Here is a 72,089-nt window from a genome sequence, read left to right on the forward strand (position 1 = left end):
CAGACACGGGAGATTTCAGTTGTTGTGAAGGCATGTCCGTGGGCACCACTGACACCCCCATTCCATGCAGAGGCATGGTGGCTCTCCAGAGCTCGGTCTCCCCAGAGGTAAACCCAGCAGCCTGGGATACGATGGAGGCCGGGGGCTCCAGGAGAGCATCAGTTCCCTGTACCCCATTTCTCATGTGTCCCTGGTCATAGGAGGCCCTCCACCTGCCCTCCAGGTCCTCTCAGCCTCTTAGGAGGGACATGGCCTCTCCTGATCCACTAGGACATGAAGCGTGGTTCAGACATCTTAGCAGAATGCGAAGAGGACCTCCCAGGGCAAGCCTGGTGGGTGAGGTTGTGTTGCCTCCCAGCAGCCCCATGGGAGTCCTGGGGACTCTGCAGTCAGACTGGGGAGCAGAGGGGAGCCATCGTGTGCTTAACACGCTGGCATTAATCACAGCATTTATTCCTATAATTATTCATTTATTTAGCCTGTGTGATTGAGAGTGACTCCACTTTGGCAGGGTCTATCCTGTTCATGGGTGGTGATTAATATTAAGGGGTTGGATGATTAAAGCTCATTTTCTCCCTAGGATTTCTCAGAAGGACAGCACATCATCTGGGGTCTTGACAGGTGGTTCCCAGAGGCGCAGGCTGGGGACTCCCCGGGGCTCCCTTCTCTAATTGCTTTCCAGAGTGGTTTTGCTTTAATTGGCTGCTGCCAGTGGTCCTAGGGACCAGAGGCTGCATCATTTCAGGAACTGAGGATCTCCGTCTCCACTGTCGAGGCTCTCTTCTTCCAGCCAAACAGCCAGCAATTGCAGCCGAGCCCTCCTGTCGAGCCTCTCCGTTCCTGATGCCCTGGGTGTTTGTTTATCAGCTGTGTTTAGCCAGCAGCCCTTCTGGGCAGATGCTTGGGTTGGGATGGGTGTCAGGGTCTGCCTATAAGTCAGGGTTCTAGCATGTCTCCAGAAACTTAACCTGTGAACCAGAGTTTTCCTGGGAAGATGGATGGGTGGATGGACTAGCAGCTGTCAAAGTGGACACTCTTATGCACCTGCACCAGGCTTGCTTCTGCTTCAACGGCATCCAGGTGTCAACTGAGGGAAAAAAGTACACAACCTGAAAGTTGAGAATTACGTTTTATTTGGTTGATTTTCTGAGGGTGTAAGCCCAGGAGGCAGCCTCTCAAAAACAGCTCTGAGGAACTGCTCCGGAGAGGTAAGGGAGGAGCCAGGATACACAGGACTTTTTGCAGCAAAGTCCAGCTAGTCAGAACATCAAAAGGTTACTGCTAGCTAAAGAACACTAGACATCTCAGATTAATGAGTTTAGTGTTTTCTTTTTAAAATAGTTTTTTGTTTTGTTTTGTTTTTAGTTTCTGCTCTTGTTTTTAAGAGAGAGAACAGTTATATTTTTAGAAGGTAAACTATGCTAGCCACTTGATTGACGGGATATATCACTTGTTGTTGCTGGTTTTGTTCAGTTGTTGCTGGTTTTGTCCGTTGTGTCTGACTCTTTGCAACCTATGGGCTGTAGCCCCTACCAGGCTCCCTGGTCTGTGGGGTTTCCCAGGCAGCAATACTGAAGTGGGTTGCCATTTCATACTCCAGAGGATCTTCACAACCCAGGGATCGAACCTGTGTCTCCTGCGTTGCAGGCGGATTCTTTAACACTGAATCACCTGGGAAGCCCCAGTGCTTTTCTATGTTTGGGAAGTTGCAAGAGTCTGGGCTCACTGGACTCACTCCTTTGATATGCATCTTAGGTCTCCAGGGCCAGTGTCTTGTTCTTTCTCCATCCTGAGTCCCCACAGGGTACACTGTTAGTGGTGGTTGCAGCGGCTGAGGGCTTGGCAGCTGATAGCTTCTTTGTCTCCATTCTGAGTCCCCTCAGGGCTCATCATGGTAGCGGGGAGGGAGATGGGGGGGGTTGGGGGGGGTGGGGCACAGGTGGGGGGTGGTGGCAGTGGCTTGATGGCTGCAGCACCTTTGTCTGCTGGTACTGCAGCACCATTTTTTATTCACACAGGTATATCTTACTGGATTCCTGGAAGCAGCGACACCTACAAAGCATCTGTTGGGCATCGGGAAGCTCGAGTTTTCTTCTCCCTTGAGTCAGAGACATGATAGAAGGCCCGCACCTAAAATAATTCCAAAGAACTTTGAAAATGATTGCTCCTAGAGTTATCCACAGCCTCTGGAGGAGTTAAACTAAACATCTCCAGGACTCCATCCTGGTTCTAACCACAGGACAGGACGGGTTTCATCTTCAAGGACCACAGGGACCCAGAACACCATTGCACTCCAGTCAGTTGTCCAGGTTCCTGCCCTCTGTCCTGGCTCCCTGGGTTTTGTTGCAATACTTCTTGGTGAAAATGTCTTGCTTTTGGAAGAGCTTAGTCTTGCTTGAAAGCTCAAAGCATTCCAGTAACCAAGGTCCCTGAGCAGGCACCCTTCCCCATTCCATGTGCGAGAAGCAACAACATTGGGGAAATGCCCAGAACGGTGCCCAGAACATGAGAGAGACCCATGCATTTCTGTCCCCTCTACTGTCACTGTGGGGTGCAAGTGGCCATGTGCCCCTGTAACCATGGAGACACATATTACAGCACATACGGCCATGAACTTGACCTTGGCTGCCTGCAGAGGAGGCTTAGATATGGATGCGTTTTTAGCCAGTGGACATCAGCACAGCATCAAACAGCATTAAAATAGAACACTGAGCTGAGAGAGAAAATAAGAGGCCACTTCCTGTGGCTGCAGAAGGCAGGTGAGGCCTGGAAGGCCGCCAAGGAGGCAGATAGTTGACAGGACCCTCAGAAGGACAGGATGCGGGTGGGTCTCCAAGGAAGAAAGTTATGACAAACTTAGACAGCCTATTAACAAGCAAAGACATCACTTAGCCAACAAAGGTCCATCTAGTCAAACCTATGATTTTTCCAGTAGTCATGTATGGATGTAAGAGTTGGACCATAAAGAAGGCTGAGCACCAAAGAACTGATGCTTTTGAACTGTGGTGCTGGAAAAGACTCTTGAGAGCCCATTGGACTGCAAGGAGATGAAACTAGTCAATCCTAAAGGAAATCTACCCTGAATATTCATTGGAAAGACTAATACTGAAGCTGAAGCTCCAATACTTTGGCCACCTGATGCAAAGACACTACTCATGGGGAAAGACCCTGATACTGGAAAAGACTGAGGGCTTGAGGAGAAGGGGGCAACAGGGGATGAGATGATTGGATGGCATCATCGGCTCAATGGACATGACTTTGAGTAAACTCCAAGAGTTAGTGAAGGATAGGGAAGCCTGGCGTGCTGCAGTCCATGGGGTCACAAAGAACTGGACACAGCCGAGAGACTGAACAACAAAAACTCCCGGGCAGGAAGAGGACACCTGGGAGGAAAGGGTGTTTGCTGAGGGCAGAAGTAAGGGCAGGGATAAGCAGGAGCCCACCTGGACCGAGGGGCGGGTGGGCCAGGGAGAGCTCAGGGGAGGCAGCCAGGGAGACTAGTCAGATCATTTCAGCGAGAAGCCCCTAAGTTTCTGGTTTCTGGGGTCAGCAGTGTGGTGGAAACAGTTTTGGGAAAATGCTGATGATGCAGGGCAGGAGGTGGGGGAGGCTTCTCAGAGTCCACTGCAGGACAAGGAGCCAGGCTGGCTCTAGTCACCCTGCACCTTCTCCCTGGCATTTTCCCATGGAAACTCCTGTGGACTCAGGTTGGAGATGAAGCTACCCAGCCAAAGCCATCAAGGCACTGGTTTGGGGTGGAGGGGGCAGTCTCTCTCCCCCAGGGATCAGCTGGTAGGGGACACTCATTATTCCCCAGTGCCTCCCGGCCCCCCAGGCCTGAGCACCCACTCAGACAGAACCAGCTGAGTGATTAAGTGATGTGTCTTATGTGGTGGGTAAGAGGAAACACAGAGCAGGGGGAGAGAGTAGAGTGGTCTCCTTGCCAGGTCACAGGTGAAGCTTCCGCAAGGTAGCGTCTGAGCAGGTGGACAAAGTATCAGAGCTTCAGCTCCAGCATCAGTCCTTCCAATGTATATTCAGGGTTGATTTCCATTAGGATTGACTAGTTTGATGTCCTTGTAGTCCAAGGGACTCTCAAGAATCTAGCCCTAAATCTAATGGCAAGTGCCCTTATAAGAGATGCACAGAGTAGAAATACACAGAAAAAGGAGGCCATGTGGAGATGGAGGCAGAGGATGGAGGGATGCAGCTACAGGCCAAGTAACACCTGGGTCACCAGGAACCAGAAGTGAGGAATGGACTCTTTTTAGAGCCTCTGGAGGGAAGATGGCTGCCAGCACCTGGATTTAATATTTCTTCTCTCCAGAATTTTGACAGAACAAATTTGCATTTTTCAAAGTCCCCCTGGTTTGTGAGACATTGTCACAATGGCCCTAGGGCAAAAATACAGATATAGATGCGAACTGGTGGCATCAAGACTGCTGAGGCAGCTTAGGAATGCGTGTTCGTGCATCCCGCTGTTGAGTTAGCATTTAAGGGATCCCATCATTTTTAAAGGCTCCCAGATGATTCTTACACAGGATGTCCATGGACTTGAGCTTGAGAACCACTGTTCTTGTCCAGTCCTCTCATTAAGCAGTTGGAGGAAGAGAATCTCCTCCATGACCTGGAGCACACTGGGAGTACAGGGTCCTAGTCCCAGCAATATCACCAATTCCTTACTCACAACTCTTTGATGAATGACTGGCGGATGGGCCAACAGTGTGGGTGAGGGATTTCCCAGCCTTGTCTCTCCTGGCTCCTCTAGGAAACAGGCTCAAAGCTGGGCTCAGGGACCTTGGGGAGGGGGACCGGTGTCTTTACCTTCAAGAAAGATGACTGGTGCTGACATTCCCACATTTTTCTCTCCTTATCCAAGCCTCCTGCCATTTTGGAAAACCACAACTGGGTGCTGACTTCTCCCTTGTCTTTTCTGGCATTATTTCTTCTTAGATGAGATTCAGGCTAAATGTACTTCCAGGTAGACCTGGAGAGGAGAGCATCAGCTCCACTTTACTCATTAGAGTAAAAACATAATCGCATAAAGTCCTAAAGACAGCAAGGACAGCCTCATGCAACTCAAGTATCCATCTGTTGACCCTCCCTTCCCCTCAGGCAGAAGAAGGACCTCAGCCCACTAGATAGGGTCAACCTGGGAGCCTTAAGAAGCAGCACTGCTGTTAGAAGTATGATTACTATGTCAATATTACTACTACCATCTGGTTAAATTAAATCTACTCTTCAACTATTTTTGTAAGAAATCAATATATGGCACATGTATCTCTCTTTGTCCTGTCTATTCTTTTCTATTTGGGTACACTTTAATCATTCCATATAATTCAAAAAGGAAATCGAAAATGAAAGCTGCCAAGATTAATTTGTCACCAATCAATTTTCTCATATTTGGGACAATCACTAATGCATCGGAGCCCACCCTCTCTCACCCTCCCCACTTGTCATAATGGACTTTGGTCGATATGATATTTGATGGCAAAACTCACCCTCTGCGACCTTCTTGTGAGCCCTCCTGTCATCCTGTCTGTGGCAGAGACAGTAAATGGTTGTGATAAGCTATTTTATGTTGTGATGTGCATTCTTTAATCTGAAATATGTTTGCCCCCCCTGCAAATCCCACTGCAAAATGAAAGTCACTTTTCTTCATTGACTAACAAGAGCCTTTAATGACAGTCACTGTGCCAGGAGCAGGAGATATGGATATGAATGAGCCACAGTCCTATCTGTGGTCTTAGTGGGGGACAAGAGGAACCCTGAAATTCCCAGTGTAGAGAGGGCTGTGCTAGGGATACACAGCTGGGGCTTTGGGAGTGCAGAGGGGGAGCCCTGCCACTAAGGAAAGGATGGCTGAGGAAGTGTGTTATGGGGAACTCTAGGTTAACCCAGAAGGACCTTCACACCTGGCAGTGGAGGTTGGCCAGTGGGGAGGCTTCATAGCACAATAGGTCCTATGGCTCTGAAGACCTGAGTTCAAATCTTAGCCCCACAACTAAGCAGAATCCCATCCCTCACTCCAAGCACATTAGGAGTCCAGGGTCCTGGCAGAAGTTCTATTACTAATGTCTCACTTCGGGCTTTTTGCTGAATGGTTAGTGGATGGGCCTCGAGTGTGAGTGAGGGGTTTCACAGCCTTGCCTTCCCTGGTTCCTCTAGACAACAGGCTCAAAGCTGGGTCCAGGGACCTTGGGGATGGGGGACAAATGCTTTGCCTTCAAGGAGGAAGAAGACTGGTGCTGACATTCTCACAGTTTTCATTCTTTACCCAAGCCTCCCACCACTTTGGAAAACCCCAAATGGGTAGCCACTTATCCCTCGCTTTATCTTGCATGATTTCCTCCTTGGCTGGGATTCAGTCCAAATGATTTATGATGCATTGTACTTCCAGGTAGACCTGCGGAAGAGAGCATTAGCTACACTTTAATCATTAGAGTAGTGAAATGATCCCACAAAGTCCTAAGAACAGTGAGGAACAGCCTCATGAAACTCATATGTCCATCCCTTGGCCCTCTCCTCCCTTCAGGAAGAACTTTAGCGCCATGGATGGGGTCAGCCAGGGAGACCTAAGAAGCAGCATCGTTCTTAGTTATATGATTACTATATTCCTAAGCCTCAGCTTCCTCATGTGAAAATGGAAATGGTAATTGTACTCTCTTGGCAGAGTTGTGATGAGGTTTAAATGAGATAATCCATGCAAAGCTCAAAACCTAGTACACGTCTGGCAGACTCTCAGTGTGTCAACTGTCACTGCAGCATCACAGGCTTTGACTCCACCATCACAGGCTCTATCTCATCATCACTATGGTTTCCATTGTATGCAAACCGCCAGTCCCCCAAAACAACACGGCAACTTGAGAAATCTTGTACATAGCACCCAACCTGGCCCTGTGTCAGGTTAGGGAGATGGTTACCTGGCAGATGTGCCTTCTTCATCCAGTTGATAACACTTGCCTTTTAATGTACCATCAACAGAGAAAGGGCTACTGGGAGCTCCTCATTACAGGACTGATTTTGGTAAATGTTCTGTATGTGCTTGGGAAGAAAGCACCTGCTCTGATTGTTGGGTACACACTCCATGTACCACATTCATCAATGACATTATTTAATTTTTTCTTCCTTTAGAAATTTTGCCTGCTTTAGTCACAGTTTTGGTAAAGATCCAATAGGACTGTGGATTTATCTATCTCTCCCTATAATTCCATCAGCTATTGCCTTATATGGTTTGCAGCAATTTTATTAGGTGAATACAAAGTGGAATTGTTATGTCTTCCTGGGAAATTGACCAATATGTCATAATGTATTAACTCTATTTCTTTTAATGCCTTTTGGTATTATATGCTATTTTTTCCTGACATTAATATGTCTATCATACATTCTACTGGTTCTTAATTGCCTAGTCTAACTTTTTCCATCACTTTGTTTCTAAACATTTATCCTCATTTTTAAGGTGGGTTTCTTATAAGCATAAGTTTGAATGTCTTTTTAAAAATTGGATCTCACGATCTATGTCTTGCAAATTTAGTCCATTTACATTTATTGTAATTACAGATATATAGCATTCATTTCCGCAATTTTACTTCCTACAATTTGTGTACTTTTACTACATTTCTGTCCTTTCTTGCCTCTCCCTTTTTGAGTTTATTTTTTTCTAGCTGTGTGACTTTGGGCAAATCACTCAATCTCTCAGTGCCCTTATCTATAAAAGTACACGTGGTAATAGTGGCCCACATCAATGAGACATTTTAAGGATTCCATGAGTTCCTATATGAAAACTTTTAGAATAGCACCTAACATCATTAGCATAGTCTTTGTACTTTAGTTTCTTATTTCTCTCTTTCCTTTTTTTTTTTTTTAAGCTAAGAATTTATGTACCATTTCTACTCTTCCAGTAGTTTTCCTTGGAAATTCATCTTGAATACTTAATAAAACCTAAGGCAACATTACGACCCCCAAATAACCAAAGCAAGAGCCCGAAAGCCATGGTGCTTCTGACCTGGATATTTCTACTCAAAATTCTCATTAATTAGCAATATTATTTTATGCAAATACTTTTCCTATTAAAAATGATTGTGCACCAACTCTGTGCCAGACAGTGTTCTGGGCTCTGAGGGTATAGATAAGGCTCTTTGGATTTACCCATTTCATTCTTCGCCCCATCCCCTCTGGTGCTCACACCTTCTTTCTGGAATCATTTTTCTTCTCCTTACAATATAATTACTTCCCAAGGTTAAGAGGAAGGGTGGTAAATTCACTTTATTTTTATTTATCTAAAATATCTTTGGGCTTCCCTGGTGTCTCAGTGGTAAAGAAACCATCTGCCAATGCAAGAGACATCAGTTCAATCCTAGGTCAGGAACATTCCCAGGTCAGGAACAGTCCCTGGGGAAGGAAATGGCAACCCATTTCAGAATTCTTGCCTGAGAAATGCCATGGACAGAGGAACCTAGTGGACTGCAGTCCATGGGGTCCCAAAAGAGTCAGACATGACTTAGCGACTAAACAACAATGTATCTTTATTTTGTCTTTTGCTGAAATCATAGTTCTTGTCTAATGCTCAGTTTCTCTCAAGGGTTTGAAGGTTTGACTCCACTTTCTTCTAGTTTCCATTCTGCATTTTGAGATCTTTTCTGTCAAACAAATTTTCACCCCTTTACAGATTTTTTTTTCCCTTTGGGTATCTCTTTAAGTTTTACACCTTTCTGTTTGGTTATCTGCACTTTTACCACAAGGTGCCAAAGAGAGTGGATTTTTTTCCACTTATTCTTGGAAGGCAGTGTGCTTCTTACATCTGTGGATTCATATCTTCCAAAAATGCTGTAAAACCCTTGGCTATTGCATCTTAACATATTATCTCTGCTCATTTTGAGGTCTTTTCCTCTTCTGGAACTCCAGATAGATTTACGCTGAAATCTTCCACTAAATTGTCCATACCTTTTGATCTTCCGTGTTTCTCTTCTTTTTAATTCTCCATGCTGTATTATGGGTTGTTGCTTGAGGTCTATCTTCCTGTTCATTAATTCTTTCCTCAGTTGTGCCTAGTTTGCTTTTTAACATAGACACTAAATTTTTCATTTAAATAATTTTACCCTCAATTTCAAAAAAAGTTCTACCTGCTTTTTTGCTCAGTCTATCTGTTGCTGTTTCTTCATTTTGCAATTCTATTTTCATTTTTTATTTAAATGTTCCTCACACTATTATCTGGTATTCTTCTCATAATAATTTTAATACTTCAGTTCTTGGGAAAATAAATCTGGATGAATTGTTTCTGCAGATTTTCACTCTTGGTAGATTGTCCTGGTGATTGTCAATCATGAGCTCAAATCAGCGAACCTACCTGTAGGTACCTAAATGGAGAATATTTTCCTCAAAAGAGGATTTGTATTAGCTTCGGCCCTAAGTCTGTGGAAGCCATCACTCATGGATACTCTATCTTCCTTCCGCAACTCCAAGCTTTATGTGGAGTCTTGGAGTTAATTTTTGTCCTTGCTCTTGGCTTCCTGCAAGGAAGCTTTGCTACACACATGGTTCATAGCTCAGGGGTTTTGCTTTTCTAGCTCCCCCTTTTAAGTCCTCTTCAAGTTTTCCATGCAAACCCAGTGAGGCAATAAAAATTATGTTTTGTGCAAGAACCAATTGTTTTGTAGCAGAGAGGCTCCTGAGAGTATCTCTTCATTTCTCATTGTCATCATCCTTGACTGAACATTAAAGGGAAATGTAATTATGAGTGTGATGTCATTGACAAAAAACCAGTAATGTATCACATTTCAGATGATTCTAAATGAAGCTTTGGTCTGTTTCTCTCTGCTCACACTTTCTTATCACCCATTACACAAATTCATGGTTAAAATGTGATCCTACTAGGCTGTAGGATCCACTAAGAAGTAAAGTGTAGAAGGGGAGGACTTCTCCCGAGTTATTCACCAATGTCTCTTCATCATATACAGCAGTCTCTGGCTCATAGTAGAAGTTCATTAAATATTTGTTGCCTTCTGAATGGATATCAGGTTGACTTTCCAAGACTTCATCCAAATTAAGTAGAAAACTGAATTCTCATGGGCTATCTTCCCATGCCCACTGCCACACACACACACACACACACACAGAGAGACACAATGCTAGCATTTGGGAGAATCTGGGCATAATTTCAACACCTTTTTGACATTCTGCATGTCTTGTTATGTCTGTCTGTAGGCTGTGCACACCCACAGGAAAGGACCAGCATTCTACTACGAGATGTGACTATACCTAGGCCTGTCTCATTGGGAATGTCTTCCACAAAGTATTAAGTCAGCACTTGGTTTTCAAGTCCCATCTGGAGCAGAGGTTCAAAATCACCTGGAAGACTTGTTCAGACAGAAATTGCTGGCTCAGCTCTGAGAGTTGCTGATTCAATAAGTCCAGAGTGGGGCCCAAGAGCTCACAATTCCAGAAGCTTTTGTGCTGCCACTGGCCAGTGTCCACACATGGAGAACCACTAATCTAGGGTTTTCTCATGCAGCCATCCATCGGGCCATCTCATTCATTTGGAGGTGTCTCCAATTGGAGTCTTAGAAACCTGTGTAACTCCCAACAGGAAAAAAAAAATAAAAATCTTGTTCTTTTCTTTACTTTCTGTAATAGGGGCATATTTACTTTGTACTTTAAAAAAATCCAACTAAACACGTACTAAATACACACATATCCATAGCACCAGACCCTTCTGGATCATTCTAAAGTTCCCTCCATGGATGTGGGTTTACTGAAAATTAACTTTAAAACAAAGTGCCAAAGCAAGCACAGGAGAAGCAAATTTGATGGGTACAAATTGCAAGTTCTCATATGCAAATGCATAATAATCAGTTGGTTCAGCAGCACATCTTTTATCCCGTCCCTTCTGGAAGGCTGACACCTCCTGCCTTGTTTTGTTGAGAAGATTGATGGTCTAGGGTAGGGATACAGACAAAGCTCTCAGTGTTCTCTTTCATCCACTGCTCATCCCAGAGCACAACCACTGTAATAAATGCAGTGTAAAAGATGGGGTGTCAGCATAATTAGTTCTTCAGCAGAAAGATAGTTGGTGATTTATAGACAAGCGTCCATGCATCCCTTTGTTCTTAACCTAAAGTCAATAGCAAAATGAGAAAGTCCAATGGAGATTCATGGACAAACCAGTTTAGTTGTCTTATAGACAGAGTATCACATGTCAATATAATATTACTATCATCCAGAAAAAAAGAGGTATTATAAAAACCTTGCCTCATTTTTCTTTGATCATTTATTATATCTGGACCCTGACACATTAGCAACGCTGATCAGAAGTTGTGTCTCTCTTTTCTCACCAGGCCTCCCTTCCTTATTTTCCCGAATTGAAGACTCGCCTGTACAGAATGCTGCTCCCTGTTGGCACAGAGTGTGAAGGTGTTGCCCACACACTGGTTGGCTCCTAGGGGCCACAATCCACGATGCCTTCCATCCATGCCATGCTGCTGAGGGCTATGCTCTCCCCTCCCTCTGGCTGAGATGAAAAAGGCTTTAAAGTGAAGCAGCTCAAATCCAGGTTGAAGCCATGAAGGGGACTCTGAGCAGGTGAAGACGCTTTCTCCCTCTGCCTTTCCCTCTCCCAGCCCAAGGTCTCTTGCCACAGGCACACAGTCAGGGGTGTTTGGGGGCAGTCATTGCTGGGTCCAGAATTCCCATGCGTGCTGGTGCAATCAGGTAATAAGACCAAAAAAAAAAAAAAAGAAAGAAAAAACCAGCCAACCAAAATAAAACTTTTTATTCACTGGAAGGACTGGAGCTGAAACTCTTGTACTTTGGCCACCTGATACAAAGAGCCAACTCATCGGAAAAGATCCTGATGTTGGGGAAGCATGAAGGTGAAAGGAGAAGGGGGCAGCAGAGGGTGAGGTGGTTAGATAGCACCACTGACCCAGTGGACATTAATTTGAGCAAACTTTAGGAGATAGTGAAGGACAGGGAAACCTGGTGTGCTGCAGTCCATGGGGTCCCGAAGAGCCAGACACGACTTAGTGACTGAACAGCAATAACGTGAATGATAAGGCAGAAACTGGAGAATGTGGTTTAGGGTTACAGCCACAGGGGACGTCTTGATTCTCAGCCTCCAAGTGAAACTTACCTAGCCCTGGGTCATCACAGGCACCACTGTAAATGGAGCAAGATGAAGACAGAACTAAGCCATCTGAGCCACTTCCTTTTCCCAAACTCACCAGTGATTGTTGCCTAGAGGTCAGGGGAGGCCATGGGTGTTACTGTCCTTTCCCAGGGAAATGTGAAGCCAAGAGAAGAAGGTTCTGCTTCACCTACAACTTCTGATATGGACTCAAGATACTATAACAAGAGGGTCCGTCTTATGAGTGGTCATGGGGTCATGTGCTGAGAGGTAACTGCTGGCATCCAGCTAAATGCCCGGCAACTCACATTTGTAGAGACATCCATGGGGTGTCACCTCTTCTTCCAAGAGAGATGGGGCCGGGCAGAGCTGCTGCAGGCCGTTTCACAAAACGAGACACTGTCCTGCCTTTCTCTTGCATGGTAACAGTGTGGGTTGAGGTAGAGGTCTGGTGGAGGAGGGTCACGAAGACTTCCTCTGTTCCTAGTGCTGGGGACGCACCAGTCCTGCTGTGCAAACAGGAGCCTCTATCAGCAGAGAAGGGAACATTAGGCCCAGCCCTCCATCTGCACATTCCCCCTCGAGGCCCCTGCTGACACAAACTAGCATCAATGTCTCTCTCAGGGTCCCTGTCCTAACCCCCTTGGTCCTTTAGTCCAGCCCATTCACTTTCATCTCAAAGGAAGAAAAAGTCTTATTTGCCTTGACTGGTGTCCATTGAGCCTCTCATGTACCAGGTTAGTCTGTTTTTAGGGCCAGAAGAGAGACTCCCAGTGTTTTATGAAATGGAAATAGAATTTCCAAGAAAGAAACAGTGATGGGGAGGGGGAGCTGTGCAAAGGAGAAAGGAGGGGGTCCAAAGGAGGGTGTCCATCACCAGGCGAAGATCTAGAAAGCTGGGCGTCACAGCGCAAGCCTGGCTGAGACTGGCAGCTGCCTCCAAAGCAGGCCAGGAGGCCTTTCTCCTTCTAGAACTGTCATTCTCTGAGGTCATACACAGCCTCCAGCATCCTCTAGGCTCCCCTCTCTAAACCCATTCATAGGAGGGGAAGGTAGCCTTTCCAGGGGAAGCTTTGAGCATCTCTCTGGGATGTTTAGCAGCCAGGGTATAGGAGGGTGTGGAGTACAGTGACCAGGAGCACTCCAGAGGGTCCCTTCACTACTTTACAAGGAAAGGACTTTGATCTCCCAAGCCACGTTCATGTCCTAGGAACCCACACTTTGATAAAGAACGTGCACTTATTTAGTATTCATTTGGTTGCACCAGGCCTTAGTTGTGCCATTTTCATTCCAACACATGTATCTTTAGGAGTAGCATGTGGTATCCAGTTCCCTGACCAGGGATGGAAGCCAGGCCCCCTGCACTGGGGTCCTGGAGTCTTAGCCACTGGACCACCAAGGAAGTCCCTGATAAAGAAACTTTAGAATGATGGAAGAGGAAACACATTGAGAAAAAAATAAAAAGTCCTCCTGGTTTTCTAACACATCCCCAAATTCACACTTTTTTCTTACTTTATCTCTTCCTTATAGCCCTTGCTTTGTGGATGTCCCAATTCATCATTTTCATCCTATCCGTGATGTGGCACCTGGAGGAGGACACTCCTCAGACGCTCACAATTCAATGTTTGTGCAGATCACTGGATGGATTTATGTCTTTAATTAAGGCAGTCTTTTTGGGAAAGCACTGGTTAACCGCGGAGCAGATGTGGCATTGCCCATAGGAGAGGATGCTTTTCCGTTTAATTACAGCTACAAGGGCAGCAGCGAAGCAAGTATTTTCCGTGGATTCAGACAACTGCTGAGGCTGTAATTTAGGCATCCTGATTGTGCTGTTTGTCTCCCCACACTGTCCTTGGGCTTTTGCCTTGTGGTCAAATACACGTTTACAATCCAATTCAACCAGAGTGCATGCAAGAGAATTATAGGCATTTTTCTAAAATAAAAAACACATCTCCATATATAAGGACAATTGCATTCCTAGTAGCTCACATTATAGTAATAGTGGGAAATGGTTTCTATTATAAGTTTCTTTTTGATCGATATAACTCACTCTGAAATGTCTTTGGGGCCTAAATCATTTCCTGTTGGTCTTGGCCAGAAAACAAACTCTTCTTCTTTCCTTTTCAAAAGCTTTTAGAACTTAATCCACTTAGCCATCTTGGGAATGATAAAAAGGCAGGGGAGGAAAACAAACCACAACGGTCGTGATTCTGTTGACTCACAGCATCACTCAGGAGCGAGCCAAAACTATAGCTCCCAGTGGTGACTGTGGGGAGTGGATCCCGAAACACGGGAAAAAGCAAAAGTCCCATCTGAATAGAGAACCACAAAGCTTCTCTTGAGGACTTGAACATGCTATGACTTTGGGCCACAGTACATAATAAAATCCTGATCTTACCCTGGCTGGCCCCATGCACAGCGTTTGACCAAGTTAATTCCTTATTGAAATTAACACACCCTTCTTATCTCACCAGAGGGAAAACGCATACTTTCTCTCATCTTACACCAGAGTTAAAGACCCAGACGGGATAAAGGCATCCTTGGCTGGCCGTGTGGCTGACCTTCGTGTCTCTGCTTCAGTCAGTTGGCTGCATCTTCCCCTTGATTTCACATCACTCACTCCAATTAAATTTCACCAATATATTTGCACCTGCTTTTTAAAATGATTTTATTTATGTATTTATTTTTGGCTGCGTTTTCACCGCTGCATGGGCTGTTTTCTAGCTGCAGCGAGTGGGGGCTACCCTCTTGTTGTGGTGTTCAGGCTTCACGTTGTGGTGGCTTCTCTTGGGGCAGAGCATGGGCTCTAGGGCCCTTGGGCTTTAGTAGTTGCGGCACGTGGGCTCCGTAGTGAGGCTCCCGGGCTCTAGAGCACAGGCTCAGTAGTTGTGGCACATGGGTTTAGTTGTAGGACCCGCTTTTACAGGTAAGGAAGTGTCCTAGGAACAGACCAAGAACCTCTCGGGAGACTTGCTGTGTTTGATTTAGTCGCTAAGTCCTGTCCAACTCTTTGTGACCCTGTGGACCATAGCCCGCCAGGCTCCTCATCCTTGGGATTTCCCAGGCAAGCATACTGGAGTGGATGGCCATTTACTTCTCCCAGGGATCAAACCCATGTCTCCTGCATTGTAAGCAGATTCTCTATCGCTGCACCACCTGGGAAGCCCTGCTGGAAAACTGGAGTGTCTGTCCAAATCAACCTTGAGGGTACGTTCCCAAGATTTTTCCTGTTGACATTTAAGATGAAGGTCAAGTCTTGATTGCAATCTTTGTCACTAGCTGAATGGAAGACAGACCTAAGAGCCACCTGACCAATCGGGTGAGTCATGAACTCCACAATACCCTTCCTTGTTACAGAGTTAAAAGTTGCATCACACCCCACTCTCCTAATTGCAGATGAGATGTGGGAAATTGATGCTAGCTTACCAGCATCCTACCGTGAATTCCATTTTCATATGAAGAAGGGACAGACTCTGAAGTATGAAACCTACACAGTCTATGCACCATATTTAAGCTGATGTCACTGCAAATGTTCATCGCACGATCTGAGAAGTGAAATACATGTACATTGTTTTCCAGTCGCTAAGTCATGTCTGACTCTTTGTGACCCCTTGGACTGCAGCATGGCAGGCTTCCCTGTCCTTCACCATCTCCCGGAGTTTGCTCAAACTCATGTCCACTGAGTTGGTGATGCCATGCAACCATTTCACCCTCTGTGGCCCCCTTCTCCTCCTGCCCTCAGTCTTTGTGCACATACCCATAACAAGCACCTACAGCATTCAGGTGCCCATAGCTTGCACCTACAGCACGCACACACCCTCCCGAGGTGCTGGAGATACTCTCAGAATACTCTGACGTCTGAGTCCCTGCCTGCTCGCTCCCTCCCTGACCCACAACTTTTTCCTAGTGGTTCTTCCTTGTGCAAAATTAACTTGCACAAGACTATTTCCCATAGGTCTTGGGAAAGCTATTTGTCACAGACCTGTGCCTATGATGTCTAGGATGACCCTGCTAGCTTCATTACACATGAAAGATAAGCTTGGAGCTAGTTCCCAATGGAGCGTCTTGGCAGGTCCCCATGGGGATCAGTGATAACCATCTTCAGGTTGACACTCTATTTCTGTGGAACAAAGCAAGGAGACTTAGAATGTGTGAGCCTTAAACCTGACACTCCCTTGCCCCTGTTTGTCTCTGAGAAGCACCCGGTTCTTGTGGATGGGCTCGAGGGCTGGAACTGGAGACCTGAGTTCAGTGTTCATCCTTGGCCGAGTCTGGCTTCCTCAGCCATGAATCAGAACTGGACATTGCTAGCTTAGCCATGGGAGGGGCCAGGCAGGTGCTTTAATCTGAAATTGTGTCTCATGTATTCTATTCTTAAGCACTTCTTATAGTTCATAACTATCACTGTAATTGGTTCCTAGTGATCAATGTGAATGTTCTTAGGACCCAGGAAAGGGGGAGACACAGTGTCCTGAGCTTTATCTGATCCAACTGACTTTAAATGTTGGGAGGGATGGGACAGAATAGCAGAGTTGTTTGGTCAGTGTTTCTTTTTGTTGAAGTATCCTTATGCACTCTCTCAGGCTTCCCAGGTGGCTCAGTGATGAAGAATCTGCTTGCCAATGCTGGAGACCTGAGTTCGATCCCTGGGTCCAGAAGATCTTCTGGAGAATGAAATGGCAACCCACTCCAGTAATCTTGCCTGGAGAATCCCATAGACAGAGAAGCCTGGCGGGCTGCAGTCCATGGCATTAAAAAAAAGTCAGATATGACTTAGCCACTAAAAAACAACAATGCTCTCTCTCAGCTGAATGAGCCAACACACACAAGAACATAAAGGGTAGAAGATATTGGATTTGAGGCCAACTCAGCCTGTATTATTCCCAGGCCAGGAGTTTGTCCATTAGAGCCCACCTGTGAGCCAGCCTCTGAGGTTTTCACAATTTACCTCCCCTCCCAGGTCTGGGAGAGACCCTCCACCCTCCCTGTGCTGAGGTCCAGCTCTCCAGGAGAATTCTTAGAAGTTTCCATGTACTTGAAAGTTTCCTTGGGAAACACGTGTAAATCCATGTTCTGCAACTCTGGCCCATGAACACAGCAAAACACACTGGCAGTGCCTCATCGGGGGCTCAGGCAAATGCAAGAAGTCCACCCTTTTATGGGACGCACCTGTCAATTAAAGTCAATTTTCCCCACGGAAACTGACTGGCAAGTGAAAAAGTGAACCGCACACTAGAATTATTTTACCACAGCAATTGCTGTTTTGGCACCAGGTACAGAGAACCACAACTTGTAAACCCAGCCAAGCTCTGACCCACAGACACCACTTGGGTGCCAGCTGGCAGGCCCATGAAATGTCCTCCAAAGCCCTGATTAGTACAACTTTGACCAGCTCAGGATCTACTGATGCAAAGCATGGAAATGCTTATTCTCTGGGAATTAATAAATGAACACCTGATAACAACCAGGAGTAATTGCTATACCACCAAAATCTAATTTCTGTGAAAACACAGATTCCCCAAGCTGATGAAGTATGAGGAACACGGCAGGTCTGAGGTCCAGGTTAAGACTGTGCCCAGGACCCCGATGATGGTTGAACAGGAATAGTCCTCCATCCTCCTAAGACCATGCCCACCGCCATGATGATGGTTGAACAGGAATAGTCCTCCATCCTCCTAAGACCATGCCCACCGCCATGATGATGGTTGAACAGGAATAGTCCTCCATCCTCCTAAGACCATGCCCACCGCCATGATGCTGGTTGAACTGGAATCGCCCTGCATCCCTCTAAGACCATGCCCCCGGCCATGATGATGGTTGAACTGGAATAGTCCTGCACCCTTTAAGCCCTGGATTAAGAGTCCTGTTGATGAGGAACGCAGAAGATGGAAAGGAGGCATCCTGCTGGACTCCATGGCATCAGGAAACTTGTGCTCAGTGGTTAAACTAGAGCAAATTGTCTCTCTTGTCTCCAGCAGCAGAATTGCCTGGTTAGACTCCTGGGAACTCCCAAGCTGGGCCCAGAAACAAGAGTGATGTGAAGCTGCTGGCCACATTCGAGCCTGCTGTGCTGAAGAAGAGAGTCCACTCGAGTCCTGAGACCCCCCCCCCCATGATGGTTAATTCCAGGTGACAATTTGACTGGTCACTTTGCCCAACTTTCAGTCAACACTAATCTAGATGTCTTGATGAAGGTATTTTTAAAGTTATTAACACTTTAGTCAATAGCCTCTGAGTAGAACACATCTTGCATTTGTCTTGTGGCTCAGCTGGTAGAGAATCTACCTGGAATATGGGAGACCTGGGTTCAATTCCTGGGTTGGGAAGATCCTCTGGTGAAGGGAAAGGCTACCCACTCCAGCATTCTGGCCTGGAGAATTCCGTGGACTGTATAGTGTGTGGGTTTGCAAAGAGTCAGACACAGCTGAGTGACTTTAACTTTCAGAACACACATCCTTCATAGTGTGAGTGGGTGGGCCTAGTCCAATTTGTTGTAGGCTTTGGGAGAAAAATACTTGGGTTCCCCAAGGAAGGTGGCCTTTTAAAAACATTATTGAAGTATAGTTGATTTATATTTGATTTATAGTTGTGTCAATTTCTGCTGTACAACAAAGTGATTCAGTTATAGAATATAATACATATTCTTTTTTGTATTCTTTTCTATTAATGATTTATCACAAGATATTGAATATAGTCCTCTGTGCCATATAATAGGACCTCACTGTTTATCCATTCTATATAAACCAGTCTGCTAACCCCAAACTCCCACTTCATCCTTCCCACACCACTTTCTCCCTTGGTAACCACAAGTCTGTTATTTATGTCTGTGAGTCTGTTTCTGTTTCATAGATAAGTTTATTTGGGTCATATTTTAGCTTCCACATATAGTGGTATCATATGATATTTGTTGTTCTCTGACTTACTTCATTTAGTATCAGTTCAGTTCCATTGCTCAATCATGTACGACTCTTTGTGACCCCATGGACTGCAGCATGCCAGGCCTCCCGTATCATCACCAACTCCTGGAGCTTACTCAGACTCATGTCCATTGAGTTGGTGATGCCATCCATCCATCTCACCCTCTCTTGTCCCCTTCTCCTCCTGCCTTCAATCTTTCCCAGCATCAGGGTCTTCTCCAATGAGTCAGTTCTTCACATCAGGTGGCCAAAGTATTGGAGTTTCAGCTTCAGCATCAGTCCTTCCAATGAATATTCAAGATTGATTTCCATTAAGATGGACTGGTTGGATCTCCTTGCAGTCCAAGGGACTCTCAAGAGTCTTCTCCAACACCACAGTTCAAAAGCATCAATTAATTCTTCAGCACTCAGCTTTTTTTATGGTGCAAGTCTCACATCCATACATGAATACTGGAAAAATCATAGCTTTGACTAGACGGACCTTTGTTGTATAGTAATGTTTCTGCTTTTTGATATGCTGTCCAGGTTGGTCATAGCTTTTCTTCTAAGGAGCAAGTGTCTTTTAATTTCATGGCTGCAGTCACAATCTGCAGTGATTTTGAAGCCCAGAAAAATAAAGTCTCTCATTGTTCCCATTGTTTCCCCATCTATTTGCCATAAAGTGATGAGACCGGATGCCATGATCTAGCTTTCTGAATGTTGAGTTTTAAGTCAACTTTTTTGCTCTCCTCTTTCACTTTCATCAAGTGGGTCTTTAGTTCTTCTTCACTTTCTGCCATAAGTGTGGTGTCATCTGCATATCTGAGGTTATTGATATTTCTCCTGGCAATCTTGATTCTAGCTTGTGCTTCATCCAGTCCAGCATTTCTCATGATGTACTCTGCATATAAGTTAAATAAGCAGGGTGACAATGCACAGCATTGATGTACTCCTTTCCCAATTTGGAACCAGTCTGTTGTTCCATGTCCAGTTCTAACTGTTGCTTCTTGACCTGCATACAGATTTCTCAGGAGGCAGGTAAGGTGGTCTGGTATCTCTTTAAGAATTTTCCACAGTTTGTTGTGATCCACACAGTCAAGGCTTTGGCATAGTCAATGAAGCAGAAGTAGATATTTTTCTGGAACTCTCTTGCTTTTGTGATTATCCAACAGATGTTGGCCAATTTGCTCTGGTCTCTCTGCCTTTTCTAAATCCAGCTTGAATATCTGGAAGTTCATGGTTCATGTACTGTTGAAGCCTAGCTTGGATAATTTTGAGTATTACTTTCCTAGTGTGTGAGATGAGTGCAATTGTGCAGTAGTTTGAGCATTCTTTGGCCTTGCCTTTCTTTGGGATTGGAATGAAAACTGACCTTTTCCAGTCCTGTGGCCACTGCTGAGTTTTCCAAATTTGCTGGCATATTGAGTGCAGCACTTTCACAGCATCATCTTTTAGGATTTGAAATAGCTCCACTGGAATTCCTTCACCTCCAGTAGCTTTGTTCATGTGATGCTTGCTAAGACCTACTTGACTTTGCATTCCAGGATGCCTGGCTCGAGGTGATGGTGATCACACCATCATGGTTATCTGGGTCATGAAGACTTTGTGTTTTTTTTAGTATAGTTCTTCTGTGTATTCTTGCCACCTGTTGTTAATATCTTCTGTTTCTGTTAAGTTCATACCATTTCTGTCCTTTATTGTGCCCATCTTTGCATGAAATGTCCCTTGGTATCTCTAATTTTCTTGAAGAGATCTCTAGTCTTTTTCCTATTTTATTGTTTTCCTCTATTTCTTTGCATTGGTCACTGAGGAAGGCTTTCTTATCTCTCCTTGCTGTTCTTTGAAACTCTACATTCAAATGGGTCTATCTTTCCTTTTCTCCTTTGCCTTTTGCTTCTCTTCTTTTCTCTGCTATTTGTAAGGTCTCATCAGACAAGCATTTTGCATTTCTTTTTCTTGGGGATGGTCTTGATCGCTGCCTCCTGTACAATGTCACAAACCTCTGTCCATAGTTCTTCAGGCACTCTGTCTATCAGGTCTAATTCCTTGCATCTATTTGTCACTTCCACTGTGTAATTATAAGGGGTTTACTTTAGGTGAGACATGAATGGTCTAGTGGCTCTTCCTGCTCTCGTCAAGTCTTAATTTGGCAATATCCATGTTGCTGCGATGGCATCACTTCGTTCTTTTTATGGCTGTGCAGTGTTCCACTGTGTGTTTGTGCGACACCTTCTTTATCCGTTCCCCTGTTGACAGACGTTTAGGTTGTTTCCTTGTCCTGGCTCTGGTGAATACTGCTGCAATGGACATAGGAGTGCATGCGTCTTTTTGAGTGACAGTTTTCAGATGGCCTTTGAAACAACACCGCATCATCAGTGTTCCTCGGGTCTCTGGCCTGCCTGCTTGCCCTGCAGATTTAGGACTTGCCCATCTCAGAATCTCAGAGAGATGATAGAAGGAGACATATTTGGAGATATAGATACAGACACGCTACTGTTTGTGTTTATTAGGAGGACTCTGACTGATATAGACTCCATGGCCACACCCTGGTCTCACCCCACCAGCCCTCAGACAGCCTTCACTCCCATCTTGGTGAAGTTTGCTCTGGCTGTGGAATGCCTCTGTGTTCTGAACAGACCTCTGACAACAGCAGGAGGCTCTGAAGAAGGCACTGCCCCCGCCCCCCAGAATACCATCTGTTGGTTCTGAAATCATCCTAAAACCCAATTCTATCATGTTTCTCCCTCAACTGCTCAGAGATCCAAGGATGTCTGCAACAAGAGAGAGGACCTGTAGGACACATGGGCATGGTGTTGGTGGCACAGGCCACTTCACCCCTGGCTTCTACCAGCATCTTTCCACTGAAGCTGTCTTCAGTAGAGCTGGGCTTTCCCTCAGCCAGAACTATGCCCAGGCTCATAATTTTTACCAGACATACAACTGATACTGTTATTGTTCAGTAGCTCAGTCGTGTCTGACTCTTTGCGACCCCATGGACTGCAACACACCTGGCTTCCCTCTCCTTCACTATCTCCTAGAGTTTGCTCAAGTTCGTGCCCATTGAGTCAGTGATGCCATCCAACCATCTCATCCTCTGTCACCCCCTTCTCCTCCTGCCTTTAATCTTTCCCAGCATCAGGGTCTTTTCCAATGAGTCGGCTCTTCACATCAAGCAGCCAAAGTATCGAAACTTCAGCATCAGTCCTTCCAGTGACTATTCAGGGTTGATTTCTTTTAGGACTGACTGTAGTGTTTAATTTAAAAAGAAGTCTATATGAAAATAAATGTGAAATGTTAATATTCAAGAGCTTTGCTAGTTTAAGAGCTGTGTGCTTATTCTCTCAGTAGTGTCCAACTCTTTGCAATCCCATGGACTGTAGCCCGCCAGGTTCCTCTGTCCATGGGATTCTCCAGGCAAGAATACTGGAGGGAGTTGCCATGCCCTCCTCTAGGGGATCTTCCCAACCCAGGGATCGAACCCATGTCTCCTACATCCTCAGCATCAGCAAGTGGATTCTTTACCACTGCACCGCCTGGAAGAGTTAGCTTGAACCAATATTCCAGGGACAGTTATCATTATTCTGCCCCAAAGGCTGTCCACCATGAACAAAAACAATAAGCATTTTGTCCCTTGCAAGAGCCTCGTTTGTCACAGAGCTTGTAATATGGCTGGAAATCTGCTCCTCTCCTTCTGCCATATGTTTGCATATTGCATTTCCTGGTGCTCTGGCTGTACTTGGTCATATGGAAGCTTCCTTCCAAATAGTCCATTTAGATGTGTCAATTGCCCAAGCTGAAGACTGTTAGGCTCTGAACATCATGGAATTCAGGATAAATGGAGTAAACGAAACATCTGATTTGGAAATATGTTGTTGAAACTTGTCCAGTCACAAATCACAGCTCATCTGAGCCTTTGATTCCTCTGCCACAGGAGGAAGAACACGGCATGTGGGGGTGATGGGGCCACTGTGGGGTGGGAAGGCATGCCAAGGTAAAGACAAGTCTGTGTGCTCACTGTGGACAGTGCCTGGTCACCTCTTGCAAAGGGTCTGTCACTCCCAGGGAGGGTGGAGTCCAGAGGCTGCAGGACTGCAGGGCAACAAGAGTTCAAACATCCCAGGGGTGTCTCTGCTCAGCAACGCATGAGCTGGGTGGACCTGGATGAGTCACTTTGGAGCTGGTTAGAAAGGAGGTTACATTTGGCTCTGTCTCATTTTCAAGGGTCTCAAGAGAGGTATAAGGCATATAAACACTTGGATCCTCTGTCTCTTCTCAAATGGGGCAAATAATTCCTCATGAGATTGTTGGGAGAAGTCAAGGAGATTGGAAGGAGTCTTGCAAGTATATCCCAGAGATGCAAAGATGGGAGTGTCTTTATCTTGGACACATCAGCTTGACGTGTGCACCTTACATCAAGGATGCCTTAAAGGGGAAGGAAGTGGGGATGTGAGTCTGTGCAGGAGGTGTTGAGGGTGGAAGATACATTTTAGTCTACATATCTTAGGTCTCCGACTGAGGATCTACAATGGGGTGGACCAAAGTCAGATCAATAAGAGAAAAACAAGCAGAAGTATGTTAACATGTGCCTTTGGCAAAAGCATCCAAGAGCACCCACCAATAAGTGACCTAAAGGGACAGATAGAACTTGGACTTTAAACTAACAAAATAAAAAGAGTTTGGGGCTTCTGGGCAGGGGAGTCAAGCTGCAATAAGGTGACTGGGGAAAATTTGGTAAATAAGGGCTCTTCAGTGAGGTTCATTGTGCAGATGAAGCTGGTGCCTTCTCCAGGATAAAAGCTGTGAAGGGCCCTCCTGTTTCAGGGGCAAAGGGGACATATCTCCACAAATGGTGATGTCCTTTACATAAGCAAGCTTTCTTTATAAAAGGGGGAATCTGTGGACAGCTTTTAGTGTCTGCTGGTTCTCGTTGGCTTTTGGCTCAAAATTGTCCATGTGCCAAAGAGTTATATTTTAGAGTGGCAAGTGCTGGTAGTTCTCAAACCCTTGGAGGCTTTATGGCTACTTCTGCATTTATTCAGCCCCTGTTTCCTGGAGGCTTTGCCTCACTGTCCTGTAAACTCCTCAGGGTTATGGTTAGGTTAACCCTATGGTTAGATTAGATTAACCCTGTGGTTAGGGTTAAGGTTAGAGTAACATCAGGAAATGACCTTCACAAAAGGGGAATATGTGCCTTGCCTGAGTCCGCTCCAACAGGTGCCCCAGCACCGCTCCATGGCTTATCAGAGACCGATGCTTCTGTTAAATAAAGAGAGTGCTGTTATGGGGTGCTGATGGAAGAGAAAGTGAGGGACCATTTGGTGCAGTAGCTGGTAGGGCAGGTCCTGGAAGTAACACTATGCCCTGAGACCAGAAAAGGGAGAGTGAGTGGCTGGAGTAAAGCCCTGAGCCCCCTGACACTCTGGATGCAATGATGGGACCTGGAAGATGCCTGCTGGGGTTGAGGAGACCCTGAGCTTGTGAGCCCACTACACCAGAGTCTCTCCAGGCTGCGTCCCGCCTAGCTGTGCCATCTGTAAGAAGGGGACACCTTCATATACTCCTCAGTGACCAGGCAAGTGGGAGACCCGAAGCATGAAACAGGGCTGACTACTGGGATGCAAGAACAATTTTTTAAAAAAATGGAAGTATAGTTGATTCGCAACATTATGTTAGTTTCAGGCTTAGGGTGTAGTGACTCAGTGTTTGTGCAGAGAACAGTTGATAGGCAAAGAGGACTCTCAAGCACCACCTTTCAAGGCTGTGTTCTACTGGATAAAAGCACTTACACGGAGGTGTCAGAGGCTTAACAGACCATCTTTCCCCTGAGTGCAGGCAGTGAAGAGACGGAACTCTTGCCTCAAGGCACAGAGGGCTGGTGGTAGCACTCCAGGCTTCAGCAGGAGAGTAATTTTTTGGAAAGATCCCCGATTCATGTGCCCCAGGGCCCTCCAGTCCTTCCTGAGGGTGAGGCTGCAAGGGTAAGGAGGTAGTTCTCCCAGGTTGTTAAAAGCGACAAAAGGAGTGGGCAGTGCACTGCAAGTGTCCAGGGATGGAATTCTTCCTTGGTGAGCAAGCAGGTGTCCCCAGGGCAGAGTCCCTGGGGCAGAGTGTGGATGGCATCACTTTGTCTTCCCAGAGGTTCCTTCCTATTCCTCTTGGGCTTGTCTTCCTGGCCTTGAATACTTAAGGCTGACCGTGGCCTGACCTTGACTAAGCAATCCTATCTCTGTCACGTATTTGCAGAGCGACACCAGGTAGCAGCTCGTTTGTTACCTGTAGGGCTGTGCAGCTCACGTCGAAGAGCTGGATTGTTATGCATTACCTGTTTGGAGGTAATAAAAGTCCATCTTGGAGCATGAGGTGGAGTTCCATATGAAGAATTTAGTGCAGAGCAGGGGAGAGAGGGTTCAGAATCACAAATGTGCTGCTGGCGTGACCCGTGGCCACTTTCTGCCGGAGACCGAGCCTTGCAGCACCTCTCTGCACCAGAACAGCAAGGTTTCACCCTCTGAAAACCAATTTGCATTCCATCTCTCCCATTTTCTTTTAGGCCTAATTTTATGAGTGATTGCTTTGAAAGGAAGGGATGATCGCCCATTTACCAAGAGGCCATGAAATTCCTAATTGCCTTTCCAGAGATTTCTTCTTCCTGGCCCACAGCAGTCTTCTTCCTGTGTCTTCATTATCTCCTCCTCCAGCTGGCGGCTCCTGCTCTTCAACCACAGTCAGCGATTCCTCCCGCCGAGGCAAGCTTAGACCTGAATCCACATTCCTCACAGGAACTGAGGGGCCTGTCCCTCCCCCAGCTTCATCTCTCTTACTCATTCACTTTCTATTTATGCTTCAATCCCATTGGGTGTCTGTGACTGGGGGCCTTTAGCTTTACTGAATCATACAATTTATTGAATTGTACAAACAAAAGTATATAAAAAGAAAGATATACAAACAATTGCATTCATCTTGATGTGTTTGGACACAAGCAAACACCTGTGATACCAACTCCACAATCAAGGTACCAAACACACTCATCACGTCAAAAAACTTCCTGGGTTCTTTATTTATAGCTTTTGTTTTTGTTTTGGGTAGGAACATTTAATATGAGATATTTGTTGTTGTTCAGTCACTAAGCCATGTCCGACTCTGTGACCCCATGGACTACAGCTCTCCCATCCTTCACTATCTCCAGGAGTTTGCTCAAACTCATGTCCATTGAGTCAGTGATACCATCCAACCATCTCATCCTCTGTTGCCCCCTTCTCCTCCTGCCCTCAATCTTTCCCAGCATCCGGGTCTTTACCAATGATTAGGCTCTTTGCATCAGGTGGCTAAAATATGGGAGTTTCAGCCCAGTATGAGATCTAGCTCTCTAATGTATATTTGAAGTCTACAATACAGTATTGGTAACGCTAAACCCAGTGTTATAAATCTCTAGGACTTTCCATCTCACATAACTAGAACTTGGTACCCCTTGGCCATCACCTCCTCCCAGCCCCTGGCAATCACCATTTTACCCTCTTGCTTCTATGGGTTTGACTTGTTTTAGATTACAAATATAAGCGAGATCTTACAGTATTTGTCTTTCTCAATTTGGCTTATTCCACTTAGCATATTGCCCTCCAAGCTCACCCATATTGTCGCAAACATCAGGATTTCTCATTTTTTTAAAGGTTGACTAATATTCCATTGCATATCACATTTTTTTTATGCATTCATCTGTCAGTGGACATTGGGGTTATTTCCATATTCTCACTATCGTGAATAGTGCTGCAATGTAGATAACTCTTTGAGATTCTGATTTTAATTGTTTTGGATATATACCTAAAAGTGGAATTGATGAATCATACCATGGTTTTATTTTTAATTTTTTGAGGAATCTCCATGGTGTTTTCCAGAGCAGCTGCACCAATTTTGATGCCCACCAACAGTGCCTGAGGGCTCCATTTTCTCCACATCCTCCTCAGCACTTGCTATCTTTTGATTTTTAATGATAGTCATCACAACATGTGGGAAGTGACATCTCATTGCGGCCCTGATCTGCATTTCCCTGATGATTAGTCATGTTCAGCCTTTCTTTCTGTGCCTGATTGCCAGTCCTGCAAATTCTTTGGAGGAATGTCTATTCAATTCTTTTGCCCATTTTCCTTCCATTTTTAACAAGCCCAGCTCCCTCTGCCCCAGGGCCTTAGTACATGCTGTCACCTCTTCCTGGAAGGTTCTTTGCATGACAGTCTTCTTATTTGGGGGTTGCATCTCAAATGTCACTCCTGATGACCCACTCTGGACACCCCCTCTCTCAGCTTCACCTCTCCTACTCACCCACTTCCTATTCATGCTCCAATCCCACTGGCTACCTGTGACTGGAGGCTTTACTGAAGTATATAAACAATACACTTGTCCGATTATCTTACTTTAGTCTTCATGACACTTGTCGAAAATTTATTAATACTTGTGATAATAAACTGATCATTATTTTAAAAAACAGCAATTCTTTTGCTTAACTTCCTTTTGTCTACTTTCCAACTGCTCTCTGTTCAGAGTCACCTTTAAGATGAATGGTCTCAGGCAAAGTGAACTAAGTGAGGGTCAGTCTCCTGAGGCTGACCTTTCTTTCTTGCCCCTGCCCTCACCCCTGCTCCGTATACATAAAAGGGGCCCACCCAGCACCCATGTGAGTCAGCACAGCAGGCTCAGGGATGGGAATCCCACCACCTCTCCATCTCTCCTGCTTCTCTCTTTTTACAAGGTTGTTATAGACCCTTCCTTGGAAACCCAGGGCCCCAGAAGATGCAACAGCAACTGCCATCTTCTCTCTCCCGCAGCGGCACCTTCAGCTGTAACCCTTGTTGAAGGCATCCCAGAGACAGGTGTCCACCATATCCTCTCCCTCCTGGGTCCCACCCTGACCTCTGGACATTTTCACCTGGGGTCCCACCCCTTTCTCTAATTGCACCAATGGCAGCTCCAAGTTCTATTGTAAACCCAAAATAAAAAAAAAAGAAAGAAAGAAAGAGGAAGGAGAAAAGGAGGGGTGGAAATCTTGGCATACTCCCTTCGATCTATCTTTCTTTAAAAAAATATATATTCATTTTATTTATTTGACTATGCCAAGTCTAACTGTGGCATGTGGGTTCTTTAGTTTCGGCATGTGGGATCTAGTTCTTCCAGCAGGGATCAAACCTGGGCCCCTGCATTGGGAGCATAGAGTCTTGGCTGCTAGACTGCCAGGGAAGCCTCTGACCTTTCTTTCTTCCCCATACCCAGTTTTTCCAGGGTTGTCCACTTCTGGGGCTGGACATAGGCTGCTGAGCCATATTGTGGAGACTGCCCTTTGTCATTTAGCCACAATAAAGTGCTCCAGTAGAAGTGGTTCCGGCGCCTCTGGAACCCTTATCCCTGGACCAGCCTCTGGTCGCCTTACGCTTCTCTGGTCAGAATGCTTTCCTGCATGGTTTCTCTCCTAAGGATAGGACACAACACAACCTTCTATTATTTCTAAACTTGCTGCCACTATTTTTTTTTTTAATTTTAATAGGGAACAGCTCCACTTTTTTTTTTTTTGAGAGAAATGTTCTTTATGTAAATGCAAATCTAATGAATAAGCAAGTAAGTAACTGCCATAAAGCATTTACTGTTTTGATTCAAAACACAAATCAGTTCCTACACTTCTGGGTTTGATGGAAGTGTGGCTGGGAGGCAGATGAAAGGCAGCCCAAATTTTGGAAAGGAGTCGGCGCCCAATCTTGCCTCCACCCTCCCTCTTTGTCTCGTTTGCATAACGAGCTGGTCCAAGCTCACCTTTAAATGTCATCAGAAATAGACTGGTTTGTTGCCTTTCAATTCCAAGCTGACGGTGCCACTGGTTGTGAACAGAGAGGCACAGTTTCCCGGCTGAGATGAAAGGAATTTGTTGGTGGGGGTCTAACCTAGACAGCATATTAAAAAGCAGAGACTTTACTTTGTCAACAAAGGTCTGCCTAGTCAAGGCTATGGTTTTTTCAGTGGTCGTGTATGAATGTGAGAGTTGGGCTGTGAAGAAAGCTGAGTACCAAAGAATTGATGCTTTTGAACTGTGGTGTTGGAGAAGACTCTTGAGAGTCCCTTGGACTGCAAGGAGATCCAACGTGTCCATCCTAAAGGAGATCAGTCCTGGGTGTTCATTGAAGGACTGATGTTGAAGCTGAAACTCCAATACTTTGGCCACCTGACGCAAAGAGTTGACTCATTTGAAAAGACCCAGATGCTGGAAAAGATTGAGGGCAAGAGGAGAAGGGGACGACAGAGGATGAGATGGTTGGATGGCATCACCAACTTAATGGACATGGGTTTGGGTAGACTCTGGGATTTCGTGATGGACGGGGAGACCTGGTGTGCTGCGGTTCATGGGATCGCAAAGAGTCAGACACGACTGAGTGACTGGACTGAACTGCTCTGTTCTGTGCACAGGGTGGTGCAGAGTTAATACACAGACTGAGTGCATTGGGAAGGAGGGTATCACTTAGATTTATTGTTATTAATACAGTAGGATCCACATAATCACTGCTCCCTTAATGAACAGCATGTCTGCTTAACTGGGACAACGGCCAGGGGACTTCATATGCACTTCACACCAACTCATTTAAATGATGAAGCCAAACCCTTTCTCCAGGCTTGCCTCGGCACCTGCCTGTTGCACCCAAACCTCTGGTATGGCCCAAAACCTTGAGCGCATCAGCCTCTTAGCTTTGCCGCAGTGTCTTAAAGGTTAAAAATAGTAATATAAACAACAGTATGAAGAGCAACTTGCTCTGTTCCAGGCTCTTCCATAAACGTGGTCTTAGCATCCTTACTGGACTGGTCCAAGCACTTGCCCATTTTGGTCTCAATAAACAGAAGCTAAGCTTCCCTGGTGGCTCAGACAGGAAAGAATCTGCTTGCAATGCGGGAGACTTGGGTTCAGTCCCTGGGTTGGCAAGATCCCCTGGAGGAGGAAATGGCAACCCACTCCAGTATTCTTGCCTGGAGAATCCCATGGACAGAGAAGCCTGGTGAGCTACAGTCCATGGGATCGCAAAGAGTTAGGCACGACTGAGAGAGTAACACACACAGAAACACAGAAGCCAGGGAAGAAATGAAGCTCTGAGCTGAGGTTCCACAGTTGGAAACAGCAGATGGAGGATTTCCACCAGGTCTGCCTGTTTTGCAGCTGTGTGTTCCCCCATCCTGACATGCCCCGGTCACAAGGATCCCAGGCACCCGCCTCCCCGCAGCCTTTGCAGAGTGAGGGGAGTACATCGCGTAGCAGAGAGACTTTCTTCATTTGGGTATCCACCTCACGAGGGCAGGGATGGGTGTAATGAATGAGCTGTCAAGCCTGGGGAGTAAATTTTATTTTTTAAGGAGAATGCAAAACAGATTAAAACATCCTTTATTCTACCATCGTTTTCTCAAAGAAATAACCTTAGCCTGAAGGTAGAAATCAATGTTCAAAGCCCTTACCCATTTTTTTTCCCATAAAGATAAGCACTGAATGCTGTTTAAGAACCCATTGCTGCTAGAAACCAGGTGGCACTCAGACCCTATTCAAGCCTGTCGATAAATTATTAGTCAAAAAGGAAAATTAAGTGGGGAGCAGGAACCCCAGGAACAGGCTAGTGATTCTGAGAGGGTTGGAGGTCCATGAGCTGCCAAGGCCCCCCACTCTGATATTCTGAAACCAGAGTCCTCTCCACCCCTGACTCATGGAGTTCCCAGTGTCGGGATCCTTTGGTGACATTGATGAACATTGGAAAAAGTTTTCATTCAATTTAAGCCACGTGTGTGCTTGTAATTTGCCTACTGCATGCTGGGAAATGAGCTGGATGCTAGTCAGGCACTAAAAATGAACAGAAGAGGGGTTTTCATCCCTTTAGCCAGTAAGGAAAGCAGATGTAGCTGTAATTCATATAGATGACAGCTGACACGCCTTCTTCATAGCATCACCTGTGTCAACAGGGCAGGTAGACTCGGTATCTGGAAAGAAGCCAGTCTGAAAGACTGTGGTTTGGAAGGGGCAACATGGTGTGTGTGTGTGTGTGTGTGTGTGTGTGTGTGTGTGCTGTGCGCTGCAAGCGGAGGTGGCAGGAAAAGGGGCCAGCCCTCTGTTTTGTCTAGGAGGGCACTTTGTGCTTCCCACTAGTCCACCACAGCTAATGAAGTTGGAGACCAGGCCCTTAACTACCTTTAAGGTCTCTGCAAAAACCTTAGTCTTTCTTCCAAGTCAGCAATGCAAATGCATAGCTGATAACTCGGAGCTGGGGGGAGAGTACTCCCTCCCCTCCTTCCTTCTTCTTTCCCTCCTCCCTCCCTCCCGGCCTGGTTCTTGCTGGCCGAGTGCTTGTGGAGCATTCTCTGTGTTCTGGCACCCTCCTCACTGGCACTCTCTCACTCAGCTTATCCAGACCTGCTGAAGGATGCTCCATGACCTCGGGTATGCCCCTGGCCACCCCATGAGCCAGCTCCCTCCCTGTAAAATGAGAGTAAAGCCCCCTTCAATCCCAGGGCAGTGTCCTGAGATTCAACAGTAAAGATGAAGACTTGGGTGAAAGTTAGACTGCACTTGCCCATAGGCCAGGGGGAGTTTGCTGAAAAGAGTAGTAATGGAGCCACTTTAAGATAAGTAACTTACGATCCACAGTTAGGTGGTTAGAGCCCTCCACATGCCCTCTGACCTCACTCTGCGCCAAATCTTGGCTGCCCTCAGGCGGGTCACTCTTGGCCTTGATGAAGGTACTAGATGGTTTTGCAGGGAGCCCAGTGGAAACTGACACCCATGTATAGCTCACTGTATCTGTTTTCTGAGACTGCAGTAACAAGTACCACAGCCGAGGTGGCAGCACCAACAGACATGTGTTTTCTCAGAGTCCTGGAGGCTGGGCTTTGGGAATCAAGGTGTGGGCAGGGCTGTCCTTCTGAGGCCTCTCTCCCTGTCTTGCAGATGGCCATCTTCAAGAGTCAGCACTATCTTCTGAGCACTTTGGGCACAGCTTCTGCCCCCTGCTGCTGCTGCTAAGCCGCTTCAGTCATGTCTGACTCTGTGCAACCCCGTAGACGGCAGCCCACCAGGCTCCGCAATCCCTGGGATTCTCAAGGCAAGAACACTGGAGTGGGTTGCCATTTCCTTCTCCAATTCGTGAAAGTGAAGTCGCTCAGTCCTGTCTGACTCTTAGCGACCCCATGGACTGCAGCCTACCAGGCTCCTCCATCCATGGGATTTTTGGGGTGCAAATCCACATGAGGCCATGACAGCAGAGACTGTCCTGATTGGTGGCTGCTCTGCCTTATGCTGGGTATCTGTTCTGAGCTGGGTACTATGTCCTGAGCTGGGTGCTCTGTCTTGTTCTGGGTGTTTAGCCTTGTACTTGGTACTCCACCCTGTGTTGAGTACTCTGCTCTGTGCTAGGTACTTTGTCCTGAGCTGGGTACTTTGTCCTTTCTGGGCACCATGTCCTCAGCTGGATGCTTAGCCTTGTACTGGGTACTCTGCCTTGTGCTGAGAATTGAAGAGCCTGTATTATATCTCCCTCTTTGCTGGAAGCTTCCTGGGGTCAGGATCTGTAAGGGGTAAATTTTTCCTTCCTCCACACAGCCCAGCACTCCTGTCTGCAGAGGACGAGTGCACAGGCTGTCTGTGGAATGACCTTTAACACACAAAGTTCCCACTGTGTGCCCGGACTCATGACACACATGGTGGACAAGGGTAACCCAAGGAGATAACACATGCATGCTTTGAGGAGACACTCTACCTCTTTGTAAAGATTTTCTTTTCCTAAGACAAAGTCTTAGCAAGCAGGCAAACCCTGTAAGGAAAATGAAGCCTGAGAGGGTCAATCAAGGGAATCTGGGCTCAGACACAGACAGCCTTCGGCTGCCCCCTTCCCCTGTCACCTGTCTCTGCCCTCCTGCCCCTTGCAAACTGTGCCCACCAGGAGAGGATGGCTTCCCTGGGAACCCTACAGATGCTGCCTGACCATGTCCTTGGGAAAGGCAGGAAAGTTCCAGCAGGGAGGCAGCTGGGAGTGAATCAGCTCACACGGGCCCAGTTCTGGGGTTCTAGAAAGTTAATGAGTTCCCTTCCCTTCTACATGGCCTGAGAGGAACCTGGCTGCAGTCCACGGGGAGCAGTGCCCACCGCATTCCTGTCTGCCTCCAGCCTAATTTAATTTTGAAATTACATTTGAAAAAAGTGTGAAAATACCAGTGTGTGGCATAATTTAGAAAGCCCATTTTCTGTGGGTTGCCTGCCAATGCAGTGATCTGGCTGCAGAGACTTCATATCGCAAGGCTCCAAATGACAGCCCATCCCTTTGTCCCGCCCCTCCCAGTCACAGCCATTAATGGAGAGGACATGCCCATGAACAGATGCTGGGCAGTGTTGATCTGGGCCCCCAGAAGATGCAGCTCTTGTTCCCAGGAAGTCAGTTCATCATTAGAAACAAGGACGTGGGACTCGGTTTATGGTCCAGGAGATGCCCTGCTGACCATCCCTGGCCTTGTGCATACATCCCCGCCGCCATGGTTTGGAAGAGCAAAGAAATTATGCTGAGATGGGATGAAGTGACACCTTGGAGTCATTATTTTTCTCCTTCTAGAATTTATTGCAAACGAGTTGTCAGGCTTCGGGGAGCTTAAATTTTACACCATCAACTTTCGGCATAAAATATTAGGAGGAAATAGTTTATATACACTCTCATCAGACTCTTTAAGGGCTGTGATTCTCTCGAAGCCAATTAACATTGGACAAATCGACCTGGGAGAGACACTGATGGACCCCAGACATCCCCTCAATCTCCAGTCTAATCCCAAATCCTCCACAATGGCTGATGAAGCCCAATTATACCAACGTTCTTGTCTGTACATGGTCGAGCTGTGATTACAACGATCTCTCCCATCAAAAGAAAAATATAGCCATCAATGTACATCTAAGCAAGTACAAGACCGCCCACAGAATTCTAAGTATTCTCAGAAATCCCATCTAGCCACTAAAATGCTCTGTGATGCAAATTAATTTACTGAACAGAAATATTCCAATAAAGTTGGCTATAAACTGAGCATCTGTATTTAAAAATCATATTTTCCAACTCACCTATGCGATGAAAAGGAGAATATATTTCCTCAAGGGAAATGCAACGTCTCCAGTAGGCCTGGCAGATGAGGGCTCCCTCACTGCATCTGTCAGCACCCACGTCCTCTGTTATTCCCAGGGCATCTCTCTATTTGCCTTTTCACTGGTACTTTCAGTCCTTTTTAGGGGTTAACAGATGCCCACCCTGTGATGGGCACTGTTCCAGGGACACAGCTGTGGGGAATCCAGACAAAACTTCCTGCCCTCCTTTGCTTACATTCTAGTAGGGTTGTGCTGTGCTTAGTCGCTCAGTCATGTCCGACTCTTTGCGGCCTTGTGGACTGCAGCCCTCCAGGCTCCTCTGTCCATGGGGATTCTCCAGGCAACAATACTGGAGTTGGTTGCCCGCCACAAGGGGATTTTCCCAACCCAGGATCAAACCCAGGCCTCCCTCATTGCAGGCAGATTCTTTACCATCTGAGCCACCAGGAAGCCCTCTAGTAAGGCAGATGGATGTGTTAAACAAGGTAAGGACACAGAATACATAGGAGGATAAATGGTAATGTGTGCTAAGGAGGAAACAAAAGCAGTCTATCAGGGAGGTGCCAGAGGCCAGGAGGTTGCAAGTTTGTATGCAGGGCCCAGGGAGACTCTGAGAAAATGCCAGAGAAAATACCTGGAGGATGAAATGTCTCCCACCAACCCCGGGGTGTGTTCAGGGAAGAGCTCAGAGGCCAGTGAGCAGATGGAATAAACCAACAGAACTGACATGAAAGGGGTAACGGAGTCCTGGAGGCCTGGACTGATGAGTCAATGGTGTGAAGTGGCTTTTATTATGAGCTGGTTACTTTACATTGTAAAGGTCACTTCATCCTCACACTCAGGTAGCATTGGGTGGTGGGCAATCCCACGTGTTCCTTGTTGCTCAGACATGGAGGAGCCCCTATCTCCATGTGTGAGAAACTACCTCGTAGTTTCAGAGTGTCTCCCCATCTCCTGTGTGTGAGCTCTTACAGGAGGACCGGAGGAGATACACTTGCTGACAGCTTCCACGAGATCACACGTCCTCCGTGGACCTCTGTGATACCTGGGCTTCTCAGCACTCTGCATCATCCCTCCCTTAAGGCTGAGAATCTGAGCAGCATGGATTCGTGGCCTGCAGAGTGGGTCAACAGATAAAACCTGAAACAATCAAGTAGGTGTTTCAACAAGGTAGAGTCACCCCAATGTGACTAGTTTTTGATGAAACAAAAATGACCCCGTTGCTAGCTTTCTTGTCCACCAGGCCTTTCTCTGAGAAGGGCTCCTGGAGGACTGGGTTTGATGTCTCCTGTTTTTCTGGTGGTGGATGGCTTCCATTCAGGGGAAGAACTTGCAAGTAGAAGATAGAAATATTTTTGTTGTTCTTCCATGGCCACTTATCCTTAAGGCCACTTACCCAGGATATATGGGCAGCTCACTCTTTCATGCAACTGTGAGCACAGAGATGGCACCTCTGAGGAGCGTCCTCTGGAGGGCTGAGAGAGCCCAACAAGCCTGACCCTCCAGCACCTCTACGCGGTCACCACTGCTGTGTGTTCCCGTGGCCTCATGGGGTCTCATGTGGGCAGCCCATGGGATTGATTCCTTCCTCAGGGGTAGAAAGTGGGGTCTGTGGCTGGCTCTGTGAGAGTTCAGATCCCAACTTAGCATTTGAGAGTGACATCAGACGCCCCCCCCCCTCCGCCCCGCTCCCGGTCCAGCTCCCTCCCCTGGAGGAAGAGTTGAGCACCAGGAGTTATCTCCAGATGCTGTGGGCTATCTGACCCCCAGGAGGGAGGCCTTAGAAGGAACCAGCCCTATCACACTGGGACCTCAGACCTCCAGCCTCCAGAACAGGGAGCGTGTGTTCTGTTGCCTAAGGCACCCTCTGTTGCAAGGATTGGTGATGGGGCCCAACGACTGATCCAGGGCTCTTCCAAAGGGACAGAGAGGAGGGGGCCCAGCTTCCAACCCTCAGTGACTGTACTGTGAATGTTTGCTGGTATCACACACCCAGGAGATGAGGTCACATCCCCAGAGAAGGAGTCTCTGAGAATTTAGTGTACTGAAGCCTGGTCTGAAGGAGAAAAGGATTTCACTGTCCTGAGCAACCACCAGGTGTGTCTCCCTTGCCTCCACCTACTCCAGCTATCCCGCCCCCTTTCTGGAACCTTCCTCTCAGGTCTCCACAATGCCTTTCCCTGAGTCTCCTGTTGGAGAGAAATAAATCCAACCAAGTCGTTCACACTTGATGAATTTCTCTCCTGTTGCTACTGGTAAAATTCAGTTTTAAAAATAAGAGCCAGAGCTTCCCTGGTGGCTCAGCAGTAAAGAGTCTGCCTGCCAATGGGGGACAATTACAATTGCAACGGCGACCCCTGCCAATGCAGATGAGTTCGATCCCTGATCCGGGAAGATCCTATAGGCTGCCGAGCAGTAAAGCCCATGCATTGCAGCTACTGAGTCTGTGCACTAAAGCTCTCAAGCTGCAACTTCTGAGCCCGCATACCCTGAAGCCTGTACTCCTCAACAAGAGAAGCCTGCACACTGCAACTAGAGAGTAGCCCCACTCACCACAACTAGAGAAAAGCCTGCACAGCGATGAAGACCCAGCACAGCCAAAAATTAATTAATTCATTAAAATTATTAAGAGGAAAAAAAAGCCAACACAGTTTTTTAAAGAAAAATTTTAAAGAGTCAAAAATCAAAAGATAGAAAGGAAAGAAAAAGAAAGACAGGCAGGTATACCCAAAGGAAAACATCCCCTAACTGAAGCTTTCTCTCTCCAGTAGGACAGCGGCACAGAGGACTGACTCCTGTGGCGGGTTTCCTGCCTGACGGTGGCCTCTAAGAGACCCCAGCCCTGGCCAGTGGGTCAGGCCATCTGTCCATGCAGCCCTGCTGGCTAAAGAACGAGGTAGAAATCTTGGCATTTGCTCCTGTGTATTAATCCAGATTCTGCGTGTCCTTTTCCTCTGATCTGTAAAGATGGGTAACCACCTCAAACACCCATCTTATGAAATGAGTTACCCCCTTTAACCAAAAGATTCTGATTCTGACGGAAATTTGATGCATCTGTCTCCTTGGAGATGGGCTCCCAGCTTGGTAGGTCCCGGCAGAGCCTCAGGGCTCCCCAGTTTCACCTGGCAGTGGACGGAACAACTGTGTTCCCCTAAAGGCATTTGTTGAAACCTGAGCCCTAGTGTGATGGTATCAGAGAGTGGGGCCTTAGGGAAGTGACACGTTAGGCGGCCCCATAGAGCTCCTTCATCCCTTCCACCAGATGGGGACACGTGTCCTACTGGCTCCTTGATCTTGGACCTCAGTCTCCAGAGCTGTGAGAAGCAAGTGTCATGTCTAAGCCCTCAGTCTCAGGTGCCCTTTTACAGCTGCCTGAATGGACCCAAACCAGCCTCCTGTTCCAGCAAGGAGGGTGCACAGCTTCCCTCCAGGGGCATCGAGGCAGGGGGTTTATAGGCTGGAGTCCTGGCAGTGAGGAGACAAACTCACTGACAGCATGATCCAGGGGTCCACAGGTTTCTTTGGGAGGATCGTATTTTTATTCCCTGCAGAGCTGAAAGACTGTCACTCAGACATGCCCCTGATATTTACTTACCATAAGTCACAACCGCTTGTTCACTAGCAAGGAGGAGAGGGTGGGGATGTCACCGTTGGCTGGGCTTTGGGCAGCAGGGACAGCCTGGCATGGCCCCCTGCATCCCACACCAACTGGTGTCATCCCAGGTTTTGGATGGGCAGAGGCCAGGCCAGCACGTGCATGTGTGTGTGCCCTCGTGTGCATTTCTGGTGCCCAGCTCTGGAAACCGGTGTTGGGACTTGCCTCCTACCTGTGGTTTTGGTCTTGGGCTCCAGCGTCCCCTGCAGAGCTGTTCTCCCTTTCTGTATCTCTGCCCTGAAGAGGAGTCGAGAAGCAAATGGAACTAGCACACCAACAGGAGGGCAGGGGAAGCAGAGGCTGGCCACCTGGGAGACACATCCACAGAAGGTGTGCACTCAGCACACTGCTGCCTGCATCTGGAAACAAACTCACAGCTCCTGCAGCCTCCCCGGAACTAGGGAAGCCATTCTCAGAGCAATTAAGGCAGGCATTCCATCTTAAGGGGAAATCATCCAGCCACCTTGCAACTCTCATCACTGTGCACAGCGCGAGTGAGCTTTCTCTTCCTCTCCGATTTCAGTCAGCTGGAAAGCCATGTCTGGTTCAGCTGTAAGCTTTGGACTGTGTGCATACATGTGTATTTTTTTGTTTGTTTCTCAGAAAAGGAAAACCACTGCGAGATGCAATTTAACATGTAATTTTATTTGCCGTGGAGGAGTTTGAGCAATGATTGTATTTGCTGTGGAGTTGAAATGCATAAAGAGATAAATGGCTTAATTTGAATCAATATTAATTTAGTGCAATTTACTTCTAACTTTACTTCACAGCAAATGAAATTACTCTGCTCAGGAGTCACTTGAAAACTTTCTTCCCTCAGGAAACTGAGCTAAGCTGACATGACTGGTCACTGGTGAAGGCATCAGGCCTCCTGCTCCAGTTCGGGCTGATGTAGGTGAGCATGAGGTGTTGAATGATAAGAAACTTCCAGCAAAAACCCTTGAGGTGTGATCCAGGAGCCCACCTGCGTCCCTCCCCATCCTGCTGAGACAGTCCTTCATCACAGAAGGTGGGATTTGGAAACAGTGGCAGAGAAAGAGAAGACAGCCCCTGGCATGTTCTCTATCCAGACACCACCCATGATGGCGTTATCTCATCATGGAAATGAGTTCTGTATTAGCTGCCTGTGGTTTCCCAACTGAATGGCTTGTGTGCTAAGTCACTTCAGTCATCTCTGACCCTCTGTGACCCCCCTGGACTATAGCCCACCAGGCTCCTCTGTTCATGGGGTTCTCCAGGCAAGGATACTCCAGAGGATCTTCCCGACTCAGGGATCGAAGCCTCATCTCTTAAATCTCCTGTATTAGTATGGAGGTTCTTTACCACTAGCACCACCTGGGAAGCTGAAAGGCTTAAACAACAGAAATTTATTTTCTCCCCATCCTAGAGGCTGGAAGTCCAAGATCAAGGTGTCACAGGGCTGGTTTCTCCTGAGGCCTCTCTCTTTGTCATGTAGACAGCTATCTCCTCCCCAGGGGCCCACATAGTCATCCCTCAGGGTCTCTGTCCTAAGCTCCTCTTGCAAGGACACCAGTCGGCCTGCATTAGGGCTCACCCACATAGCCTCATTTTTATTTAATCATCTCTTAAAGGCTCTGTCGCCTAATACAGTCGCATGCTAAGATCCTGGCTGTTAGGTCTTCAGTATATAAATCAGAGGGAACACAAGTCGGCCCATAACAGGTGCGGGCAGTGCTGTGGAATTTCCCGTTCAGATGATTTACTCCGTGGCCTGACATTCTGCCCAGTGATGACTAGATGAATTGTAGATCAACGTTATTGACCTCCTGACATAACCATGGGGAATTTTCTGGCAGGGTTTTGCTGTTTATTGACTCAAATGGAGCCCACGTTACCCACTGCTTTTCCATTTTCAGTATCGTTGCTGAATTCAGGAAAACATACAGTGGATTGAAAACTGAGGGAGAAAACCTTGGGGATGGTCTAACCCTGGGCTGGCAAATAGGCTTTATTTCCACACCAAGTGTGTTTCTCCTGCTCGAAAAGACACGAGGGTGGGTGATTAATCATGACATGATTAGCCACGCCTGCCATGAGCACAGGATGAGAACGGTAGCACACAGGGCTTGTAACTCCCAATCCTGGCCTGATGGAAATCCCCAGTAGAAACTGGCGGCCAGAATGCGAAAATGACAAACAGGTGCCCTGCAATTTAGATAGCATTTTGAACTCAAGTTCTCAACTTGTAATGGCCCTTCTATTACATTCACACGTTGGCTGTTCATGATTAGAACACCAAACCAAGATTGTTGTTTAATATTTTCTTGAAATCATGAGTAAAGGAAATTGTTCTGGGATTTTGGAAATTGTTTGACTGACCACATAGGAATCCAGATCTCTGTTGTGCTGGGGAGCAGGCTAGATGATGGGATTACAGAGATGAATAAGATGTGATTAGGCCCACTCTTTAAGATGCATGGCAGCAAGGGAAGATGCTATCATAGAATTAAGTGTAAACTATTTTTCTGCTGGTTGGTGTCAGAGAAACATTCATAGTGAAATGTATAGTTGACTCGAGGCAGGAGCAAAAGTCCTTTGGCCAAAGAAAGAAGGAGGAGGAGACTCGAGAATAGATCAAGGAAGCAGTGATTCAGGTGAGAAAGATCAGGGCTCGTCCAGAAACAGGTGCAGCAGCAAGACCCATGGGGGCAGAAAAGGGGACTTGGATGGAGACCTTGGTCGTGCCAAGCTTTGCTGTTTCTGCAGCTGTGTCTTCTACCATGTCCTTTCTAGCTTCTACTGCTGCTAAGTCGCTTCAGTCGTGTCCGACTCTGTGCGACCCCATAGATGGCAGCCCACCAGGCTCCCCCGTCCCTGGGATTCTCCAGGCAAGAACACTGGAGTGGGTTGCCATTTCCTTCTCCAATGCATGAAACTGAAAAGTGAAAGTGTAGTCGCTCAGTCGTGTCCGACTCTTTACGAACCCCTGGACTGCAGCCTACCAGGCTCCTCCATCCATGGGATTTTCAAGGCAAGAGTATGGAATCCTTTCTAGGCTTCCTCCAAAGCCACGCAACTCTCTCCCACATCTAGTAATTTATGGTGTGACCTCAAGAGGACTGCCTGCTGTACTCTCCTTTGTGAAGAGGGTCCACTGTACCCCCGGTTCCATGATTCCCCAGAAGGACTCACAGAATTCAAACAAAGCCACGATGCTCACAGTTACAGCTTATTACAGAGAAAGGATACAGACTGAAATCAGCAAGGAGCAGAGGCAGGCAGGACGGAGTTGAAGAGAAAGCAGACACAGGCTTCTGGTTGGCCTCTCCCGGTGCTGTTGTGTGGACAGAGCTGCATCTGCCCAGCAAGGAAGTGTGACCACACATAAGAGGGTCAACAACCAGGAAAGCCCATGGTGCCTTGGTGTTGGGGGTTATCCTGGGGGTCTATCCTGTAGGCATGGAGCACACACATGGCTGACCTGAACTGCCCAGTATCCAGGCCCCCCGGGGCCAAACTGATATCCTCTGACCCAAGGTCCCCTGCCAAGAATCCCACTCTCTGGCCTGGCCCAAGGCCCTGAGTAAATAGATGCTGCGATAGACCAGAAGCCCCAGAGGCCTGTGCATGTCAAGTATGGGGAAGCACCCTTTCCTGCCGCAAGGCCTCTCACACCCTTTCCTGCCACTTCCCAGTGGTTCCCCTGCCATGCGCCTTCACTCACCACGCTCTTCAAGGTATCCACTCCCCTGAAGTCACTCTCTCTTCTCTGCCACCCCACCTAACTCTGTTGTCCCACCCAACCCACCCTGCTGCAATTCAAATCCAAACTTCTCCTCCCTAAAACCGGAAACTGACCTGTTTAAACCATCTCACAGAGGTGTGTGAGCCCAGACAATGCCTGATGCATTTTATGTTGAGCATTTTCATCATCGTTCATCTGAAAGTTTCCACCTCAGTGTGATTTTCAGAAAAGAAGAACCCAAAACCACATGTGGGACATCCTGGAGGGAGGAGGAGCCACAGAGTGTTCTGTCAACCACCCTTGCCCACTGAAAATATCCCCCATGCCTCTGCCCAACCTACAAGGCTCCTCACACCTGCTCCATCATTCTCTGCAAGCTTATGCTTTGGGTCACCCTTGAGTCAGGACCCCAGACTCTCAAAGGATGTGGAATCCCCTGCCTTGTTTCATGGTGGAACTCTCTCTTTGCTCCTTTCTTCACCCAGACTTGCCTCCAGTCCCAGCTCAGAGGTCATGTCTTCCAGAAACCCTCTCCTGATTTGTGCTCATTTTCCCTTCCCACCCTGGTGCCCCCGTAAGGTTCTGGCCTCGGCCAATCCTGACATCACCTGACCTCTGCACTTGGCACAGTGTCCAGGATACATGTCCACCTGTAAGTGACCTGGTCTCCCAGACAAGGAAATAAGTCTGCAGGCACCTTAAATATTTACTTTTTCTTGATGAAGATTAAATAATGAAATGCCTGCTTATTAAATTTCTTCTTTATACTCCATATGTAGAATTATACAATGTGTTAATCATAATCGTTGTTTTTTACCCCTGCTCATAATTCATCAGGCAGTCATATTCAGAAACAACACGTGGCATCTTTGGGGTGAAGCTATTCCTTGGGAATCTAAACATTTCCTATCTGAGCAGTGGAGTCTTGGAGATTTGGGGATTCTGATTTGCCTGTCATTGGAAATCACGTCTGAAGCCGCAGGCTCATCTGATAACATGAGGGTGGTTTTTGTCTTCATCCCCTGCAGGGGAATATGAGTGGTCCTACTCACTGCGCTACATTGTAAAGTCACCTTTGAAAGATTTCCACAACAGTACATGGCACTCAAAATCGTGAGGCTGTATACCAGGAATAATTATACATAATACTAATAATAACAAATGACAATAATAACTGTAACAACAACACTAACCATAAGCTGAATTCCTCTGAAAAATGAAAGTGTTAGTCGCTCAGTGGTGTCTGACTCTCTGCAACCCCATGGACTACAGCCCACCAGGCTCCTCTGTCCATGGGATTCTCTAGGCAAGAATACTGGAGTAGGTTGCCATTCCCTTCTCCAGGAGATCTTCCTGACCCAGGGACTGAACCCAGGTCTCCTGCACTGCAGGCAGATTCTTTACCGCCTAAGCCACCAACGAAGCCCCAAATTCCTCTGCCTCTTCCTTTTGCACCAGCAGATTCTCTGGCTTGTACTGTGGATGCATCTGAGATCAGCACTGATTGAATCACTTCTGGCTCATGTGTCCTCCTCTAGCACTCAGTGGTTCAGAATGAAGAGATCACAGAGTCCCGTATTCCATGGGGGTCTTTGTGAGGATCTGGATACATGGCCACTGTCTCCTGATGGAAGGACAATTTCCTGGTGGTCTGTCTGTTTGAACAGCCCCCTCTGCCTCCAGATTAGGGATGCTGGCTCCCAAAAAGTTGTGTACCTCTGCAGATAGCACCTGGCATTGGCTGGGTAAGGGGTTAACTGGCTGATGAATCCATTCCCAAAGTTAATCAGCCAGGGCAATTTGCCTTCCTGGAACACCCCGGTGACCGTATGGAGCCCACAGGCCATGCCTGGCTTGTCCCCTGCTGCCTCTCCAGGCCAGACCTTGTTCTCCACTCAAGGACCTTGCGTGACCCCATCCCACAGCTTCCAAGTCGTCTGACAGCAAGCAAACCAAGTGCTTAGAGCCTTCTGAGGCAGAGCTCAGGGGTACGGGCATCCCCCACGCCTGTACTCTCCCCAAATTAGATCTAATGGAACTGAAGCCATGCTGCAGCCCCAGGAAGTAGCCCAGGCAGGTGGTGACGTGGTTAATGGAAGCCAGCACCCGTGTGCTGTCTGCACTCCTGAGGACAGCAGGTTGATTAATGCCATTTGGAAGATGAATGCTGGAAAAAGCAGCCTGATGCCATCAGACTTTATCTCGGATGATGTCTCTCTAGCAACCTACATTCTGAGATGCTTTTCTGGGTTACAATAAAGGGGTTACCAAGAAGCAACAGGCATGGCCAAGTGGGCAATCAGAAGTGTGCTTGGGAAGGGGGCAGGAGGGGCACAGGATGCTGGTGTCTGGATGCTGGGTGGAGACAGAGTGCATGAAAGGCTTTTCTTCCATGGCCCTGATCTGTGTGGGTGAAGGGTGCAGTGAGGGCAGGAGGGAGCCAAGCTTAGGGACGCTGAGAAGAAAGGAAATTGGTTGCGTCTCAGATGCAGGAAAAAGCCAACTGCATCACCTGCCTGCTGTGGGTCAGATGTGGGGACGCTGCCTCCCCTGATGATTTTCCTTATAATTCTTTGAGCATCCCAGAGACCAGATTGTCACGGAGCAGCTACACCCCCTGCCAGAGCTCTTCTTCCACAGTGACATCCAGGAAGCAGAGACACACAAAAACTATCCAGAGCTGCCAGCAGCCCCGCCTCCAGCCCCAGGCTGTTTCCAGGGCTGTACCTCCTCCGAAAGAGCTTGCGAGTTCCTTTCCCCGTGGCTGCCGTAATAGATCAAACTTGGTGGCTTAAAACAACACACATTTGTTCTCTTACAGTTCCAGAGGTCATCCATCCAAAATCCCTTTCACTGACCCCAAATCAAGATGTCAGCAGAGCCACAGTCCCTCCAGAGCTCAGCTGGGGGCAGGGGAGGCTGTTCCCAGCATTTTTCAGCTTCTAGAGCCTAGTTCCGTGCTGTATGGCCTCTCCCACAGTCTCCAAAGCCAGCAGGGTCGCACCCTGCTTCAGATCTTTCTCCACCTTCTTCCGCTATCATTTCAGCCTCCATCTCCATCTTCCAAAGACCCTTCTGATTACTTTCACATCCTTCAGTCACATCTGCAAAATTCCTTTTGCCACATAAGGTAACACAGATTTGGGGATTAGGATGTGGGGACCACTGAGGGGCATCCTTCAGCCCACCACAACCAGCGACCCACAATCCACTGCCGACCGTCAATCTCTGACCTGCAGAAGGAGTGGACCCTTCTCCTGTCCCTTGTTCCTCTCAGCTCCACCCCCAGCTCTTCCTAGGGGATAAAATGGCCACAGTAATTTGAAGCTTTGTCTGTAACCTCTCTCAGGTTGAAGAATTATCGGAGCATAGTCAGTCTTGCTGTGCAGTACGCATGCCCCTAAAAGCCATGGCTTGGACTAACTCACCTGCCATGACCAGGTGAGTGTGTAGGAGCCAGGGCGGGGGCGAGACAGCCCAAACCTCAATGGAGAAGCAAGCAATAAAATAATAAACAGGGCAGCCTGTTAACCGTGTCAAACAGCTGGGAAAAGCGCAAGTGCTATGCTTAGTCGCTCAGTTGTGTCTGGCTCTTTGCAACTCCGTGGATTGTAGCCTGCCAGGCTGCTCTGTCCATGGGATTCTCCAGGCAAGAATACTGGAGTCGGTTGCCATGCCCTTCTTCAGGGGATTTTCCTGACATACTGCAACAGATACGGCTCCTCACCCTGGGGAAGCCCTGCAATTTGCAGAGGATGTGGGTGTGGGGAGGACTGCGGCTCCCCAGCCGCGGTGGGGCTGGAAGGAAGGTGGTCTGGAATCAGATGGGAAGTTCTAACACCTGATTGGACGTGTGTGACTCAGAGGGCACAGTCCAGTGAGGAAGGTGTTTGAGGGGCGTGTGTGGGTTGCAGAGTGCTCCTTGCATTCACTTACGTCCATCTGCTGTTCTGTTCCTCTGTCTCTTCCAGAGAAGTCTGGGTGCTCAGCCTCTCAGTCGTGTCCCACTCTTTGTGACCCCACAGACGAGCCCGCCAGGCTCCTCTGGGATATTACAAGTGAGAATACTGGAGTAGGTGCCGTTCCCATCTCTAGGGGATCTTCCTGACCCAGCGATCAACCCCACCTCTCTTGTGTCTCCTGCAGTGGCAGGGAGATTCTTTACCTCTAGCACCGCATCACGCTAAGATGGGTTCCTATTAAATCAACCGAAGCAGAACAAATTCTCCTTTGCCCAGTGCCTCAGGGGTAAAGAGTCCACCTGCCAATGCAGGAGACACCGGAAATGCAGATTCCATGCCTGGCCGGGGAAGATCCCCTGGAGGAGGGAAACGCACTCCAGTATTCTTGCCTGGAAAATCCACTGGCTATCAGGCAGCTGGAGAAAAGCACAGCTCCTTGTGTGCTGGGCAGGAGGCAGGGGGGTGCATGCACACACACACACACACACACACTCATGTGCACGCACACCAGCACTTGCTCCGTTACATCTCCCAAGCCCTCACTACCTCACCAATGCCCTTACCATGCTGTTATTTATTCTGTCTGCTTATAAAGTTTCCTCCACTTCTTGACGTGCCCTAGAGGGATGAGGCCCTTGACTTTTCTGAATAATATGCATCCCTCCAAAGGACCCAGGCGGTGAAAACTGCAGAGTCAAAAATATGGTCAAAGAAGAGGGGGGCACGGCCCAGGTGCGGGGGCCGGTGATTAGAATGACCAATGTGTCAGGCACGAAATAGGAGCTCCTGGTATCGACCCAGAGTCCAGAATAAGGCCCCTTATATCACTGCAGGAAATGGGCAATTTTATGCCAACTCGGAGCAGTGTGTCTTGAGGTAATGGTGAGTATAATTCATGTCATTTGCACGGCCCAAGACCTGCTTGCAAAGGAAATTTCAGCCTGAGCTTAGGTTTCCTGGCTTCTAGGTTTTAAAGCCAGACCTTTTATATATACATATATATATATATATATATATATATATATATATATATATATATATATTTAAAAGAATGGTAAAATATTTGCCTTGCTCTCAGGGGAATTAAATGTCTGTGAAAACAGCCAGATTGATGCTCCTTGGAGATAAAAGATGCCCTCCTTCTGTCCAGATGAATCAGCCTGAACCCAGTTCCTGATTCACACCCTCTTCTGCTCTCTCTCTCTCTCTCTCTCTCTCTCTCTCTCTCTCTCGCTTCTCTCTCACATACACACATGAGGAACGATGCCTCTTCTGCGCTCTCACCCTTCAATTGCAATGTCTTTGCTCTATCATGTCTGCTCACCTGGGCAGGTGCCAGCAAATGCCTGAGGTGATCCCACAGAGCAAAAGCAAGAAGCCAGTGGAGCCAGGAGGCTGTCCCTGGAGTGTGCCTTCTCAGGATTCCTGGAGGAGAGCTGACACCTGGGGAAAAATAGTGGCAAGGCTGTCTCCCAGAGGAAGAATTAAGAAGCAGGACTCTGCAAAATTGTCTAAGAAGGACCCTATCCAGCAGTCTCTGTTACTCTAGATCCTCTAAAATTATACATCTTTTCCTCTATAGTCTTCATTTTCTACGATGCATCCATGTAATAAATATTGTTGTTGTTCAGTCGCTAAGTCATGTCTGACTCTTTGCGACTCCGTGAAATGCAGCATGCCAGGCCTCCCTGTCCTTTACTATCTCCCTGAGGGTATGGTTACGCAAGGTGTCATGAGCTACTGTGCATGTGGTCGATACCTGCTCCTTTCAGTCTTAGGGATTCTTTGTTCAAACTCATGTCCATCGAGTCAGTGATGTCATCTGACCATCTCATCCTCTGTTGCCCCTTCTCCTCCTGCCCTCAATCTTTCCCAGCATCAGGGTCTTTTTCAGTGAGTCAGGTCTTTGCATCAGGTGGCTAAATTATTGGAGTTTCAGTTTCAGCATCACTCCTTTCAATGAACATTCATGGTTGAGTTCCTTCAGAATTGACTGTCTTGATCTCCTTGCTTTCCATAGTACCCTCAAGAGTCTTCTACAGTTATAAATACATAAAACTAAAATGAATTTTTAAAATTTGACCCCAAACCCCACCAGACAGAAATAACTACTGTTAGACATTTGATGTATTTTGTTTCACTCTGTTCTCTAAGTAGACACACGTTTGCGTCACTCGCACACAAATACACACATTCATGCTTTCAAATGAGATCATGTTGTAAATAATTTCATTGTCAGCGTTTGCCAGTCGCTTCCCAGGTGTTGCTAGTGGTAAATAATCTGCCTGCCCATGCAGGAGATGCAAGAGACATGGGTTTGATCCCTGGGTCAGGAAGATCCCCTGGAGGAGGAAATGGCAACCTGACTCTAGTATTCTTGCCTGGAGAATCCCACAGACAGAGGAGCCTGGCAGGCTACAGTCCATGGGACTGCAGAGAGTTGGACATGACTGAGTGACTAAGTGACACACACATACACACACACACACGTTATGTTACATACCTTCCCCCATAGATCGGATGGGAAGCATACTGTAGTGTATTATAGCTTGGCATTTAGCATCTTTTATTTACTATTGTGTTATTTTCCCCACTAGTTAGTTTTCAAACCACAGTTTAAATGGGGACATCACTGAAATTTTAAGCTGTTTCTCTATTGCTGATTACACAGGTGAGTAGTGGGTGTTTTGTTCTCCCAAGGGATGCTGCTGTGAGAACCCACCAGTGTAAGTCTTCGCACAGATAAGAACGTGGCTTCAGGATGGATTCTCAGCAGTAACCTGCCAGAGGAGATCTTTCTGCTAAATGGTCTTCTCCAAAGCGTTCAATGATTTCCATTCCCACCAGCAGGGCATGGCGGTGATATCTCACCCAGGCTCTTCAATACCAAATACTACTTTCCTTTTTCAGTTTGTTTGTTTTGGCCAATATAAGTGAAGATTCAGTGATCCTTTTTCATTTACTTTCCTGCAGACTTCCAGGAGTTCACAGAACTCAGTGACCACGCCACCCCCCTCACCCTGCTATCCTCTGTGTGTTTCACTGCTGACCAGCTCCTCTCCCAGTGGCTGGATGAACGCCAGGTGTGCCAGATGCTCTCTGGCAGTGCTGGGCATTCTCAAGCATTCTGGCACCTTCTAGGTCCTGTCTAGCATCTCCACATCTTAATGTTGCTTTGAAGGTTCTGGACTCCATTTTCTGCTTTCTGGCCAAGTCGCTGCTATCTCCTCGGCTCAAGCCCCCTCTGCCCTTCACCTGGACCTCTGCCATGCTTCCTTATCCAGGTGCCCACATCCATCGTGCTGGCCCTCAAAGCAGCTTTCCCCTCGCCCACTGCCCTGTTGTCTACCTATAACATAAATCCAATAGCATTTACAAGCCGCTGCAATCAACAATGCTTCCACTTTGCTCCTGGGCTGAAGATGAATCCTCCTGTGTCCTCGTGGTCCTGTAGTCAAGTGCCTTCTCCCTTCTCATTCCTTCTTTCCTTCAACCCACCCGTCATACCCCTCCCTATCCATCTCTCTCCCACCATGCTCCTTCACCCACCCCACCACGTCCCTGACTCCATCCTCACTTCCTGTCCAGTGCTGCTTTACATTTCCATTCTCAAGTTAACTCCCCACTCAGTCCTCAAGTTCAGCTTGGTACCTGGCAGGTGCTTCACTCCTATTGGTGAGTTGAATAAATGGATGATGAGTAAATGAATTTCTGGCCTTGAATATGTGGTCGCAATGTCCTCAGCTACCAGAAGGAAAAGCCATCTCTTATGGGTTGAATTGTGTCCCCCCGAAAGATATGCTGGGGTCCTCACCCCCAGGACCTCAGAATATGACCTTACTTGGAGACGGAAGATGTAATCAGTTAAGATGAGGTCATCCCAGACCAGGGTGAGCCTAATCCAATTCGACTGATGTCCTTATGAGAAGAGAAAACAGACCCTTGGAGGGAAGACGGTCATGTGATGATGGGGCAGAGCCTGGAGTGACGCCTCTAACAGCCCAGGGATGCCACGAAGCTGGGAGAGGCCTTCATATGGACTCCTGACCTCCTGAGCACTGAGATGGTCCATTTCTGTTGTTTCAGGCCTCCTAGTTGATGTTTGCTAGGGCTGCCCTAGGACTTTCATACCATCCTCCCTCAAGTGGCCATGCACGCATGTCTCTGGGAACAGGAAGGCCATGACCGCTTTGGGGTGCTGGGAGGGGACCACAAGAGTCAGGGCAGGAGGGCCCATCTTTGGAGCTCCTACCAGGAGATGGAAATGAAAACACAGCTGGTCTGGAACAGAAGGTTGACCGGGTCACTGGGGGCTCAGGGCCACTTCCTTCCAGAAGATCAGGGGTCTGTCCACTGTCTCCAGGACCTTGGGCCTACAGCCTGTGAGACAAGGGCTGTCTGTTCCCGCTCGAACACTGGAGCTGGCCTCGGTAAGGCTGCCAGGCGGATGCAGAGGACAAGGCTTATCACTGTGCCTCCCTGAGCCTCCTTCCCAGAGCGGGAGCAGGCGGTAGTTTTATGTCTTTGTGCATTTGTATTCACGGACGTTGAAAGAGCCTGTTGCAGAAATGCATATTTAACTGCTGTGCACAATGTGTTTTATTGCCCGTGTAGGCCCTTTTGTAATATCCTCTGGAAATTCATATTAAAGGAGATTTCAAACCCCAATGACTGACCTGCAGCCCTATGGTCCCTGTCTGTGAGAAGGCTTTATTTAATAACAAAGCGTCTTATTTAAAGTCGGGCCTATTGATGAGATAGCCCGGGAGGCGCTAGCGTTTCGGGAAGGCAATATTATATGTATTATTGGCAGAATCAACCGCTGTGCCTCTGTCGGGCCAATTTCCCTTTTATGTTCTGGGCGCTTAAAAACCCTTAGAAGACTCTCGTGTACTTTCCAGCACAAGCGTGTCGCGGATTTCTTCCACTTTTGAAAACCTGAAAGTCTATGTAAATCATGTCCTGAAGCAGCCCTTCAAGCTGAAAGTGGAAATAATGCACATTTGGTTCGAAAGACGTGTTCTCTTAACTCAGTACAAGACTGTGAATGAGGGGATGGGGGTGAGCCAGCTGCAGAGACTGGTATCCACTGGCATCAGAGGATGCCCTGATGTGGGAAAACCCCACACACAGCCCGTGTCAGGAGAATTGAGAGGAAGGGAAAAAAGTGACTTCCTCTTACAATATAGAAGGAAGAATAAGGGGGAGGTAAAAAAGGGTTTCTACACAGTTCCTATGACCCTGGCCATGAAGCCCTGCTGCTATGGACAGAACCCTATCTCCCCAAGTTTATATAATTAAGTGCTAACCCCTAAGTGCGAACTTGGAGACGGGGCCTCTGAGGAAGAATTAAGCTTAAGTGAGATCATAAGGGTGGGGCCTAAACTCAACAGGATCAGTGTCCCTCTAAGAAGAGACCCCAGGGACTTCCCTGCTGGTCCCGTGGTTAAGACCTCACTTTCCAATGCAGAGGGTGCTGGTTCGATCCCTGGTCAGGGAATTACGATTCCACATGCCTTGTGGTAAAAAAAAAAAAAAACAAACAAACAAACCATAAAGCAGTATTGTAACAAATTCAATAAAGACTTTAAAGATGGTCCACATTAAGAAAAAGTCTTGAAAAGAAAAGGAGAGACCTCAGACAGTCATCTCCATCTGCCCCTATGTGAGGACACAGTGAGAAGATAAGCTACCTGTAAGCCAAGATAGCTTGGAATCTACCAGCACCTTGATCTTGGATTTCCAGACTCCCAAACTGTGAGAAGTAAAAGTCTATTGTTTAAGCCTCTGGTCTGTGGCATTTTGTTACGGCAGCCAGAACAGACTGAGTGATCCCAGGTCAAGCCCATGGCTCACTCCTTGGTGCCCACCTACAGGAAACCGGCTTTAATCCCGACAGCACGTGTGGCCATCCTTGAGCTCTATCCAGGACCTCATTCTGGGACCCTGCAGCAAACAGAAGCCCCCAGTAGACACGGATGGTGGGATGAGATTCCACAATTCGAGCCTAGCTTAGCATATCCCAGGACCTCTATGTCTCCTTTCATTTGACTGAATACAGAAGGGGTCTGGCCTCCAGCAAACGCCCTTCCGTTCCTCTAAAAGGAGTTTGTTTAAGCCCAGAGAGTCAAAAAGTCAATGAGGAAGGAAGCAGAACCGAAAGGGCATGAGGGCTGCCGGGCTCTTTCTCCATTTCATCTTTTCTGTAATTATGTAGGAAAGCGATGCTGTGGGCTAAGGCTTGGTCTGTCCTGAATAGTTAATAATGCCTGTGATTCACCCTCCTCTGGCTGCAGTTTAAAAATGCAGAGTATGTTCAGGGACAGTGACCCCCTTGACCTACTCGCCAGCAGAAAAATGAGAACAAAGTAAATGTAATAGAAACTCCTGCTCCAGCACAAGTCTTCCTTGTTCTGAGCCCAGGTCTTGAGCTCTTGTGTGATCAGGGCTCTTTGATGAGAGTCTTACTGATGATGGAGGCCGAGAACGCATTTGGGACCTGCAGCATCTCACCCATCAGGACTAAGTCCATGGGGCAGGTGTGGCTTGGAGCTTTACCTGCAGGGAAGACAATAGTTAGCATCAGTAATGCTATCTTAATACCAAGGCCAGGACACAGGGTTGCCTGAGTATGGGGCTCTGAAAAGTGAAAGTGTTAGTCGCTCAGTCGTGTCCGGTTCTTTGCAACCCCATAGATTGTAGCCTACCAAGCTCCTCTGTCCATAGAAGTCTCCAGGCAAGAATACTAGAGTGTAGCCACTCTGTTCTCCAGACAGGATTCTATGATGAAATAAAAAATATATTTCATGTTTGCCTTTGGTTCTTGGCAAGCACTTTAGAAGTCTCTGGACTGTCTTAATTGACAGGAGTTTGGGTTTATAATGAGGTGATGGAGGTGGGCCCCTGGATAGTTTCACATAGGGACTGGTCACCAGAAAGACCAACCAAGTGATTAAAGGATTGGGGCTTTGAACCAGTCCGGCTTCCAGGAGGGAATGATCCTGGGGATTGCTTTTAATCATGGGGCCAATTATTTAATCCATCTGTTCTATGTAACAAAACTTTAATCAAACCTCTGGGACACTCAGACTCCAGGCAGCTTCTTAGGTGGTGGACACATTGTTGCACCAGTTGGGGGGCCACACTTGGACTCCCCAGGGAGAGGGTCCAGGAGCTCTGAGCTCTGTCCACAGACCTTGCCCTCAGGGCCGCTTTAGCATGCTCGTCCCTCTGTGTGGCCTTTACAATGCAACGCAGTGCCTTTGGAGTTCTTCCACTAGTGAATTATCCAATCTCCTCTGAGGAGGGGTCTCAGAAGCCCTGGAACTCATAGCCAGTCAGTCAGAGGTGCAAGTGGCCTGGGGAATCCCCTTGGAGGTGCATTTGAAGCTGGAGAAAGCCAGCCCTTCATCTGTGGGGTCTACGCTAAGCTGGATGGTTGGAGTCAGAACTGTGTTGCTCTCCACCCAGTAGGGGTGGAAACAGTACAGACTCCGAGAACAAAGGAAGAAAGAAAGCTGTGTGGGCATAAAACACAGAAGGGCTTGACTTCTCTGAGGGGCTGCTGCCCTCCTTCTTGGGGGTCTTCGCTCTGCAGAGAGGGCAGGGTTGCCTCTCTGCCATTTAGGAAGTCATCAGCCATCACATTTCCCCCTTGTCTGAGCTATGCCATTGCAGGGCAGGAAAGTCCTCAAACCATTGTCACAAAGAAATAGTCCTGGAAAACCAGTTCTGCCACTGAAGGCAGGAGGCGGGACAAAGAGAGACAGTCTGTATCCACCAGCCAGTGGTCCTCATGGGCCCTGGGAGCTGAACATCTGGATGACACTTGCTCCTGAGGGTTTGGGAGTGCAGACAATAAGTGCTTGCCTGAGGATTTCGTGTAGAATTTTAAAGAACAAATTCCCCACCGCATCCACCACTGCATAGGGGCAAGTCGTTGCTTACAGCTGGGTTGAAGCCCAAGAGGGGAACGGGCAGGGGCTTATTCCTGACAGCCATTGTGGCTAAGGCTGGAGCCAGGCAGCTTCAAATCCAAGCTCTGCTCTTTTGTTGCTAGGGGGCAGGCCATATCTAATCGCTATAATGCGGTCAGTAATAACATCTCTTACTAAGTAGTGTTTTTTTCCGAGATGGGGTAAGATGACAAGAAAAACTTCCAGAACTGGCCTGACATACAATAAGCACTCACTAGAGGCTTTGCTTGCTTTATCTTTGTACTTATACCAGGAAGGCCGTATGGTCATTCAACTCTGCATCTCAGTGTTCAGCTACAGAACTTGTAGCTGAAATACAGAACATGCCAGCAGAGCACAGAGAGCCCTAGGAAATGGGCGGCTGGTTCCCACACGACTTCCCACTGCCAGCAGGAGACATTGAGGGCATCCATCAATTTTACTCCCTCTTCGAATTCTTGCACGAACACTCCCCATAATGCACCCGCCGTTTGAGCTGCAAGGCGATATTTACAGGTCCAGTAAAAGCTGACAGAAATGGAGGCCGCGGCAACAGGTGCGGACTTAACCAGTTCCCTGCCAGCTCCCTTCTTCCCCTCTGGTTTCAGCCCCAAAGCTCAGGTAGCTTTCTCATTTGACCTCTTCTTTCTGGGCAGGGACTTAGCTTCTGTGGAAGAGCTGCCACCTGAGGATTCCTGAACCACAGGACAGGGTGGCCAGTTCACGAATTCCTTCACAGTCACAGGGGAGGGAACATCTAATTCTTTACTACATCAATAAATTCTGTGTCCGATTTATCTTCCATAGGGCCAACATTAATATTAAAACCCTCCATGAATCATAAATCTATCATCCATCAAGAAAAAGCAGTGCCAGGAAATCAAAAAAGACCTCATTAGCTGAGACAGAATGAGTCCCAAGGACCCTTCACGTGGTCAAACAAACCATCTATAGTCAGATCATTGTTCTAATGGGCCCGTGGTGGCCTTGGGTCAGCCTTCTGAATCTAAATTCACCTGCAATGGGCTTGTGATCACCATCTGGAATGACTGGGGCAAACGGAGACTCAAACTATCCACACAGGAAGAGGGGTAAGGAGCTGTGTGAGAGCTGATGAGCTAGAAGGAGCCTGATTCACAGCCCGGGAGCTTAATGGGTTCTCCTGGTGGGTCCTCCAACCTTGCAGCTCAGAGAGCATAGCCCCCATCCTCTGCTGGGTACCTGTGCAAGAGAAGGCCTGGAAGGGGGCAGGCGGGGAGGGGGGCACCCAGTGGGATTTGCATTCCCCTGGGAATGGACCAGAGCAAGTCCAGTGAAACACTTCCATGGGGACTCAGAAGAATGATGTCAGGTGTGGTCCAGGCAGGAGGTCCCATCTTTGGGAATTTCCCCCAGAGGTCATGGACTCTTTCCTTGGATGCAGTTTCCATGACAACAGAGCTTCAGATTTTCACACTGGTCTTATGAAATTAGGCCAAGACATCCAGGCTGATTGTGGGGAGAAGTGGGTAGCTGGTCCCTGGCTTACCTGTGGGAGTCCCATATAGTGAGTCAAAATGTACTATCTGAATAGAGCACGCTGGCCTAGTTTTCAGGGTTGATGGAATGGTCAGCCCAGACCTAGGACTGTTCTGAGAGTAGCCACTGAGTGTTGGGCAAATCAGTCCTGCTCACCTAAAAAGTGAGATTTATTCTTGTCTTGGAGACTTGCTGCTTCCAATACCTGCTCACAAAGTTCAAGGAATCTAGGTTTTCATACTTGAAAATGCATAAATGTTTATCATGAGATTCCAGCAGGCACATTTACACTAATGGAAGGAAGTTGGTCACACCTGGAGAAGTTATTATTTGTGGTTACAGGTTTGTGCTCAACTGTGGGATCATGGCCCCCTGAATAGATCTGTGATCTATCTACTTTTCAAAAATGTGATATGAAATGATTATCTGCCGTTACTAATAAATATTCCCCCAGTTTTACTGAAATATGACTGACATGTAACATCTTCTAGGTTTAAGGTGTACAATATGAAGATTTGATATGTATATACATGGCAAAATGTTTACCGCAATAAAGTGAGCTAACTCCTCCTTCTACTCACGTAACAGTCTTTCTCTTTGTTGCAAGAATGTTCAAGATCTCCTCTTCTATTAAAAGGACTTTGCTGGTAGCTCAGTTGGTAAAGAATCTGCCTGCAATGCAGGAGACCCTGATTCGATCCCTGGGTCAGGAAGATCTCCCGGAGAAGGGATAGGTCACCCACTCCAGTATTCTTGGACTTCCCTAGTGACTCAAGAGGTAAAGAATCTGCCTGCAACACAGGAGACCTGGGTTGAAGCCTGGCAGGCTATAGTCGATGGGGTTGCAAAAAGTCAGACATGACTGAGTGACTTTCACTTCCACTTCTATCAAATAGCAACTTTCAAGTTTCTTATACAGTATTATTAACTATAATCACAACACTGGACCTCAGATCCTCAGAACATTATCATCTTATAACTGGAGATCTGCACATTTGCTCAGCATACCCCAATATCCTCACCTGCTCATACCCTGATTAGTCACAGACTGTCATCTCTGGAAAGAGACTCTAGCAGACAGACTGACTCAGCTGACAGTGAACAGGGAAATTAGAGAGATGGCAGCTTGGAGAGAGAGAGCGTCAGAACCTGCTAGGAAATGGGGAAGGACAGGATGAGAGACTCATGCATTTATCTAAAGGTATATGAAGGAGAGAAAGCATTTGAAGTGAAAAATCACTTCCTGTTTTCAAAAGTGAGGGGAGAAGTGAGAACTCAGATTTATGAAAAGCAAAAGTCCTGACCAAAAGAGATAAGACAGATGTACACATGCACACGTTATAGTAAAACCACTGCTGACTTTAAAAAAAAAAAAAAAAAAAGCACAACACGAGTATCGTGAGTTAAGTTTTCATTGGGGCAAAAAGAGTTTTATAGCTGAGGACAGCACCTCAGCTCCTAGAAACTGCTCCAAAGAGGCAGGGGGAGGTTAGCATATATGTGATTTTGGTGAAGAGGGTACATACAATCAAGCATATATTTTTTTGTAGAAATTCTTTGCTGGTCACAAGGAGCAGATGTCACCATGAAGGAAATTCCTGCTTTCCTAGGTGTGAGGAAATGCAAGAATCGGGCTCATAAAATTGGCTCCTAAAAATATCTACCTGAAGACATATCTGCCAGTTTTCCAGAGAGCCTCCTTTCTGTTCTCCACCCTGAACTCCTTTCAGGGGTTGCTAAAAATCAGCAGCTGCAGAAGCACCTGATTCAGTCCTTATAAAGGTAGATCATTATTGTTTAGTTTCTAAGTCATGCCTGACTCTTTTTCAACCACACGGACTGTAGCCCACCAGGTTCCTCTGTCCATGGAATTTCCCAGGCAAGAGCACTGGAATAGGTTGCCATTTCCTTCTCCAGGGGATCTTTCCAGCCTAGGGATCAAACCCACATCTCCTACATGGGCAGGTGGATTCTTTACCACTGAGCCACCAGGGAAGGCCATAGCGCTATGTAGATGGCAAGTTCCAATTTGTAGTTGACACTATCAAGCCTCAGTGATCAAGAGAAAGCTGTAAAATTCTGATATCGTCATGGAAAAAGGGAAAAATCCTAAGCTCTACCAGAGGCAAGAAAAAAATAACAAAACATCAATAATAATATTGGAGGGAAGACCTCTCATTAGCAGCATAAATAGTGGGATGCAACAAAACAAGTCCTTAAACAAGGAAGGAAATAACTATTAACCTAGAAATCCTGCATCTTGTCATATGCCCTTCAGACAATTTCAGATGCAGATTGTAAGAGTTTACTATTCATTGTTTGCTGGTCAGCAGTCCTTTTTAAGAGAAGTATAAAGGGATACACCTAAACAAGTAGGAAACTAAACCCAAAGGAAGAAATAAGAATGCACAAAAACCTATGTAAATAAAGTTGTCAACACATTGGTAACTTTACATAAAGAATAATATTAAAGAATGAATGGAGGGTCTAAAAACAAGATGATACTGAAATATTAGCCAACAGAAACATGAAGTGGGATGTTAAGACAGTTTGGAACTGAAGTATTCTAACTCCTGGTGACATATAAAAATGTTGTTTAGTGTTACTAGGCTTTGGTAATAGACGTGTTAAAATTTAATGTTAGAAATCATCAAAGAAAAAATAAAAAAATGGTAGAAAATGTAAGTATAAAACCAATGGATGGGAAAAAAGAGAAATAAAGAGAACTATATCTACACAATAGGAGACAGGAAAGGAAAGAAGAAAGAAAATTACTGTTCTAAATAATTTCAGTGGTGTGCAGTCATCCTTGAAATGTGTTAGACAGATTTTTATTGTTTTGTATTTTTTAAAAAATAATCCCCTATTTTTAGCAAAATGTGTCCTAAATTCCTGGCTCACTCCGCCCTCTTAAAATGACTCTAGATTGGGAGGGTGTGAGCAGCAGTTACTGTGTGGTCCAAAGCAACTGAATGTCGGCCTTCAGGAAGCCCCTCCCCTGTGACACCAGGGGGCCACCTGACCTACCTGCCTGCCCAAATTTTGATGTCACCCCCTGTGGCTGGGCTCTTTGATCCATGTATTGACTCAGCCACAGATTTCATTAAAGATGACAAGAATGCTTCATTTCATTAAGTGCCTCCTAAGTGTCAGCCGTGTTCACATGTCATCCATTTTTTTAAACTTTTTTATTAAAGGATAATTGCTTTACAGAATTTTGTGGTTTTCTGTCATACATCAGCAAGAAGCAGCCATCGGTACACCTAAGTCCCCTCCTTCCCAAACCTCCCTCCCGTCTCCCTCACCAGCCCACCCTTTAGCTTGTTACAGAGCCCCTGTTTGAGTTCCCTGAGTCATTTGGCCAGTTCCCATTGGCTATCTATTTTACATATGGTATTGTAAATCTTCATGTTACTCATGTCATCCATCTTTAATGGATAACTGATGAGTGGAAATGTTGTTCAGTCATTAAGCCATGTCCCACTCTTTGCAATCCCATGGACTGCAGCACGACAGGCCTCCCTGGCCCTCACTATCTCCCAGAGTTTGCCCAAGTTTACGTCCATTGTGCCGATGATGCCATCCAAACATCTCATCCTCTGCCACCCTCTTCTCCTTTTGCCTTCCATCTTTCCCAGCATCGGGGTCTTTTCCAGTGAGTCAGCTCTTCACATCAGGTGGCCATCAGGTACTGGAGCTTCACCTTAAGCTCCAGTGAATGTTCAGGGTTGACTTCTTTTAGGATTGACTGGTTTGATCTCCTTGCTGTCCAAGGGACTCTCAAGTGTCGTCTCCAGCCTTTGCAACTCAAAAGCCTCAATTGGAAATGTATCCCCATTTTAAAGATGATAAAATTGAGGCTTCAAAAGATTTGCCAGGCTAGTAAGTAGATATGTGGCCTGATTTCTCCCAGGCTTTGGACTCTAATTTCATTTCTCTCTTTTCACTACCCCAGTTAATGCTCCACAAGAGGTCCCAGTTGTCTTCCCTCTGCAGAGGGACAGTGGTGTCTCCTGGTGAAGCTGAATCCAGCTTCTGTACCCCAACCCTGAAATAATTCCTGGACACAGAGTTTTGGGTGAAGTAGAAAAAACAGTTTTATTGTTTTGCCAGGAAAAGGGGGTCATAGAGATCTAATGCCCTCAAAACTGCGAGTCCCAGCCTGGAGTGGGTAGTGAGGAACTTTATAGTCATGGTTAAAGAGGGCATAATCAGCTTGTGGACATTCTTCAGATTGGTTGGAGGTGAGGTAGTCAGGAGTCAGCATCATTAACTTTTTGGTTCCAACCATCCTGGGGTCTGTGATTTCTCCCATCTGATGGGGGTTTCAGTATCTGCAAAACAGCACAAAGATATTGCTGTGTGCTTCCCTTGAGGGGGAACCAGGTTCTGCCCCAAGGCTGCACTATTGTTTCTTGACTGCTCCTCCCTTGTCTCTGCATCCTCTCCCTTCCCTGATTAGCAACTTTTCTAACCTGCCCTTTGGAACTCAGGGAAGGTCCTGAAGGCTGAAGCCTATTTCCTGTAATCAAGAGAAGTGGCACACAAAAGCTTTTGTGCCCAAGAGCCCTGAAGGGTCCCCGCTCACTTTCCCGGAGATGTCAGTCAATGACGGAAAAGCCTGGCTTGCTCACAGGATCAGGACTTGGGCTGCAGGGTTTCTCCTGGAATCCCACACAGAGTCCGTCCCCAACTCTAAAGGGGTTTAGTTTCAGATGGAGAGGAGGGGACAGGAGAGGGGTGCAAGGCTGTTGCTGACGAGGTCCTCAGGGCCCCCGTCTTGTCTCTGTGCCAATCCCCACATTCCCAGCACGTTCTCTACAATCCTTCCTCCCAGGGTCAGGTTGCCCTCATGTTCTAAATGCTCATGATTCCTCTGGCAGGTGTCTGTAGGACTTCAAGGATACTCAGGCTAAGGAGCCTCTTCTGAGTCTGCCTCCCAGTAAGCCTGCCTCCTCTCTCCAAGAAGAGTTTGTGCAGTTACTTCATTCTTTAAGCTCCAGCTACCAGCCAAACCCTGGAGAAAGGCTTAGGGAGCACAGTGGTGGCGGGGGTGGGGGTGGGGTGCTGGCAACACCTCTATCCTCTTGGAGCTCACACACATGGGAAGACTGACCATGAACAGGACATACCAAATAAGGGAGTGGTGTGGCAGATCCGGGGTGACGGCCTCAGTGGGGCAGGGGAACTAGGATGAGAGAGTGGGGTGCCCGAGCAGCGATGCTCTATCTGCATTACGTGGTTGTAATGGATGGACTTGTGTCTCCCCGAAATCCTTATAGCAAAAACTTAACCCCCAGCATGACCACATCTGGAGATGGGGCCTTTAAGTGGTGATTAAGGTAGAATGATGCTGAAGCTGAAGCTCCAATACTTTGGCCACTTGATGCAAAGAGATGACTCATTGGAAAGGACCACGATGCTGGGAAAGATTGAGGGCAGAAGAAGAAGCAGGTGACAGAGGATGAGATGGCTGGATAGCATCACCAACTCAATGGACATGAGTTTGAGCAAACTCAGGGAGGTGAAGGACAGGGAAGCCTGGCATGCTCAGTCCATGGGGTCACAAAGAGTCAGAAACGACTGAGTGACTGGACAACAACAAGGTAAAATGAGGGCATATGAGTGGGTCCTAATCCAATAGGACCAGGGTCCTTATAAGAAGAGTAGATCAGGACACAGACATGAACAGGAGGATGACCATGTGAGGACGCAGGGAGAAGACGGCCATCTGCACTCCCAGCAGAGGCCTCAGAAGAAACTAACCTTGGCCATACTTGAATCTCAGACTCCCAGCCTCTGAAAGGGAGAAAATAAATTTCTGTTGTTCAAGCTGCCCAGTGTGTGATGCTTTGTTATGGCAGCTTGAGCTGCATCTTGGTCATTGAGAAGAGAACATCTAACCTCAAGACTAGAGGAAGGGAGGGAGCTGGCCAGGAGCCCATGTGGGGGCCGAGGGAGCGAGAAGTACATGGGACAGTAGCGAGGAGGCCAGTGGCTGCAGAGAGAAAGCCGGGGGACCACAGGGGAGCGGAGGGGCAGGGCCTGGCCAGGTTGGACCTTGAGACACAGCCATGGAACCACGATCATGCCCCTGACATGCATCCTTCCTCCCCATCATGGGTCGCTGAGCTTCTTGAGAAAGGAGATGGAATCTCCACCATCCTGACATCCCCAGAACCATGTAGGAGCTGAGGACCGCTGAGAGAAGAAGCTGGCAAACGGATGGTGGCCCCTTGCAGAGGGTGCCTGTGTGGGCTGGCTGGCATGGCCGCAGTCACCCTGACCTTAAGGACTCAGAGCCCATAGAGCTAGGGGCTGTCAGGTCCCTGGACAGACAGGAGCCTTTGATGGACTGAACATGAGCCACATACAGGACCCACATGCCCTTTCACAGACATCTCCATTGCCCTTGCATATCATTTTGGTGTGTGTTGCCATAATATGGGGGCAGAGGAGTTGGGGTCACTGGTTGGGCAGCAGCTCCAGAGACTTCTTTGACCCCCAGGTCACCCGAGTCTCCCTCAAGGCCTCAGCTCACATCCTGCAGTCCCTGGAAACATTTAGTTTAGATTTTAAGGCTGTAAAACATTTTTATTTTGGCTAGAATCATTGCAAACACACGGATAATTAAACATATCTAGAACCAGAGCTCAGATTCCACATTTACTTCCGCACAATAGGAGTCGAGATGTGTGGGGAAAATGACAGTGTGTGTGTCTGGTGGTGGTGGAGGGGGAACACTGAATATCATATTTCTCCCTGCCTATATTCTGAGTCATTTAAGAAATGATTTAAATGATTAAAACAATTAAAAAGCGGTGTTAGGATTAAGGTTGAGTCCATATTGGAGAAGGTCACTTCTCCCTGTCACCATGAAAGGGAACATCAGGAGAGAAGAAATTTCCATACTCCCCCACAAAATACACACACAGAATGGAAGGAAAAGTAGCAAAGAAAAGGCCACCCCACTCTCTGAAATTAATGTAGCTGCTGTGGGTCACTTTGTATTGATTCACTTAGATAATTAATGGTATTTTGATCTACTTTCTCTTTGCCTTCAGTTGTCATGTTGCCTGCTTTCTCCATGATGCCTATCAGTTCAGCTCAGTTCAGTTGCTCAGTTGTGTCTGACTCTTTTTGACCCCATGGACTGCAGCACGCCAGGCCTCCCTATCCATCACCATCATTACCAAATATACAGACCCCGGGACATTACCTGCGAGCCATTTCAGCAAAGTTTGTGGTGATGGGTCAGGAGCCTGCAAATCAGCTGTGTCGCGAAACACCATTTCCTGAGCAGAGTAGGGTGGATGAATCCTTTGAAAATCATCTGGAGCAAGGAACTAAAAACATAAACTATCATTATTGCTGACAGCATGGTGAATCGTTTCACAGGGGATGCCGGGGGTCCTTGATGGAGAACAGAATTCAGAGGTGTGATTAGCTAAATTTAGCCTGGGACACAGAAACCTGCCACTTTGAGCTGCACCTTGCTTTGACAAATGATGAGCTTGGAACCACTGCCCAGCTTTTGATTTCATTCCCTTGGTGGCTGAAGGACCCAGGAGAGAATTACTTTCAGACAAGGATCTCCTATGTTTGCATAGACACATTTCCATGAGGCTGCAAAAGCAAGCTTTATTAAATTGCCTTTGAAATATAATGCTTTGATTTAAGGGCAAGAATGTTTTCTATGCCTTAAAAATGCCTTGCAATTTAAGACCACAGGAGATAGTCTGTAGGACAAGAAGCAGGCAGGACCCACCTGCTTTCCTCCTCACCTCTGGACCCAGCAGTTGTGTGTCAGAAAACCTACAGAGATCAGAAGGGACCTGCTGTCCTAGTGGGCTCAGTCTGTTGCAACAAAACACCACAGACCAGGAGCCTGAAACAACAGACGTTTGTTTCTCGCAGTCTGGAGGCTAGAAGTCTGAGATCAAGGTGTTGGCAGAGGTATTTCCTTCTGAAGTCTCTCTCCTTGGCCTATGTTGTTGTTGTTCAGTGGGTAAGTCATGTCCAACTCATTGCAATCACAGCATGCCAGGCTTACTGTCCTTCACTATCTCCTGGAGTTTGCTCAGATTCACATCCATTGAAGGTGATGCCATCTAAGCCTCTCATCCTCTGTTGCCCCCTTTTCCTTTACCTTCCATCTTTCTCAGCATCAGGGTCTTTTCCAATGACTCATCAGGTGGCCAAAGTCTTGGAGCTTCAGCTTCAGCATCAGTCCTTCCAATGAATATTCAGGACTGATTTCCTTTAGGATTGAATGGTTTGATCTCCTTGCAGTCCAAGGAATCTCAAGAGTCTTCTGAAGCACCACAGTTTGAAAGCATCGGTTCTTCGGCACTCAGACTTCTTTATGGCCCAACTCACATCCTTACATGTCTGCCGGAAAAACCATAGTTTTGACTATATGGAACTTTGTTGACAAAATGATGTCTCTGCTTTTTAATATTCTATTTAAGTTTGTTATAGCTTTCCTTCCAAAGAGGCAAGCATCTTTTAATTTCATGGCTGCAGTCACTATCTGCAGTGATTTTGGAGCCCAAGAAAATAAAATATGTCACTGTTTCCATTTTTTCCCCTTATATTTGCCATGAAGTGATGGGACCAGATGCCATGATCTTAGTGTTTTGAGCTAGGCTGACCTTGGCTTATAGATAACAGATTTCCCCCTATGTCTGCTCATGGTCCTCCTTTTGTTTGGGTCAGAATCCTAATCTCCTCTTCTATAAGGGCATCAGATTTTAACTTGATTACCTCCGTAAGTGTCCTTTTTCAAATACTGTCACATTCTGAGGGGCTGAAACTGTCAACATACAAATTTGGGGAACACCATCCAACTCATAACACCTGATGTCTCATTCAGTTCAGTTCAGTCACTCAGTCATGTCTGACTCTGCAACCCCATGGACTGCAGCACACCAGGCTTCCCTGTCCATCATCAACTCCTGGAGCTTGCTCAAAACTCATGTCCATCCAGTCAGTGATGCCATCCAACCATCTCATCCTCTGTCCTCCCCTTTTCCAATGATGTGTCATGGGGAAGAGCAATAACAGAAAACCTGAATCCCTGAGTGGCCAGCAGTATGGTTATAGTTAATGCTGTAATAGGGAAGAACAAATCTGACTCCATAGCAGATCTGTCTCTTTTACTTTAACCTTTGTATCTGTTGATTTTGCTACAAGTTAAGAATGCTGTCTATAGACTGAAATATACAAGTCAGCCACTCCACAAAACTCTGACCTTTGACTTTTAAAGATATAACACTTCCATTCATAGAGAGATACAAAGCTGGAAAATAGAGAATAACATTTATCTTTTTGGAGGTTTAAAGGAACATGGTGAACTGACCTGTGGAGAGCTATGAGAACAAAGAATTCCAACACCAAAAGGTTTTTAATAACCTAACCATACCCACTCCCCTTTTAGTATGAGAAACCTGAATTCTAGTTGTCTGGCACTAGTCCACCATCTTCTCCATCTTCTGCCTCTCCAAACAGTATCTTTATTTCTTGCCCTACTAATCTCTCTTCAGTGAGCAATACGAGCTTGGTCTCAGTAGCAAGGTCCCAGCTCTTAGGTTCCAAGCATTGCGTGGCTTCCTCTTTGGGGGATGTTTCAGCAGGGCGCTCACACAAAATGTTTACATCTTTCCAGGCTCCACCCATCCTGGTCGAGGGCGTGGGCAGGATGTGTACCAGGAGGTGTGTGGGTTAGGATGCGCGCAGGCTAGGACGCGTGCACACAAGGATGTGGGTGTGCACACCTGCAGGGCTAGCTTCCATGGAGGCTTCCATAACACCCACCTCCTCAGAATATCCTATTCTAACAGTCCACAGGCCCATTAAACCCCATCCTACCCACCAGCAGATAAAGTGCTGAGATGGGAGAAATTCAGATAAGAGACACATTAAAACATAATAATACTCTTTGATGAATGTTTCCTCATCAAACCTCCAGAGCAGAAGTCTGAGAGTGTTAAGAAGGCAATTGTCGGGAGAAAAAAGAAAAAAAAAACAACAGTCACTTATCCTTTTTAATGTATAGGATCCATTTAGCCAATTAATCTTATTTATAAAAGGATAAGCAAACAGTTTAATTTACGTGGTTTCAGTTCTGATCATTTTTCTGTTGTTAACAGACAGGGCCATTCTTCCTGATAATTAAGACTCTTAGAGTCAATAAGACCCCACTATTAAATTTAACTAATATTGATGGTCAAAACAGTGGTTGCCATCTCTACCGCCCGCTACTGGCCTTCTGCTCTCTGTGCGAACAGTTCAAGTGTGGCTTCTCAGCACCTCTGGCCTCATTAAGCATCATGTCCTTATAAATCACAGGCTCTGGCTTTTGTGAGCTGCTGGAGGAGGAAAGGGAGCCGGATACACAGGGATTCTTCTCACTGGGGAGAAGTCAGATGTGGATGCAAAGTGCTTTTAGTTGAGTCTGGAATTATTTACAAGCAAAACCAAATAAAATCCTCTGGGCCCTGCTTCTTAATCCTACACACTCTCTCTTTGCTTCCAGTATCTGACTTCTCAACATATAGGTGGTCACAGGGGAGGAATAACTTTTCTGCCTACTTAGGTTCAGTGGCTGGAGACTCTGTGAATTAAGATTGACAACAGACAGATTTAGTGGGAGAAAAGGCAGGCACATTGGTTCAGTTTTTAATTTGACATGTGCAGGGGCAGCACAGGAAGAGGTGAATACCCAAGGAGGGGTGGGATTTGAGAGACGATGTGCTGTTTCACTAGGGGATAGGGAGGGCCGGGGCCTCTCCAGTGGCTCAGCAGTAAAGAATCTGCCTGCCATGCAGGAGACCCAAGAGGCACCAGTTCACTCCCCGGGTCAGAAAGATCCCCTCAGTAGGAACTGGCAACCCACTCCAGTACTCTTCCCTGGAAAATTCCATGCACAGCCTGGCAGGCTGCAGTCCATGGGACTGCAAAGAGTCATACATGACTGTGCACCCAACATAGCCTGAGTCACATGTGTTCTCCTTACCAGCTCCTGAAAGTGGGTCTAGGGAGGCAGAGGTGTGTGTTGGTGGAAGGTTTACACCCTGGAGGGCAGCGTCAGAGAGTAAGTGAATGGAAGACTATGAAGGAGGAAGAGCCTGAAGGGGGCAAGTGCTCTGCTGAGAGCCAGCTCTGCGTGTGCAAAAGCACAGGCTCTGAAGGAAAGAAGAGCTTGTCCCAAGGCCCTGAGACATGGATGAAGCACAGCAGCATGAAGCATAGAAAGAAGCGTGCGTCTGGAGGCTGAAGAGGGAGGTGAGGACGCCCTGGGGAGAGGAGGGAGGTCAGTCAGCTGCCCTGCGATGCTCAAAGCCTCCATCTCCTCGTCCTGAGTGTGTGGTACCCATCTCAGGGAGCTGTTAAAAGTTTAAATAAGACTATTGCTGTAGAAGCAGCCAGCACAAAATCTAGGCAAAAAGTAGGTGACCGCAAGTGTTTGTTGAATACAATGAATGAATGATAGGTTATCTCAAGGCATGAACATTGTGAACCTCTGTCAATAAGAAGGAGAAATCCTTGAGAGACCTAGTCAATGCCCCAATTCTGAGGTTCAAAAAGCACCAGGGTTGGCCCTTCTGAGTACCCAAAGTCTCCCATAGAACCCCTTGACTCCTGACTCTAAGACTTGGTGTTTCTTACACCTGTCCTTGTCCATTCACTTACTGTGATTATGCTTTGGATTCATAGAGACAACATTTGCATTCTGAGATGAAAACTTCTATAGGGTATCAATCTTTATAATGCTGTGTTCGCAGTTCCACCCAGGACTCATTTGCCACATTGAAAAAAAAATTTAAACCAGGCAATGGGTTGCAAAGATGGATAGTCTGTGACCTGCAGCTTCCTTCCAAGCACACTCACAAAAAAGAGTTCTGAAATATTGCAATGTTTAAACTTGCTCTCTAGAAATTCCAAAGTCTGCTGCAGAATGTTTGTTTGGTCCTGCCACTGAATTAGACAATGGATGTGGACCCTACATTCCTCCTTACCCTTTCCCGTGTTTCTGGCTGAGATTCCTGAAAAATCTCAGAGTTGAATCTCAGAATGATCAGGAAGTAAAGAGCCCCTTACCTTTCCAATTCTTTCAAATATAAAGATTCTTAACAATTCCCAGCTGGAGAAGTCCTTCTGGATGCTTGAGTCCAGTCCCTGGCATGCTTTCTGGACTAACAGTGTAACTATTCCCAGCATCACTGGACTGTTGATTGCTTTCTTGACAATAGTCAAGAACAATGCTCATGGCCATCAAGTAAGTGGGTCCAGATCCACAGCAATAATAGGAGTGAACACTTACCAGCCAGCAATCCAGTGGACCAGGGAGCTTACTTGTAGTGTTTCCCCATTACACTTGTGTAAATATTCCCACCAAGCAGTTAATTGGCTAATTCCAAGTTACCCACAGGACATCAAGAGATCCTCATCATCAGTCCTTACAGGTCAATATGAGCTCATCCCAGCCACTACTGGAAGCATCTGCTTTCTCCAGATTCACTGTTTTGGAAACTTTTCATCTGCCATTTGGTACTGAGGTCAGACTTGCTCCTTTAGTGAGTGTCTCTTTCATGTGTATAACATCAGCCGGTTTCTTCCAAGAAGCTAGCAGCATAACAGATGAAACAGGGAGGTGGAGCTGATTACCTGGCAGTGGAAAAGGATTCTTCAGCTGTATCCATAAAGGTGAGAGGCTCCTTGGACATTCCATAATGAGGTGTCTTTCTTAGATTCAGCCTCTCTCAGATGCAGGAGTGTGGGATGGAGCTTTAAGGGGAAGGGAGGGGGTGACTTACTATGAACTGCCCCACGTTGTTCCTCTCACAGTAAAGATGTGTCCAGAAGCAACGCAAGAGGACAGTTCACATCCAGGTGCTTCTGCTGGTCCAAGGCAATGTGGGGGAGTTGAGGAGGCTGGTACCAGCCAAGCATCATCAGCATATGCAGCCTACCATAGCATTCTCTTTTGATTCTTTGTCATAGCTTTTTCTTTCGCCAACTCTTCTCAGGTCTATGTACTGACTCCCATCCCAGGTGTTTATGCTCTGGCTCCTTTGGCCAGAGAGTTGCCATGGATATCATCAGATTTAATAAAGATGAGGATTTTCTTGGCTCCAAGCAAATCCAGCGATCTTATTTACTCCACGCCCAGCAGTGTATAAGTAGGCAGACACCACTTATTCTCCTCTCCAATTTCCATTATAAAAGGAATGTCATAACAGTACAGAAAATACAGAAATCACTGACAAAGTAATCTTTAAAATGTTCTACTCTCTCATCCACCACCCTCGGTATCTGGTGCATTTCCTTCGACCACATTTCCTATGGCTTTCACACGGTCACAGTCACACTGCTCACATCTTTTGGGATCTTGCTTTTCAACCAACATCACATGTTGTTATGTTATTACATACAAAAAAGATCTTCACGACCCAGATAATCATGATGATGTGATCACTAATCTAGAGCCAGACATCTTGGAATGTGAAGTCAAGTGGGCCTTAGAAAGCATCACTACGAACAAAGCTAGTGGAGGTGATGGAATTCCAGTTGAGCTGTTTCAAATCCTTAAAGATGATGCTGTGAAAGTGCTGCCCTCAATATGCCAGCAAATTTGGAAAACTCAGCAGTGGCCACAGGACTGGAAAAGGTCAGTTTTCATTCCAATCCCAAAGAAAGGCAATGCCAAAGAATGCTCAAACTACCGCACAATTGGACTCATCTCACATGCTAGTAAAGTAATGCTCAAAATTCTCCAAGCCAGGCTTCAGCAATACGTGAACCGTGAACTCCCTGATGTTCAAGCTGGTTTTAGAAAAGGCAGAGGAACCAGAGATCAAATTGCCAACATCCGCTGGATCATGGAAAAAGCAAGAGAGTTCCAGAAAAACGTCTATTTCTGCTTTATTGACTATGCCAAAGCCTTTGACTGTGTGGATCACAATAAATTGTGGAAAATTCTGAAAGAGATGGGAATACCAGACCACCTAACCTGCCTCTTGAGAAATTTGTATGCAGGTCAGGAAGCAACAGTTAGAACTGGACATGGAACAGACTGGTTCCAAATAGGAAAAGGAATATGTCAAGGCTGTATATTGTCACCCTGCTTATTTAACTTATATGCGGAGTACATCATGAGAAACGCTGGACTGGAAGAAGCACAAGCTGAAATCAGGATTGCCGGGAGAAATATCAATCACCTCAGATATGCAGATGACACCACCCTTATGGCAGAAAGTGAAGAGGAACTAAAAAGCCTCTTGATGAAAGTGAAAGAGGAGAGCGAAAAAGTTGGCTTAAAGCTCAACATTCAGAAAACGAAGATCATGGCATCTGGTCCCATCACTTCATGCGAAATAGATGGGGAAACAGTAGAAACAGTGTCAGACTTTATTTTGGGGGGCTCCAAAATCACTGCAGATGGTGACTGCCGCCATGAAATTAAAAGACGCTTACTCCTTGGAAGAAAAGTTATGACCAACCTAGATAGTATATTCAAAAGCAGAGACATTACTTTGCTGACTAAGGTCTGTCTAGTCAAGGCTATGGTTTTTCCTGTGGTCATGTATGGATGTGAGAGTTGGACTGTGAAGAAGGCTGAGTGCCGAAGAACTGATGCTTTTGAACTGGTATTGGAGAAGACTCTTGAGAGTCCCTTGGACTGGAAGGAGATCCAACCAGTCCATTCTGAAGGAGATCAACCCTGGGATTTCCTTGGAAGGAATGATGCAAAAGCTAAAGCTCCAGTACTTTGGCTGCCTCACGCAAAGAGTTGACTCATTGGAAAAGATCCTGATGCTGGGAGGAATTGGGGGCAGGAGAAGAAGGGGACGACCAAGGATGAGATGGCTGGATGGCATCACGGACTCAATGGACATGAGTCTGAGTGAACTCCGGGAGATAGTGATGGACAGGGAGGCCTGGCATGCTGCGATTCATGGGGTCACAAACAGTTGGACACGACTGAGCGACTGAACTGATTACATAGTATTCACATTCATCAGTATTTCTTTTTTTTTTAAATTGAGTTTTATTGTTGCAAGCGACCCAACCATATAGCTATAAAATCAATAAACTCCATAAGATTTATTATTAAAATCAATAATCAAATTCCTGCCCACTTTTCACTACCAAGTTTACTTATCATTTTTTAGCAATTTTTTTTAGTTTCTGTTCCTATGTTCGTATATATCTATACCTGTTCATATCTATACCTGTTGATTTTTCAACTTGAACCATTATTGATTGTCTTACCACTGAGAAGAAGAAACACTCAATCCTTGTTGAGTACTGGAATGTCAATTGACACAGCCACTATGGACAGCAGTATGGAAATTCCTTAATAACTAGGAATAACACACCACATGACCCAGCAATCTCACTACTGGGCATATACCCTGAGGAAACCATAATTCGAAGAGACACATATACCCCAATGTTCATTGCAGTACTATTTACAATAGTCAAGACATGGAAGCAACTTAGATGTCCATCAACAAATAAATGGATCAAGAAGTTATGGTACATGTATATGGTGGAATATTACTCACTCATAAAAATGAACAAATTTGAGTCAGTTCTAATAAGATAGATGAACCAGGCCTGTTACACAGAGGGAAGTAAGTCAGAAAAACAAGTATCATATATTAATGTATGTATATATGGAATCTAGAAAAATGGTACAGATGAACATATTTGCAGGGCAGGAATAGAGATGCAAGCATAGAAAACAGACTTGTGGACACAGCAGGAAAAGGAGAGGATGAGACAAACTGAGAGAGCAGCATTATAAAATTACCATATGTAAATCAGATAGCTAGTGGGAAGTTGCTGTATAACACAAGGACCACAACTTGGTGCTCTGTGACAACCTAGAGGGGTGGGATGGGGTCAGGGGTGAGAGGGAGTTTCAAGAGGGAGGGGACATATGTATGCTTAGGGCTGTTTCACATTGTTGTATTACAGAAACCAACACAGCATTGTAAAGCAATTATCCTCCAATTAAAAATAAACTTTAAGAAAAGAAATGCTCAGCCACTCATCCTTCTTACTCCCACAGACGTCCACTCCCCACCCCTCCATCATCCGTCATCTCACCATGAGGCTACAGTCTGGTTAGATCCACATGCAGTGTTTACATCCTCACATCCATGCAAGTGTGAATGGTAAAGTGTGAATCTGATACACTGAACACCAGAAAATGATTTTTCTTTTCCTAAACAACTGTTCTCAACAGAGTTAATTATCTTCCATGCTGTCTCTTGGTTTGTTTGGTCTGTCTGCTTTTCCACCTTCTTTTATAGAAAATCTCTCACAGTCTCTTGCCAGTTCACTCAACCGCATCCGGTGACCTTCATCTTCTTGGAGACATCTTCCCAGTCTTCCAACATGCTCTGGGCTTAACACTGTACTGACACACATGTGTCATCCTAGGGACAACACCCTAGGGATCCAGCTCTCTTGCGTCCATCTCCATTTCCTGACACCATGACTTCTTCCGTATGGTTGACCCTCTCCTATTGAGGGAGCACCTCCACCAGCAGATTTCAGAGAAAAGAGACATGAGACTCAGTGTCTAAAAATGTCCTACACTCATTCTTGACCATGTGGCTGAGTGTAGACTGCTCTTCTAATATTTTCTGCTCAGAATTAAAGAATTTTTTTTTTTGCTCAGAATTACAGATGAGAAGAGTGAAAAAGATGGCTTAAAATTCAACATTCAAAAAACAAAGATTATGACATCCAGTCTCATCACTTCATGGCAAATAGATGGGGAAACAGGGACAGATTTTATTTTCTTGGGCTCCAAAATCACCGCAGGTGGTGACTGCAGCCACAGAATTAAAAGACGCTTGCTCCTTGGAAGAAAGTTATGACCAACCTAGACTGCATATTAAAAAGAAGAGACATTACTTTGTCAACAAAGTTCCATCTAGTCAAAGCTCTGGTTTTTCCAGTAGTCATGTATGGATGTGAGAATTGGACCATAAAGAAAGCTGAGTGCTAAAGAATGGATGCTTTTGAACTGTGGTGTTGGAGAAGACTCTTGAGAGTCCCCTGGACTGCAAAAGATTGAATCAGTCAATCCTAAAGGAAATCAGTCCTGAATATTCACTGAAAGGACTGAGGCTAA

This window comes from Capra hircus, chromosome 16, assembly GCF_001704415.2.
Source record: "Capra hircus breed San Clemente chromosome 16, ASM170441v1, whole genome shotgun sequence".
Taxonomy (NCBI): domain Eukaryota; kingdom Metazoa; phylum Chordata; class Mammalia; order Artiodactyla; family Bovidae; genus Capra; species Capra hircus.